This window comes from Lactuca sativa, chromosome 3 (genome assembly GCF_002870075.4).
Source record: "Lactuca sativa cultivar Salinas chromosome 3, Lsat_Salinas_v11, whole genome shotgun sequence".
Classification (NCBI taxonomy): domain Eukaryota; kingdom Viridiplantae; phylum Streptophyta; class Magnoliopsida; order Asterales; family Asteraceae; genus Lactuca; species Lactuca sativa.
The window spans coordinates 294,809,075-294,881,163 of record NC_056625.2 but is presented as its reverse complement, the minus strand read 5'-3'; positions in this window follow the sequence as shown (position 1 = coordinate 294,881,163).

Below are 72,089 nucleotides of genomic sequence, written 5' to 3'. Positions count from 1 at the left end.
TTACATGAAAAGTCACATTAAAGATTCTTAAAGCTCATAAAAGTTGGTAAGGTTACAAAAATGAAGAGTCTTGTCTCATTGAATGGTTTTATGACTCCATAACTTGTCCTCAAGTTATGGAAGTTCAAGAGTCACTTCATTAAGTAATAAAATGTGTAACCTTAATTAATTTCATAAGTTATAAAATAAAGAAAAGTTAATTCTTTTATTACTTTAAAATCTTCCATAACTTGTCCTCAAGTTATGGAACTTGAAGTGTTTTTTTAATTAGAACTACTTTAAACACATAAGTTATGAAATTAATTTGTTTTGAATAATTTCAAAACTTGCCCTCAAGTTTTGGAATTTGAAAAGTTTTCTCTTATGAATACTTTAATTCCAAGTTCGCCCTTAGAATTTTAAAAGTTAAAATTCAACCCTTATACTTTATAATATTATAAGTTAATAATATATATATATATATATATATATATATATATATGTGTGTGTGTGTGTGTGTGTATAAGAGCGAGTCAGTCTTACCATTAGCAGGCCTCATTCACGAAGCAGCTCTATAAGGGGGTACAAGGTTACTTCCTATAAAATGGCAGTTTAATGGGTGTCCACTCTCACCCACCGCGTCCTTGACTGGTGGAGGGTCGTTAGCCGAACGGGTAGGACAATGACTATAACTATCCCTTCATTAAAATTATTAATGATGAATACTAAGTCACTAAACCTTTTATAAATACCCAATCTTAGTTACTTAGGAAAATGTGAATAAGGTGCTAATCCAAGAAATTACACATTGCACTTTGTTTAAGTCGGTTAGTGGAGAATGTGTGGTTAACCGGCACACTAACTCGTATTTAACAAGGTAGGCAAAGGGTAACTTAATGTTTATCATAGTATCGATGGAGCGTGTGTGGTTAACCGGCACATCGATTGAGGGGTAAACACTTAAGGGTACCGAGTAATTTGCATGGTTACTTCACACCTTGTTTTGTGATCCTCGGCATCCCAGTCACAAAACCTGAAGGGCACACTCGAGATTGAAACATGCCATTGAAAGTTCAATGAATCTTAAAGATCTAGGAGTTTCAAATCCAATTAAAACATAATAAATTATTTCGTTTTTCATGGTGGAAATTGGTGAATCGTCATTCACCTACCTTCAAATATTCTATAGCTTGGATTACGACATCCCTCTTCCAAGTTATAAAATAGCTTGTTGGGTCCTAGCCTTAATATTTCATATTGGGTGTTATATTAAGGACTTCAAATCAACTATCTTGAATATCTCCCAAAAGATGTCAAGTTTAGACATCTATGATCTTCCCAAATATCTTGGAACTTCACTTCCTCCACCTCCTCCAATTATTCTCCCTAACACACAAGTTCAAGGTCACTCAAGCCCTATTGGCAAGGCAAGGTCTAGGTGTGATCAAATCTTGGAGATGAAGTCACATACTGACAAGCCAGGAGAGTTGGGTGTCAAGGTCTTGAGAAAGTTAGTGGTTCAATCATTTTCTAAGTCACATAGCGAGCTCCTTTGGGACTCCTATGAAATAGACTATGACAAGACCCTTAATGATCTTATCTATTTGCTTGGTTCTGCTAAATCAGAAACGATTTAGTGTACTAGTAAAGCAAATTTGATTAGGAGATCAAATTCCCAAAACATTATGGACAGGGACAATAGTGACATAGGAAATCCAGAAATGCATTCTCTTCCCAATGGAAAGGGATTGGCCATAGTCAACTTGGTTGAGAAAATGGTAAAGAGAAAAGCTAAGTCTGTGATAGTCCGATGTCCCATTACCAAAGGGTCCATATGTTAGATTGCCAAAGGATGGGGCATCAGTTGCGAAGCTGCCAAATTTACCTGAAAGATCATAAGGATGGTAAAGTCAATAAGTTTGACTCTACTTCAGGTAAAGTCCACTATCTAACTCGATCAAGTTTCTATTCTGAGATTCTTATTATATGATGTGACTGGGTCACATGTTGATGTTTTAAGAATCAAAGGAAAAGTGAAGGAAACTTAAAGATATAGTATGCTGAATCTGATCGCGAAGATGGATTTCTATCACTTGATTGCAAATCGGATTCTTGAGCTACACTTAGGAGTTATGATAGATTGCTTGGAAACATGTAAGGAAAAGTTTTTTCTGCATTTTAAAATAAACAAAAGTTTGTTTTAATTTATTTTTATCTCCTTACAATGGCATTCATGAAAACTTGATGTTTGTATGTTTATAGCAACATTGGAAATATGAATTTGATTCGTTCATTTGTGGTAGTGTCTAAATTTACCATATAAGGAAACATTCTCATCACCCAAGTTTCAGTTGGATAGAAACTTGGAATCATGCAAGTTGTATAGTATGATGAATGAGAACTTTCGAGCATTGGAAAGTTAAGACTAACTGCTTGTTCACATGGATGTGTGAGTCAAGAGAAGGACTAAGGAATCAAGTACACTTTCTTGTGCAATTGTCAAAGTCCACCACAAAAGATGGATAAGACTATTCATCCTGATTTACTAAGGTTTAGTAAATATGATTATACTTACAAGCTTAAGTATAATTCAGAAACATTGGAAAATTTTCAATGTATGACAGAACGAATAAGAAGAATCAAATTAGGCAGAACGATAAAAGTTTCTCAAATCTGAAAAGATGGGAGAGTACTTTAGTATCATGTTTTAAGATCATCTTAATGATTTTGATACCTTATCACAATTCATCCTCTAAGTGCATTCTGATAGCTAAAAAGAGGAGCTATGAATTGTTGAAATGGTCAAATCAAGAAGATGAGTCATACTTCGTTTCAAAACAAGTCTTAGAGTCATACTCCAAGACTGTAAGTTGAGTGACATGTCTTAAAAGAGGTGTAAAACACTTGTCAAATGTAAGAGTAAAAGTTTTCTAGTCTTGTACATTTGAAATTGGTAAGTTGTGATGTTTTGGATAAAACAAAGACCAACTAAGGCTAATTGTGTTAAGTGTCTATCTTGATTAGAATTCACACAATGTATTGAATATTTGTCAAGAAAGTCTTATAGGTCAAGGAGACAGTGGGAGTCTAAAAGATCCTGAAAGGGTTTACAGAAGTAATCAAGAATAAAACCTGAATTTCATCGCTAGCACACAACTAGAGGTTTATAACCTATAGTGTTGACATTTCTGTGCCCATTCCAGTTATGTTGGCTATACATTTGAGTTCTATCTGTTCTCAATTGTTTGAATAGCTACTTGGAAGCAATGGCAGGCCCTTGAGTTGCCAGGTGGCAAGAAGTTACGATTGCACAAGTCCAATCCATATGAGTTAGGATTTGTCACTAACCTAGTCTTATGATTATGGTTTTGACAAATTCACATGGATACGAACACTTACACAAGAAAATCTAATTGTCATAAGGTTTCTCTTTGATTCATGAAAATGATGGTAAGGAAACTCTTTGACTAAGTAAATTTTCAGTAGATAGCAACTGTGGAAATGGCAAAAAGTCTAAACAATTGAGACTATGATTACGACATCCCTTTTTCATAGTTCTGAAATTGTTTAGATACACTTGTGAGCTATCTAAGAGAGGTGTACGATTTTGATAAAGTATTATCAAGGCAATCTAGTATCATAAATCTAAAGTTTGGTAAGAAAGTCAATAAAGTATTGATTTCTAGAAGTCCAGTTGATTTCTGGGTACATGCGAAAGCTAGTGGAAGCATAAGCGTTATGCTAATAATCATCATGTTAGTGGGAGCATGATAATTATGATAAAGGTTGAAAGTTAGCAATGTTAATTATTGAAAACAAAAGGTCTCAATTGTGAAAAAGTTGTTTTTCTATAATTAAGGGAGAGGAAATTATACTTCATCTCAAATCTAAAAGCTTAGATTGAGGTCTTAATCGTATTTAGTCAAGAATATATATTAATTTAATGTTGGAATGGCTCAACATAAGGCAATTCTATATATGGGTTCATTATTGGCGTTCTAAAGATCGATTATGATTACCACATCCCTTTTTATAATCTGAATTATGAGAACTTGGCAAATAGAAATGGAAATATTATAGCAAAAGACTAGTTTAGTCTTTATGTGAGACATCATGAATCGTGTCCCATATGCTTTGGATATAGGATCGATTACATGTGCTATATTCATTCTTTCTAAGTTTTTCCAAATGCCTGGGGCATTAAGAAGGGAAAAAGGTGTGGAAATTGATATGACTAAAATGATTAAGCAATTGTCGAGGACAATCTAAGGTTTACCAAAGATTGGTTGCTCAAGGACAGTTGGAAGTATAGTGTTAAATGTTGGAAGGACCATATTGACATATTCTGAAAAAAGGCAACTCTTGTTCAAAAGTGATAGTCAAAAGGGTAATATGGAAATGATCCCATAGGTGGAAGTTGTTCAATAAATCTGTGTAAGATTAAGAAACATAATGCAAGAAGGATTTTTCCAAGGAGTTGATCTCCTTTGGAATACTCTGTAATGATTGTTGCGAAGTCTTTGTGAATTTATGCATAATCATTATAAGAGGATCAATGCATATAAGTTTAGAATCTAACAGATTTTAGTAAATGGCATGAATTTGGAATTCTTGCATTTGTAGTAAGGAATTGGGACTGTGAAATGAGAATCATTGAAGTTATGTTCAACTGGTCTATTTCGCAAAGTAAAGATCATAGACAAACATAGTATGCATACTTGGTGTGTGGCATGACTAGTGTTTAGAAAACATAGTGTACATGCTTGAAGCATGGTACAACTATTGTTTTTAATTCAAGTATAAAGTTGATAAAACCGAAACAATGAATAATGAGTAATCAGTATGGTGATAAATAAAAGTGTTTATTTATATTCATAGGGTTTGATACCATATTTAATTCATTTAGTCTTGTGTTTCACTTTGCATGTTTTGACTTCCAGAATAAACTAGGTTATTCTTCCAAAATGACTAAGTTATTCAAACAATCCACAGTCGGTCATATGTTGGAAGTAGATATGAATCAAGACTGTCATGGGTTGGCTTGTAGAGGTCCAAGTTGGTGGACAAAGTTGTGCTACAACACTCATGAGTGCTCATACGTTCTGAGCATTGGATTCAACCCGCGCTCGTTTGAATCACTTAATGGATTTTATCATGAGTGATCATGAGACAATAATATCTTATATTCTTAAAACCTAGAGATATGAGTTGTTAGTATGAGTTGATAGTACGTTCATTGCATGAAAACGCATTGGTAACTTGATGTTATAAAACATGCCTTTGTGTATGATTCAACAAGTAGCAGAACAACCCAATTGAGTCAAAGTTTATCCATTGCTTTTACCTTCGAGATAAACACGATATCTGTGGGGCCCTCGATGATTTAATGATGACACATGTGAGTGCTTGGCCAAGCCAGGACTGATTTGATTTGTTCAATCAGTCATTCATCATGAATCGGAAATCGGGAAACAACAAATGGACAGAGAGAATTATTATAATCCATGTCTCAGTCCATATGATATCTAGAATGGAGGAATATATGATCCCTTATCTAATGGACAAGTTTGTTGACAAGATCAGAGTTCGACAACGGCTTTAAGAGCTACGATTGCCAGTTAGGTTTTGAAGTCATACTCAATAATAGTTTTAGACTTATCCAAGTGGGAGACTGTTGGATTAATGTCTAAGTCCATAACCATATTTGGTATGTACTTGACTCGACCCGAAATGGTCCATTTGGGTTGCACTTCACCGGCACAATATATATGGATAGTCTTTTGAGAATAGTATATTTATGATTTATATTAATATATTATAAGTTCTAATATATTAATATATAATCATATTATTTAATTAGTATTGATCAAGAATTAATTTATAATTAATTAAGTGATCAAAATGAACTAATTAAATATGGACTCTTATATGTATGGAATGGGCCATGTTCATTTAGGTTGGGCTAAGCTTTCATGGATAGTCCATGGAGTGTTTAACCCGTGGATCATATGAAATGAAAGGTCATGGGTTTAACCCCACTCTCATACTATATAAAGATATCATTTATTGGTGAAATTTGGACTAGTGTGGGTACACTAAGAAGGGCTAGCCAATTTCACTAGAGAGAACCAAGTATCCATATTCTGTAAAGTCTTCCAATGTGTTTTGTGTTGGGTTTTGAGCATTCTAACACTCCTAAGTGTACATGAAACCCTAAATATATTGTATATATGTTTTTTATATTATACATACAAATATGAACTTCCAAGGTATTATCCTAATCTAGCATACAAAACAATGAATATAACAAGATAGAATACATACCTCTTATTGATGTAGAATGTCTTCATGAAGCTTGAGTGCCTAGTGCCTCAAGTGTGACACCTGAAATGGATCACACAACACCAAATACACTTGGAATGACTTGATAGAAATCCACAACTCGTCAAATCGGCTAGCCCTTCTTTTACACACACTAGTGTCCGATTTTGGTGAATAATATGATGCTTATATAGTGTGTTACAATTAGGGTTACACCATGTAAACCCTAATAGTCATGAACTTTCATTTCCATCACCCATGGGTTATGCAACCTCCATGGAGCATCCTATGGGTTTAACCCAACTTGATTATCCATGGAGCTTTGGCCCACTATATAAGTTATGGATGATTTGCACAATCAGCCTATATATTTAATTAGTCTTCATTTGATCACATAATTAATTCTAAATTAATTCTTGATCAATACTAATTAAATAATCTTATTAATTTATTAGAACTTATAATATATTAACCAACCTTAAGTGTTATTTCTCTCATTATAGTCTATCCAAATGCATGATGCCATGCAACCCAAAATGGACCATGCCGGGTCGGGTCTAGTCTTACCAATTATAGTTATGGACTTAGACATTAATCCAACATTTTGGTGATTTTTGATTCCACTTGAGGCTTCCACACTATTGGGGCTAAGCTCTTAAAGCTTGAAGACATCAAGCTACATCAAAAGGTATGTCATCTAACTAGTACTTTGTAGTATAAGAGGTTCAAAATATGCTAGTTAGGATTAAAGCCTTGGAAAGTTCTTATTTGCATGTATAATAAAGAAAAAATAGATCCAAGGTTTATAGGGTTGCATGTACACTATAGGAGTGTTAGAATGCTCAAAACCCAACACATAACACTTATGATCCAACGAGCTTTGACACATATTTATAAGTCAGCTGGACTTCTAGACATCAATACTTATTGACTTTCTTACCAAAGTTCAGATTTCTGATATGAGATGCTTCGACAAGAATTTATCTAGGCTTCTCAAAATCATACACCTTTCCATAGATAGCTGACATGTGTGTATTAAAAATTTTAGAACTTACAACAATAAGTCTTAAATGTTTAGACCCTTTGCCATTTCTCACAATTTCAAATTATGAAGAGGGATGTCGTAATTATAATTGAATTGGAGAATGCAAATAACACAATTACTAACTATTTAAAATCTACTTAATGAAAGCGTTTCCTCACAATCATTTTCATGAATTGGAGAGAAACCTTATGTAACTTAGATTTTACGGTATATGTGTCATAACCATAATCACAAGACAAGGTTAGTGACAAATCCAAACTCATATGGACTGAACTTGTACGATCTTAATTTCCTTCCACATCGCAGCACAAGGGCCTACCAATGCTTCCAAGTTGTTATGCAAACAATTGCGAACTCATAGAACTCACATACATAGCCAACTTTAACTGGAATGGGCACCGAAACAAGAATATGTCAACACGATAGGTTACAAACCTCAAGTCGTGTGCTAGTGATTAAAAATAGGTTTACTCTTGATTAGTTCTTGAAACTTTCAAGATCTTTCAGACCCTCACTGGCCTCTTGAAATATAAGGATCACTTTGTCAAGGAACATTACTTGACAAACAAATATTCAAGAGTTAGTGTGGATTCTAATCAAGAATAACACTTCACACAATTGGTGTCAGTTGGTCTTCGTCCTTAACAAAATATCGCAACTTACAAATCTCAAATGTACAAGAGCATGAAACATTTTACTCTACATCTTACTAGTGTTTTCAAACTTTTTAATATTATGTCACTCAAGGCACAATGTTGGAGTATGACTCTATGACTCGATTTGGAATGAAGTACGACTCATCTTCTTGATTTAACCATTTTAACAATTCATGATTCCTCTTCTTAGCCATATAAATGCACTAAGATATCCTTAGATGATCAATTGTGATTTGTTTTCCATAATCATTAAGATGATCTTAAAACACAATACTAAATTACTCTCCCATCTTTTCATATTGGAGAAACTTCTATCTTTCTACCAAATTTGATTCTTCTTATTCGTTCTGCTTCACATTGAAATTTTTGCAATGTTCAGAATTATACATAAACTTTTAAGTATAACCATATTTACTAAACTTTAGTAAATCATGACGAATAGTCTTATCGTTCTTTGTGGTGGACCTGACCAACACACACCCAGTGTACCCGATCCCCTGGTCCTTCACTTGACTCACATATACATGTGAACAAGGAGTTGGTCTTAATTTACAAAACATGAAAATTATGATTCATCACACAATACAAGTTCCATGATTCCAAGTTTCTATCCAACTGAAACTTTGGTAATGAGAATCTTTCCTTATTTGGCAAATTCTCGACACTACCACAAACGAAAGAATCAAATTCATATTGCTAACATAGAAACATAAAAGCATAAATTTTCACAAATGCCATTGCAAGGAGATATAATAAAATGAAACAAATTTTTTATTTATTTGTAAAATATGGGAAATTTTTTCCTCACAATGCAATTACAAATGAAAAACTATGTTATTGCAAATTTCTAAACAATCTATCATAACTCTTAAGCGACAACTGAAAAATCCGATCGTCGAACCATGCGATTGAAATCCATCTTCGCAACCAGATTCATCATACTCCTCCTTTAAGCTTCCTTCATTTTTGCATGATCCTACAAAACATCAAAATGCAACCTAGTCACATCATGTATCAAGAATCAACAATTAGGACTTAATAGAGTCAGACAGTAGATCTACCTGAAACAGAGTCAAGCTTTTTGATTCTACCTTACCTCAGATCTTTCAGGTAGTGAGGGAAGCTTTGCTTCCGATGTCCCTTCAAATGGCCGTAGAAACAAATGGCTTCTTTTGCATTGGCACGTGAGACAATCACAGACTTGGACTTTCTCTTTACCATTTGGTCAACCGGGTTGACTATGGCCGATCCCTTTCCACTGGGAAGAGAAAACTTTTTTGGACTTCCAATGTTAGCATTGTCATTGTCCTTGGAATTTTGAGAATTATATCTTCCAATCAAATTTCCTTTTCTAGTGTTCCAAATCATTGTTGATTCTGCAGCAACAAGCGAAGAGGTAAGATCAATAAGGGTCATGTCGTGCTCTGTCACATAGTAGTCCTTAATGAACTCACTATATTACTCAGGAAGTGACTAAAGAAGCCATTCAATAGCCAACTTCCTTAGGAACACGACACCCAAAATTCCCAGCCTGTCAATATGTGACTTCATATCCAAGACATGTGCACACATAGACTTTCCATCCTTGTGTTTGTTCTCCAGTTGGGCTTGAGTCATCTCAAACTTTCCAAGTCTTTGAACTTGTGGGTTAGGGGAATTATTGGAGGAGGTAGAGGAAGTGAATTATGATATCCATTTCCACTAATGCACGACAAAGGGATTAATCTTTCACCTTGATCGCCATGTGGGATATCATCTTCAAGAGGAAAGCTTGTTCTAAAAGATTTGGGAAGACCATAGTTGTCTTAACTAGACATCTACAATGGGAGAAATTGAAGGTAGTTGATTTAAGTCATTAATAAAACACCCAAATGAAATATTAATGCTAGGACCCAACACAATATTTTACAACTCAAAAGAAGGATCCTGTAATCCTATTGTAAAATATTCGAAGGTAGGTAAATGACGATTTACCAAATTCCACCTTGAAAAACGAAATTGATTATTAAGTTTTAATAGATTGAAACTCCTAAATCCTTTGAGATTCATTGAATTTTTCAATGGCATGTTTAAATCTTAATTGTGCCCTTCAAGTTTGTGACTGGGATGTCGAGGATAAAAAAAAAGGTGTGAATAACCATGCAAATTAGCTTGGTACACTCAACGTTACAACCACCTAATTAACGTGTCAGTTTACCACACAGGCTCCATTGATCTATGATTAACATCAAGCTACCCTTTGGCACGCACTGTCAGTCCCAAATTTTTGTGTCGGTTAACCAAACATGCTCCACTAACAACTTAACAAGTTGCAAATTGCAATATCAAGGGTTTAGTTACAAATTCGCATTTTCCTATGTAAGTAATATTGGGAATTTATAAGTGTTTAGTTACTTAGTATTTCATTATACTTTTAATGATAATTAAAATGTCCTGTCAAACCTATTCGGATAACGACCCTCCAACAGTCAAGGAAGCGGTAGGTGAGAGTGGACACCCATCAAATTGCCATTTTATAGGCAGTAACCTTATAGCCCCTTATAGACCGGCTTTGTGAATGAGGTCTACTAATGGGAAGACTGACATTACATACATATATATATATATATATATATATATATATATATATATATATATATATATATATATATTACTTAAACCTATAACAATATAATAAAGTATAAGGGTTTAATTTTAAAATTTTAGAACTCTAGGGTTTGGAACTAAAGTATTCAAAAGTGAAACTATACAAATTCCAATTTGCAGGCAATAACCAATTTTTGATGACATTTAAAAATGAGACTTTTCACTTTCCATAACTTGAGCACAAGTTATGGATTTCATCAAAAACATTTAGACAAAAAATTGTAACTAACAAAATCAAACAATTTGTCAATGATCTATTTAAACTCATAAATTAAAATAATTCATATCAAATAACTTTCAAGAAATTAGCCTAAACACATAAACTAATACAAATCATGAAACTTTGACAATTATCTTTTATTTGGATGAGAATAATCATTACCATATAAAAAAATCAGATTTTATGAACTAAAACATTTTATCGTAATGATTATAATCCAAAAAAACTCAAAAAACTGCCCACTGGAGAACCAACTCGGCGAGTACATGTATTGGACTTGTTGATTTTGACATTTTCTGAGTGGACTCGGCGAGTTCACTGTCCGGAATGCACAAAATTCGATTTTGTTTGCTTTGAAAACCAATAAAACATCAAGTAATGTGGAAAACAATCATAGGCTCTGATACCACCGATGGGTTTTAGTATAATACAACATCCTATGGTGCACATACAACCCTAAATGCTTTGGATCTATGTTTTCTCTAGTTATACATGTAATATTGTTTCCAAAGCATCAAGCCTACAACTAGTATGGAAATGACATAATCAATATAAAAGAGAGTCATAAAACTACCTCTTTGTTGTAGCTTGTAGAACTTCTTGAGTTAGTACTTTAAGAACTTAGTGCCCCAAGTGTTGAACCTCAAATGGAATCACAACACACCTAGCAGAAAGGAGACATTTGAGAGAGTATTTCTTGCATCAAAATCGGCTCAATGAACTCCTAGAACACTAGTGTATGTATTAGCCAAATTCTGATGCTAAGGGGCTTGTTATTTAGTGTGGCAAGATTAGGGTTACACCATGTAAACTCTAATGTGCATGAACTTCCGTTTTCCTTAGGCTCCATGGGTTTAAACCCCCATAGATCATCCATGGGTTGTCACATGGGTTTACCCCAACCTAAGGAATCATGGATCATTGTCCCACACCATAAGAATGAATGATTTACGAATCCATCCCCATATATTTAATTAGTCTCTCGGCTCAAGTAAATACCAACTACAGTTATTGGCATAGACACTTAATCCAACAGTCTCCCACTTCTATAAGTCTAATAACTATTATTGCACGTACGACTCCACAACTCGACTAGCAATCGTAGCTTTTAAAAGCCGCTATCGAACTCTGAGCTAGTCAATGACGTATCCATTAGATAAGGGATCATATATTCCTCTATTCTAGATATCATATAGATTGAGCCATGGATTTTAATCATTCTCTCTGTCCATCTTTTGTTTCTCGATTTACGATTTATGACGACTTACTAATTTAACAAATCAAATCAGTCCAGGCTTAGCCAAGCACTTAGAGGTGTCATCACTAATTCATCTAGGGGCCCAAAAATATCGCTTTTATATAAATGGGGTAAAATGAATGGATAAACTTCGACCCATGTGCTTGCTTGTACTTACTCATCAAATTACAAACAATAATATGTTTTATAACATCCATGTTACTGGTGCGTTTACAGATGTCAATGTGTAACTGACTCGCAACTACAACTCATAGGTCTCAATTTCAAGAATATAAAACATTATCGTCTCACAATCAATCGTGATAAAATCCATGAAGTGATTCAGATAAGCGTTGGTTGAATCCAATACTCGAATCTTATCCCAGAAGTACTCATGAACACTGTAGCAAACTTGTGCTATGACTAAAACAACTCTACAAACCCATTCATGACAGTCTTGCCTCAATACCTACTTCCAAAGTATGATCGACTGTGGATGGTTTGAATATCCTAGTTATTCGGGAAGTCAAAACATGCAAAGTGAAACATAAGAATAATAATAATCCTATATGGCCTCAAAACATTTACTTCCATATTGATTACTCATTATTCATTGTGAAATAATGTTCCAAGCACGCACACTATGTTTGTCTATGGTCCTGACTTTGTGAAATAGATCAGTTGAAAAACATTTCAATGATGCTCATTTCACAATTCCAAATCATTATTGAAAGTGTAAGAATTCCAGATTCTTGTCACTGCTAAACTATCATGTAATACAGCCTTGGTAATGTCATCGTACCAAAAGTCATAAAGACTTGACCAATGATATTACAAAACTTTCCACTGGAGATTGTTAACAAAACAATTCCAAGGAAGTTAAGTCTTAAATTCAAAGTAGATTCCTTTGAATATCCTTCTTTCATTAAGTTACCTAATCTTACACAGATTTAAAGAATAACTTCCACGTATGGAAACATTTCCATATTCCCATTTTGACTATCACTTATGAACAAGAGTTGCCTCTTTTCAAAATATGTTGATATGGTCCATCGATTTTATACTTCCAACTACAAGCGACCAATCCTTGGTGAACCCTAGATTGTCCTTAATAGTTGTTAACTACTTTAGTCATATCCGGTTCTAGTCCTTTTTCCCTCTCAATGCCCTAGGCATTTGGAAAATTAGAACACGAGAATAGTATAACATATGCAATCGATCCTATATCCAAAGCATATGGGACACGATTCATAATGTCTAAGATAAAGACATGATACTTGATCAGTCTTTTTCTATAATATTTCTATTTGCCATGCTCTCATAATTTGAATTATGAACAGGGATGTCATATTCATAATCAAATTTTGAGAACGCAATTATCTTTTCCGTATATATAATTTCTTTATGTTGAACCATTCCAACATACATTCATATATATTTGACTAAATTTGATTAAAAACTCAATATAAGCTTTTAGATTTTGAAATGAAGTATGAATTCCTCTCCCTTAATTATAGCAAAACAACTTTTCAAACCCTGCATCTTTGCAAATTGAAACTCTTGTTTTCTATAATTAACATTGCTAACTTTCAACAGTTTCCATAATAATTATGCTCCGACTAGCATAATAATTATTATCTGACCAACATAACACTTATGCTCCAACTAGATTTGACATGTATTCAGAAATCACCTGGACTTTTATAAATCAATACTTATTGACTTTCTTAATAAAGTTCCAATTTCTGATATGAGATGCTTCGACAAGACTTTATCTAGGCTTCTCAAAATCATACACCTATCCTTAGATAGCTCACATATGTGTCTTAACAATTTTAGAACTTATAGCAATATGTCTCAAATGTTTAGACCCTTTGCCATTTCTCACAATTTCAAATTATGAAGAGGGATTTCGTAATCATAACTGAAGTGGAGAATGCAAATAGCACAATTACTAACTATATAAAATCTACTTAGTGAAAGTGTTTCCTCACAATCATTTTCATGAATTGGAGAGAAACCTTATGACACTTAGATTTTATGGTATATGTGTTCCTATCAATGTGAAGTTGTCATAACTGTAATGACAAGACAAGGTTAGTGACAATTCCAAACTCATATGGACTGAACTTGTACGATCTTAATTTCTTGCTACCTGGCAGCATAACGGCCTACCATTGCTTCCAAGTTGTTATGCAAACAATTGTGAACTCATATAACTCATAAGTCTCAAGAAGGTACATCCCAACTTGTCGAGTTATCGCACAATCACACCCATCGGGACAAATCCTCACCGACTCATCGAGTCAGGCCATGGACTTGGCGAGTCCCTTCGAAGGATTTCAAAAAAGATCTATCAATCCAAACACTAGATCTATTATCTCAACGCTCAATAAGAACGTAAAGTTAGATCTTTACGTTTATGTATGATGTTATTGCTCCAAAATGCTAATACAAGCCCTTCGTGAAAGATTGAGCCCAAAAACCCTTATATGGATGAATAAAGCTGGGACACCTAGACTCTAACAACCTCAAAAGGTCCAGATATGAGGTCTAGACTCTTTGATAACTCATGCTACTCAAAAACACAAAAAAGATGGCAAAAAGCGCTAAAACTCCATAGATGTGAGATCTATCCAAAATAAGGAGAAAGGTGCAGACTGCATACCTTCCATAGGAGCTTCTAGATAGGAAATCACTAGATCCAACAGCCTCACCTCCATCTCCTTGCTTGATAACCTCATCCTCTTCCTCAAATGATGCACAAGAAGCAAAATATGATCTTCTCTCTTACTCTCTAGCTCAAATAGCAATTAGGTTTTGCTTTCAGGGGTGTAGAGTAACTGATGAGATGAAATGGAGGCTATAAGTGTCCTTAAATAGGTCGCAAACCCAGGAAATTAGTGTTTCTCTGCCCAGCACCTACTCGGCGAGTCCCTCCTCTGACTCGTCAGTCCACTCATTAAATCCACGCGAGCAACTCGACTCGACTCGGCGAGTTGGACCCTAAAATTGTCGAGTCTCTCCTTCAACCTGAAGATTAACATACACAGTAATATCCCTGAAAAATCCGGATGTTACAATTCTCCCCCTACTTGGATTAGATTTCTCCCTCGAAATCGCTCCTCAACAGCATATAGATCTAATCCAATAACCGAACAACACCATTGAAAGGACCTCATACCACACAACTATCTTCCTCTATGGACACCTGAATCCAAACATGAACTCCTCCCTAGAAAAAGGACAGATCCATCTGCCACTATGCTACCCCTTCGGACTTTCCAGAATCCGGAAACTCTAGTGGCCTGTCACACAGCTAGACCACCCTCTCAAGATGCTCCTCGAATAACAAATCCCAATAACTCACCGCCCCTCTGATTATGTAACTGGGACCGATAAAACAAGTCCATGCCCAAACGGGCTACCGATCACTCATCCCAGACATGATAACCAATCCTAATCGTATACCAAGGAATGAAAGGATCATATCACACCAGGGACCCATCCACTGTACTACAATCAAAACCTATTTGAACAACGAATTCTCGACACCCTGACCTCAGACACATAAAATGATCATGCTTGTTCAGAAGCGTCCTCCGACATCTAACAACATAAACCTCAGCTCCCTTCACAAAACATAGCACCGATTCATCTCTCAACCCAGCAATGGAACCTTCAAAGGTTACCCACTGCATGTCGCATAACATCTCATCGACTTCCTTTCATAACAACTATCTCGGCCCAATGTGACACACGTAAGTCATAAGGTTCGCTTTATCCCATGCAAATAATAAAATCCTAACTGAAATCATCTCACCCTCGACCTCTGTCGTCTATTAATCATTAGTTCCATGCATCTTGCGGTCCTTACCATACAACCGAACTGACCCACTCAGTTCTAAGACATCATGAGACACACAATACCCCAAAAAAATTAAACCCTTCTCGGATTCTGGAATCTCATTCGCCTACTCAATACACCACCAAAGCCAAACTCATACGCTAGAGTCTGGTCCGACAAAGAATTGGAACCACTCGTCCTAATGGAGCACCCAACTCATGACCCATGACCCATAACTCACGAGTAAATAATTTCCCTAAGCACTTTCGGTTGCGATAACCACAACTTAACTCAAAGTATATCGATTCCTGACATATATGGAGACCCCAGTCTCGCCCCTGGTCGGACCACAAGGTTCCCAAAACTCAAAGATTAATGCTACCCAAGCCTAAAAACTCTTCTGCGTCATGCTCTGACTACCGAATAATACGGCTCCCCGTAGTATCATAAAATTACCTCTCACTAACCCATGAAGGCTACTGCTCCCCGCAGGCCTACGACAGTCTCTCACTGACTCATGAGTACTACGGCTCCCCAAAATATCACAAAACTTTCTCGCACTGACTTGCCATGGGCTCATTCCATGCTTTTCCCCTAATAATCTAAAGTGATTACTCCCACTGGGACCACTCACCTTCTTATTCCCCATAATCTCTTCCTCGAGTCATCACCGTACTGAGTTCGCTATCGAATACTCCACGACTCAACATATATAGGTACACGCACCCACCTAGGTTAAGCATCACCACTCCTGACGACAATCGTCGTAACGAACACATTTTTTTTCCGCTGGAATTCACATTCTGGGATACTCCCGTTGAAACCATAGCCACTTGATACTTCACTTTCCATCTAATCACTCAAGTCTCAAAATAATCTGAAATTTAGGGCATTCTACTCGGATACCATGGTACACCATCACAAATCTCATGATGTCTTGTCTCATACACCGATCTTCAACTAGCACAACTCGCAACCTCGAAATACTCCAACTCACAACATGAAACACGGAGGAATCATCAATGTCAATAACACATTGACGACCATCCGAAACCCCATCCTCTATAGCTCAAACCCATGCGAGAATACTCATATTGACTCTGAAGTTGACAGCCAACAATTGTTTCTCTTCCCAAAGTGAACATAACAACCCATACATCAAACTGGAAATTCTCCACCGTCGAAACTATCCTTACGAGCCAACCACCTCGAATTCGATAATTACAACCTCGAAGAGTTTCTAATCACGCTAAGGCGCCTGTTCAGTGGCTACTCATTGTGGAGACACTTATCCTTCCCTGAGCACGTACAACATGCATCATCTTTCCCTGCACCTCGCCTTGATCACCAATAACCATGATCTCATGAATCCGCACCGCAGGTCTCCATATCCAGCTCCCTACCGCACTGGAACAATTATCTGATTCTCTTAGGAAATAATCCAGTTCTCCCCCACTTAGGGTTCGAACCATCACCATTTGGTATACGACAGTCTACTCCCCATATTTGCTCGCTAGATGTACCAATTCCACCTCATGGGATATACCACACCACACTCAATGATCTTCCGGATTATAACCACATACATCCAGTTATCCCGAAATCTCAAACCAACACACTGCCGGATATCCCATCTGTCCCTAATTAGTCTCGCCTCTTAATCTGGAAATAATCCACTATCACACCTCTCGTATCCAATCCTTCCTCCGACATCCCATCATGTGTATTATCATAGAAACATGAGACTCTGCTCTCACAACTTATACACAACATAAGCAACGAGGGCCACTGCCCCGGTATACTCCTTGAAATCTCCTGGAATTGCTGCTAAAAAGTATGCCTCACCCAGGAAGGTACTTCCTTGTCCTCTTACATCTCAGTCTCCATTAATAACTCTCTCATGGAATGGGGCATACATCACAGTAGACATGTTGCTCAAATACTATGGTGAAAAGATCACGACCACATGCTACCCCGCAGGGTTTACCTCCAACTCTGAAACCGGAAGCTCAATATCTCTTCTGCCCCTCACAGGAAACCGAAATAGCACAACTCTTGGTCACAGAAAGTGACATCTCCACTATAGGCCGATTGCTCAACTCATACAAGAATCCCTCAGCAAGCCTCATCCCTACTCATCCCTGAGTCTTGCGACTCAACCTGGTGCCTCACCAGTAAAATCTCTCGAAACGAACTTAAGTTCCTTCTCAAGGTAGGTCCCACTGAAACTCGTTCAACATGGCCCTCTAGCCCCACACTCTATCACATTTGTTCTTAGTCTAACCCATTAGAACAGAATAACTAGTAAACCAAAAGCACTAACCGCCACGAGTCATGATACTCAAACCATGTGGCCACCTCTCGACCTGCTATGAATGATGGTACTCGGACCTTGTTCTCTCTTCACAATCTGCTACGAATCATGGTATTCGAACCATGTTCTCTCTTCTCAATCCGCTACTTAGAACTTCTGGAATTCTACTTATTTCAAGGATAGGTCCTCTATTTTCAGTAGTACGGGCCCATACAACCTGCCACATCTACCCATACTTTCCACAAAGATCATCCCAAATTTCCTAACTAGCTGTTCAACCTTCTCTTTCACCAATCTCACTAAACCTGGTCGCTCCCAGCGAATACTCTCTTTTATCAGCGCACTCAGCTGACTATGGTCACTCCCTAGGCTCGTCCTAGGTTCTCTCACTCTCTGCCATAAGCTGCTGAAGAACTCCTTATGATGTCGGCCATCTACCTCCTGTATATCGTCATATTCACTTAGCAGCTGACTCCCATCATCCGGAGTCCCACAAAGCACGAAGCAAACAACATTCATGCATCGAATAATCTCTACTAACACATCAGACTACTCTAGGTTCTTACTCCACTTACTCTACTCACTCTCAAGAGGTATCACCGAACCCAAGCAACTCTACTCCGTGCGGGTATCTAGCTACTCTCTCAGTAGGCCACTCCAATGCTCATTTAGGTATCTCTTCTAGATTACTCCTCTACCCAAGCACCCTCTATAAGTGATCTCTATTAAATACTCATACTCAGCTCATACTCAACAGCAAATCACAGATAACACAATTCCTAGGCTAAGGCATCACAAATCAGGCCACTCTAGTCCTAAATTATGAAATACATAGCCTATCTCTAGCATCCATAATATCCCATAAAATATCTCATAAATATCTCATAACACAAAAGTATGTGTATTTTGGTAAATCACCGTTCGGACTATAGCTGATTGTATACACTACTCCAACTCGTTATCTCTTGAACTCTCTCTCTTTTTTAGAAAACTTATCTCTTTTGAAAATCAGTCTCAAATCCTCAGTTTGAGTTCAAACACACCCGGAGGTGCATCCAAATCCCTCAAACCAAGGCTCTGATACCAACTTGTAATAACGTAAATTTTCTAACAAATTTTTCATTTTAAAATCACATAATTTCTCATAATACATTATACACAAGTATCATTTATTTAATTTACAAAGCGCAACTCCATAATTTATCGATTAATAATCCAGGATACTCGAAACATAACTCTTTCTCTGGTATCTACAATCAAGCCGGTGCCTTCCCGCAATCCTGATAAAACCTCAAACACATATCAGAAAACACGATAAGCACCAAGCTTAGTGACTTCCTTAAAATACCACACACAACACATTAGCCACTTGTGGCTATAACTCAATAAGACCCTCCAGTCAATGTGTCTCAGTGGGACCCTCCGGCCCCACTGCTCGGATGGACCCTCTGGTCCCCCAACTCAGCATCTCAATATAATACACAGTAAGCATATCACAAAACAAATAGCTGGATATCTCAATACACAAGACATACACATAAGACCCTCTGGTCGCACGCAAGTTACCACTCAAGGTAAAGTATAGTGAGAAGACTCACCTTGCACGCCAACAAACAATTATCCTCAAACTCGAACCTCGAATTAGCCACTGCCGAACACATAGGGTAAATATCTCTAATTAGTACTTGATTCTCGAATCTAAGTAACCCAGTGTTATTCTTTTCTCTCTGACTCTTAAATTGGGTAAAAGACCATTTTACCCCACTATGGTCTCCATTACTCATGCTGACCAACCCTAAAGTCAACAGAAGTCAAACTCGAGTCAAAAGTCCGTGTTTGACCCGACTCCTCGAGTGCACTCTCATGAATCATCGAGTACCCTCGTTTCCTTAGAAGGTCCAGGCCAACTCGTTGAGTTGACGCCCAACTCGCCGATTTATAGCACAATCAAACCCATTGGTACAAATCCTCATTGACTCATCGATTCAGGTCATGGACTTGGCGAGTCCCTTCGATCTGATTCCTTATTCATACGATTTCAAATAGATCTATCAATCCAAACACTAGATCTGTTATCTCAAGGCTCAATTAGCACGTAAAGCTTCGATCTTTACATTTATGGATGTTGTTATTGCTCCAAAATGCTAATTCAGGCCCTTGATGAAAGATGAAGCCCAAAAACCCTCATATGGATGAATAAAGCTAGGACACCTAGACTCTAAGGACCTCACAAGGTCCAGATCTAAGGTCCAGAATCTTTGATAACCATGCTACTCAAAAACCCAACAAAAGATGGCAAAAAGCCCTAAAAGTCCATAGATGTGAGATCTATCCAAAATAAGGAGAAAGGTGAAGACTTCATACTTTCCACAGGAGCCTTTGGACGGGAAATCACTAGATCCAAAAGCCTCACCTCCAGCACCTTGCTTCATAACCTTATCCTCTTTCTCAAATGATGCACAAGAACCACACTATGAGCTTCTCTCTCACTCTCTAGCTTAAATAGCAATTTGGGTTTGTTTTCAGGGGTGTAGATTAACTGACAAGATGAAATGGACGCTATAAGTGTCCTTAAATAGGTCCCAAACCCGGGAAATTAGGGTTTTCTGCCCAGCACCTACTTGGCGATTCCCTCCTCTGACTCATCGAGTCCACTCATTAAATCCACGCGAGCAACTCAACTCGACTCGGCGAGTTGGACCCTAAACTCGTCGAGTCCCTCCTTCAACCTCAATATTAACATACACAGTAATATCCCTGAAAAATTTGGATATTACACTTTTTCTTTACTATTTGGTCAACTGGATTGACTATGGCCGATCCCTTTCCATTGGGAAGAAAAAACTTTTCTAGACTTCCAATGTTACCAATCTTAATGTCCATGGAAGTTTGAGAAGTAGTTCTTCCAATCAAATTTTCTTTTCCAGTATGCCAAATCATTGTTGATTCAACACCAACAAGCAAATATGTAAGATCAATAAGGGTCATGTTGTGGTCTGTCACATACTAGTCCTTAATGAACTCACTATATGACTCGTGAAGTAACTGAAGAACCCCTTCAATAGCTAACTTCCTTAGGAAAACGACACCCAAAAATCTAAGCCTGTCAATATGTGACATCATATCTAAGACATGTGCAAACACATACTTTCCATACTTGTATTTGCTATCGAATAGTGTCACACCCCAAACTGGAATGGCGGAAACGTTCGGAGGTGGAGGACGTCATGTCAAGTATCAAGAGATATGTATATGGTAAGCAAGTAATGAACAACCATTTCATTTAGAAAGAAAGTGTTTACAATGTGTGTGTTCACAAAACATAGAAGTCATACACAAATAACAAAACAAGACTTGAAGCTATAATGATCCATCTACTGAAGTCCCAGCACGAGCACCTGTCTAATAGTCTCCTGAGAATACAAGTTATTTGAAAGAGTTGATCATCAATTAAGCTGGTGAGTTAATAAGATTTTAGTGATGTGAGTTGTAGCACCTGGTTCCTAGTACATAAAATTTATCTAAGTATTTCACATTTTTAGTCTTGGACTCGGCGAGTTTGAGTCTCGACTCGCCGAGTAGGGACGGGATCCAGAACACGTTTAAGTCGGCGACTCGGCGAGTTCATATTATGGACTCGGCGATTCCCCACTGTCTGATGAAACCCAAAATTTGAAGGGTTTTCACCCTATTTAAACCCTCTTATGCGCCCCCAAGCTCGCCCCCATTCACCCTCAGCGCTCTATACTTCATTCAAGCCTTGTTCCTTGTGAGTTGAAGCTGTTTGGTGTGTTTTCTTGAAGATTTGTTGAGGGAAGGAGTGTGGATCAAGAAGAGAAGAAGGAGGCCACGCATATTTGGGTTATCTCAGTGATTTCCTGGAGGTATAACTTAGTTTCCCTATGTTTTCATGCTTATAGAACCTTTTAGCTCCATGGAAGTCCTTCTTGAGCCTTTCCCCATGCTTGTTTGTGCTTTGTGGGTTGTAATAAGTTGTTAGCCTTTAGATCTAGGTGAGATTGAGCTCCAGGAGCTTAGATCCATTGCCTTTATGGAGCCATATTACATAAAAGCCCTAAATCAACTCTTTTGGTGCATTTTGAGCCCTAAAACCCTCATGGGTGTTAGTTTACACGTAAAGTTGGAAACTTTACGTGTTAATCAGGCCCTAGAAACCCAGATCTATGAATGGCATGAGCTGCATTCAAGCAGAATCGCGTGTATAGTATTTGCGTGTGGGCGACTCGGCGTGTCGTTCATATGACTCGGCGAGTCGAGTCGCAAGTCCCCGAGTTTTCCCCCTTTTCGTTTATGCCGAGTAGAGTAGTGAGTCCTGGGTGGACTCGATGAGTTGGAAGCTGAACTCATCTGGGAAGGAACTCGGCGAGTCAATGCCCTGACTCGGCGAGTTCAAGGAAACCTTCTTAGATCAAGAACAGACTCGATGAGTTGTTCATACAACTCAACGAGTCACATCATAAAGTGTTCATCAGATGAAGATGAACTCGACGAGTTGTTCATACAACTCGGCGAGTAGGATGAAGGACGTTGGACATCAGTTTAGAAGGAAAACTCGTCGCGTCGATGCCAAACTCGACGAGTAGAGACGGGATTAAGATTATTCCAATGGACAGGGACTCGACGAGTTGGCGAGCCAACTCGGGGAGTTGGGTCAGCTGGAAGTTGACTTTGACCTTGACTTTTTCGCTTGGGTAGGGATTCGGACACACCTTCGGGGGTGTTTGAACTCAAATCGAGGGATTAAAAGATTTTGAAAAAAGAAAATGTTTTCTAAATGGCTAAGAAAAGGGTTTTAAGAATGAATCAAGTGTGTGATATGCGCCACCGGCCGAGCTCAAGTAAGTATTCCCCAAAGCACCCATACAAGTTTATGTTACGTTTATCAGTTTCAGTAGAACAGCATGCTAGAATAGGACTAAGGATCTAGGAGTGATGCCTTATGTGCCTTCTTTATGTGCTTCAGTGTATGAAAATTGCATGCTAGAATTGAGTAGACAGCAGTAGGATAGCTTGTTTAGGTTATGCCTGATAGTATGAGTTTAGCATTGTATGCTAGTTCAGATTCTCTCTATGAGGACAGATTTGCTTGAGATTGTTTCCTTTTTTCTGAATGCTGCTTGCTTTGTGCTTCATGGGACTTTGAGTGATGGGAGTTAGTCATTAGGTGAATACGTCATATCACATGTGATCAGGGTTGAATAATCTCAGAGTGTTGGATTTGACCCTACTGTGCAGCTCTCGTTTGACTCTAACCGTTGTAGGGACGAGACTTTTACTCGAAGGATTATCCGAGCCTCATTGCATGTGATGGTATTCAGGTAATGGATAATTAGCATTACAAGGAGGCCTTCAGCAACTAAGGACCGGATAGGGTGGAGTCAGGGTTTCCCTAGGGAAAGCCTAGGATGAGTGTAGCAGTGATCAGTAGTAGTGAAAGGGATCTGGTGGAGTTAAGGCAGTCCTTGGAGAAGGTACGGATAGATTCGGAAGGTAGTATGGGCCCGTACTACTGAAACCAGAGGATCCGTACCCGAACCGAGGAAGGCCAAGATAAGACCAGGGAACTTGTAGTATGTGTGATCCCTCCACAGGTATCAGTACCGCTAACGGTTATTATATATGTATTTCAGAATGGTGGTACTACGCTCGAGGCCAGCAGTTGGCAGTACGGGAGAGGGATCGGGTTCGGTACTAGGTTCCGAGCCAGTAGATGAGGGGCTACGCGAGTTCATCGCGTCAGAGATCACCAGAGGCATCCTTGAGTCGACCCACATTATCTTCGGGTCGATCAAGGAAGGGATATTGGAGCTGGTGGAGGGTCGCCTCCGGGCATTCAGGAGCGACATGGCATCTGACCAGTCGGGATCTCGCACACTGTCCTTCAAGGACTTTTGGGGCAGTGGTGCACCGGATTTTCACGGGGCGAAGGACCCCATAGCTGTCAGACGATGGATTGCAAACATTGAGTCTGCATAGATGATTAGCTTCTGCCCTGAGGGGTCAAAGGTGAGGTTTGCAGCAGGATGTTTACGAGATCGAGCTAGGGATTGGTGGGAGTCCGTGGGCGACTCATTGGGAGCCTCGGCTGTTGAGGCTACGACTTGTTCGGACTTCACGACCAGGTTTAGGGCAGAGTTTGTACCGGCTGTTGAGCTACAGCAGCTTGCCAGGGAGTTCTTAGATATGAGGCAGACAACACAGACTATGGCGGAGATCATCGCCAAGTTCCGGGAGAGGGCATTGCTGGTGCCCCAGTATGCGGGTGATGAGGACATGAGGAGGACCCGCTACCATGACATGCTCCGAGATGATATTCGAGAGCATGCCGGTTTTTCAGCTTGCCCTTCCTTGGAATCTATGATTGCCACGGTGAGGGAGAGGGAGATAGATCTGGAGCACATCCGGAAGAGGAAGACAGAGGAGGGGCAGACAGGAGGGGCTTCGGGGAAGAAGCCCAAGGGATCAGATGGTAGGCCGAAAGGCCAGTCAGGACCAACTTGCTGCAGGAAATGCGGCAGGCCTCATGAGGGGGCATGTAGACTGGGATCGACGGGCTGCTATAAGTGCGGCAAGACGGGGCATTTAAGCAGGGATTGGACTGCCCCTGCACCTATGATTCAGTCATCGGAGTTGCTGTGTTTCCACTGAAACCAGAGGGGCCACAAGAAGGCCAGTTGCCCGCAGTTGACAGCATCAGCACCAGTGAAGGCGCCAGCTCCAGCTACCCTACGGAATATTGATGAACGGCAGGGCAAGGTGGAGGCTCCAGCGGTGAGGAGCCAGGCATTTCAGCTGACTATAGAGGAGGCACGCGCCGCACCTGATGTGGTGACGGGTATGATTCTTTCCTCCTATCTTATTTTAAGATGTTATGATATTGATCTGTGCTCTGTGTATCCACACTAGGATCGTTCCATGTGAACGGTATTCCTGTTCAGGTGTTGTTTGACTAGGGTTCCACCCAATCATTTGTTTCCCTTACGCTTAGCAAGAGGTTCACTGAGTCTTCGGGCATGTTGGATTGCCCCTTAGAGGTAGATATTGTCGATGATCGATCAGTGCGAGCATCAGCAGTATTCAGGGATTGTGTCCTAAGGTTATTTGAGGAGCGCTACTTGGTGGATCTGGTTCCAATCCCTTTGCGGGGGAACAAGGTGATTATAGGCATGGATTGGTTCAGCCCTAATGGGGCAGTGATAGATTGCGCAGTAGTTAGTGAGGATCAGGACCCCCAGTGGGGGAGAGTTGGTGGTCCACGACGAGAGGCCACAGCGTGGAACCACAGTATGTTCAGCAGCGAGAGCTAGGCGCTACCTTCAGCAGGGTTGTGCAGGATATGTCACATATGTTATGGACACCCGGGATGTGGGTAAGACAACGGTGAGCGAGGTTCCAGTGGTGCGAGACTACGCTAATGTGTTCCCGGAGGAGCTTCCTAGAATACCTCCAGAGTGTCAACTAGAGTTCAGGATCGACCTAGTTCCTGGTGCGGCTCCGATAGCCATGGCACCCTATCGGTTGGCTCCTCTCGAGATGTAGGAGTTGTCTATGCAGCTGCAGGAGCTGCTAGACAAGGGATTTATCCGACCAAGCAGTTCACCCTGGGGAGCCCTGATCCTATTCGTGAAGAAGAAGGACGGGTCGCATCGGATGTGTATAGATTACCGGGAGCTGAATAAGGTAATGGTGAAGAACTATTACCCACTCCCGAGGATTGACGACCTCTTTGATCAGTTGTAGGGAGCATCTTGGTTCTCCAAGATCGATTTACATTCGGGTTATCATCAGATGAGGGTCATAGAGGAGGCTGTACAAAAGACCGCGTTTCGGACGCGTTATGGCCACTATGAGTTCGTGGTGATGCCGTTTGGGCTCACCAATGTTGCTGCCGCGTTGATGGACCTCATGAACCGCATGTGTAGACGGATGCTGGATTGGTCAGTGATAGTTTTCATTGATGACATCTTGGTTTTCTCCAAATGTGAGTTTTGGTTGCGCAAGGTGCAGTTTCTTGGGCACCTCGTCAACCAGGACAGCATTTCAGTAGACCTCGCCAAGGTGGAGGCCGTGATGAGGTGGGAGGTTCCGAAGTCTCCATCCGATATTCGGAGTTTCCTAGGATTAGTAGGATATTATCGGAGATTCATTCAGGACTTCTCCAAGATAGTCGTACCCTTAACACGGTTGAATAGGAAAGTTGTGGTCTTTCGATGGGGGCCTGAGCAGCAGGCAACGTTCGAGATTCTGAGACAGAGATTGTGCGACACGCCAATCTTAGCCCTGCCCGAGGGCGTAGAGGATTTTGAGGTATATTGTGATGCGTCCATCTCAGGCTTAGGTGCAGTATTGATGCAGATGGGTCATTTCATTGCTTATGCCTCAAGGCAGCTAAAGCCTCACGAGGCGAACTACCCGACACATGATTTAGAGTTGGGGGCGGTGGTCTTCACCCTCAAGATTTGGCGGCATTACCTCTACGGGGTTCGATGTATCATTTACACGGACCACAAGAGTTTGAGGTACCTCATGGATTAGCTGAATCTCAACATGAGGCAGCGTCGGTCGTTGGACGTGGTGAAGGATTATGATCGCGAGATCCTTTATCACCTAGGGAAGGCCAATGTGGTGGCCGATGCGCTTAGCCGTAAAGCGGCACCGATCAAAGATGTGTGTATGAGGCTGACGTTGGTGACTCCACTACTAGAGAAGATTCGGGAAGCTCAACAGGAGGCTATGAAGGAGGAACATCAGAAGAGCGAGCGAATAGTGGGTCAAGTCACCTCCTTTGATATGATAGCCGAGGGTTATTGTGACAACCCGAAAAACTTCTCGCATGCACTCTTCAATTCTTTCCAATATTAGACTTATTTTTCTATATAGTAGTACCCCTATAGAGTCTAATGAAGCGTTCTAAATGTGATATAATCAAGGTAGGAGTGTTAAAAAAGGTTAACTCGAAGTGTAGGAATCAAAAGCGGGCCAAACACTCCAACACATGGAGTGTGCGGCCACACACTTGAGTGTGCAGCCATACACTCATGTTTGCGGCCTCACACACTTCCCAACCGCACACTCCACCTATATATACCACACTTAAATGATTTTTGAACACTTCCTTCACTTCTTCAAGCATAGAACACGACATCCTCTCAAGTATCATCCATTCTCTTTGAAGATTTTCATAAAAGGTACCAAGAACACCAAGAACACCAAGAATACCATGTTTCTGGCAGCACACACCATCTGGCAGCACACCTGGCTGCACACATGTGCTGGCAGCACATTAGGCCGCACACCTGGCTGCACACACACATATAGTGTGTATTTTGGCCATACACCCTCTTGTATAGCCTTATAAACCCTCATACAATCATATATGATTATAACACTTCATTATAAGTGTTTACTAGTCCCTAAGGTGGTCCCAAAATCATCAATTAGTTGTTCATAACACTAATTATATCCATATATGTGCCAATATATGCTAAATAGGATTCACATGTGTACTCAAGTCACCATTTGACACCTAACATCAAATCCAACTTTGTCATCAGAACCACTCACTATAGGTGAGTTTATACCCCTTTAATTAACCTTTGAAATACTTTTAAATGTTTTAAATACTTTTATAGGGGGGGGGGGAGAATACAAGTCGAATACTTATAGTTATTACATCAATCACATGTTATTAATAACTATAAAACCAATGATTTCATCACTGTTTCAAAATGTTTATCAAACTATTTTATTTCAAAATGTTTTACAAACTCTTTTACTTATCAAATACTTTTATTTAAACTTTATTATACTTCCTATAAATTGCATGTCCATATATTTACAGATATATAAGAAATGTTTAAAAGGCTTAGGAAGGCCGTCCGCCCTATTTCCTTTTCCTCGATTTGGATGTGGTCTGGTGGGATGTCGGGTAGCCGTCCGAGGGTCTTTTCAATATTAATTATATACCATGTGTGCATATATAGACATAAAAGTACTTCCATTATTCATGCGTATCAGTTACATCATTAGTAAGTTACCATCGGGGTAACACAGGATTACATTTACGCTATTGCTAGATCAACGAGTCAGTTCATTACTATGAGAACATAGACATTACATTACTATGAGAACATATACAACTATACTAGAGCAGAACATATACAACTATACTAGAGAAGAACATATACAATTATACTAGGAAGAGAACATATACAACGATACTAGAACAAGTAACATTACATTACCTATACGTGAATATGTTTACAATTTTATCCACGGTATCGGAGCATGCCTTAAATGTCATGGCCCGAGTTGTAACCAGAATTCTCTTGGAGGGACAGCGTGACTTTGCGTATAGATCTATACTGGATTGACTATCCTACACCTTGCTGCTAGCTACAGTCGGACCTACAGGTCTGTGGGTGCCAAACATCATTCCATTTTTCCGACCTACATTTGTCGTTGTTACTCAGTCGATAGTATGGTACAATTAAATCACATAATACCTTAATATAAATCCGGTTTAAGGTAGTTAGTACAGCAATAGTTCTTATAATACAATACTACAGTACGACAGTAATTTATTCTTTATATACATTTAGTGAATATTTCACTTAAACAATAATGTATGAACTATATTTTGATAATGATAGTTATATTTGGAAAATTACACACTTTTACAATAAACAAACATACAAAACAGTTACGCCTTGGTAAAAGGCTACTTTTAAATAGAAAATACAGGTTTTTCTGAGAAATTCAAACTTTTACAAACACGTACACACATTCACATACTTTTACCACAAAGGTTTACAAACTGTTGTTTATAACTATGTTCAGACGTTTTGATACAAATACCGACACTAAAATACTTATGAACTCACCAGCTTAATGTTGATTCTTGCTTTCAAAATAACTTGTATTCTCAGGTCATCAGTAGACAGGTACTGAGACCAGCTTTTGAAAAGATGGAGCGCAATCAGGACACATCTCTTTATTTTGATTTACATTATTTTTAGTGTCTATAACTGTATAGAACACACTTGTAATAAAATTATATATTTAATGCAATGGATGATGTTGTTTGCTTGTTTACTATTACTGTGTTGTGATACTTTACATGACGTCTTCCACCCCAGAACATTTCCACCGTTCTCGGTTTTGGGGTGTGACAGATTGGTATCAGAGCATTGATTATAGTGAATTGAGTATATCAACCCATAAAATATATACTAACTATAAACCCATTGGGATTAAAGCACTCTGACCAAGAGTCTATACATTAAATACTAAAATATTTAATTAAGTATACTAGGCTGCATTCAAACTAAAATCAGTGTCACAATGACAAGAACAAAAGTATTACGATTGTTAAATATCACAGGTAAGCTCGAGGATGTATGGTCAGTCCTGGGAATGGCATAGCCTGATCAACTATGCTGGTCCGAGGAGTGATTAGCATATGCCATAGGATGGTTGTGATATGTTAACAAGTCTAAAAACTTACCAACACTACTACGATAAGAACATTGGAACTAAACATAAGTCAAAAATACTATAGGAGTATTTTGGGTTACTATAATTACATACCTGAGAACTAAAAAGGTCTCTATCGAGTAGGTCAATAATTGCTAAGTGTATACACTAAGGTTATATGAAATTTAGGTGTTATAGACTCAGAATCTGTGACCTTTGCCTCACTTCCTATTCCTTGTTTGGTTGTGGATTTGGAGTTAGGGCCACTTATTCGAATGGCTATCCTACTCTAATTTCATATAACTGGTATACACTACACAAGTATTGACATAACTGATGAAGATCATCTTATAATTATCTTAGTTTACTACGCCTATTTATAAAGATTCTTATATCCCTTTTCTCGCGTAGATATCTGTTGGGTTTTGAGCATTCTAACACTTCCTAAGTGTACATGCAACCCTAAATACCTTGGATCTATGTTTTCTCTATTATACATGCAAATAAGAACTTCCAAGGTATTATCCTAATCTAGCATACAAAACAATGAATGTAACAAGATAGAATACATACCTCTTGATGTAGAAAGTCTTCATGAAGCTTGAGTGCTTAGTGCCCCAAGTGTGACACCTCAAATGGAATCACAATCATCAAAACACTTAGAATGATTTGAGAGAATTCTACACTCTTCAAAATCGGCTAGCCCTTTCTTCACACACACTAGTGGCCGATTTTTCCTCAATAATAAGATGCTTATATAGTTACAAAATTAGGGTAAACTCTTAATTGTCATGGCTTTCCATTTCCTTGGATCCATGGGTACAAATACACCATGGAGCATCCATGGACCATCCTATGGGTTTTAGCCCAACTTGATTATCCATGGAGCATTAGCCCACTATACAAGTATGGATGATTTACACAATCAACCCATATATTTAATTAGTCTTCTTTTGATCACTTAATTAATCCTAGATTAATTCTTGATCAATACTAATTAAATAATCTTATTATTCTTATTATTAATATACTAGAACTTATAATATATTAATAACCATAAGTGTCTTATTTCTCTCATTCAAGCGCATGATGGTATGCAACCCAAATGGACCATGCCGGGTCGGGTCAAGTCTTACCAATTATAGTTATGGACTTAGACATTAATCCAACAGTCTCCCACTTGGATAAGTCTAAAACTATTATTGCGTATGACTTCAGGAACCAACCGGCAATCGTAGCTCTCAAAAGCTTCTGTCGAACTCTGACCTTGTCGATGAACTCTGACCTTTGTCAATGACTTGTCCATTAGATAAGGGATCATATATTCCTCCATTCTAGATATCATATGGACTGAGACATGGATTATAATCATTCTCTCTGTCCATTTGTTGTTTCCCGATTTCCGATTTATGACGACTGACTAATTGAACAAATCAAATCAGTCCTAGCCCGGCCGAGCACTTCCATTTGTCATCATCAAATCATCGAGGGGCCCACAGATATCGCTTTTATCCCGAAGGTAAAAGGAACGGATAAACTTCGACTCATATGGCTTGTTCTACTACTTGTTGAATCATACACAAAGGCACGTTTTATAGCACAGAGTTACCAAATGCGGTTTCGTGCAATCAATGTACTATCAACTCGTAGTAACAACTCATATCTCTAGGTTTGAAGAATATAAGATATTATCGTCTCATGATCACTCGTGATAAAATCCATGAAGTGATTCCAATGAGCGCGGGTTGAATCCAATACTCAGAACTTATGAGCACTCATGATTGTTGTAGCCTTGTCCAACACCTTAGACCTCTACAACCCATCATGACAGTCTTAATTCATATCTACTTCCAAAATATGACCGACTGTGGATGGTTTGAATAACTTAGTCATTCCGGAAGAATAACCTAGTTTATTCGGGAAGTCAAAACATGCAAAGTGAAACACAATAATAATTGAATCTAATATGGTATCAACCCTTTGAACATAAATAAAACACCTTTTATTTATCACCATATGATTACACATTATTCATTGTATACTGTTTCAGCTATCAACTTTATTCTTGAATTTAAAACAATAGTTGTCCCATGCTCCAAGCATGTACACTATGTTTTCTTAAACACTAGTCATGCCACACACCAAGTATGCATACTATGTTTGTCTATGATCTTTACTTTGTGAACTAGATCAATTGAACATAACTTCAATGATTCTCTTTTCACACTCCCAAATCCTTACTGCAAATGCAAGAATTCCAAATTCATGCCATTTACTGAAATCTGTTAGATTCTAAACTTATATGCATTGATCCTCTTGTAACGATTATGCACAAAGTCAGAAAGACTTGCCAAAAATCATTACAGAGTATTCCAAAGGAGATCAACTCCTTGGAAACATCCTTCTTGCATTAAGTTTCCTAATCTTAAACAGATTGAAAATTCTAACTTTGAAACATTTCCAGATTCCATTTTGACTATCACTTCTGAACAAGAGTTGCCTCCTTACAGATTATGTCAATATGGTCCTTCTAGAATTATCACTATACTTCCAACTGTCCTTGAGCAACCAATCTTTGGTAAACCTTAGATTGTTCTCGACAATTGTTTAATCCTTTTAGTCATATCCAGTTCTAAACCTTTTTCCCTTCTTAATGCCCTAGGCATTTGGAAAATTTTTAGAAAGGATGAATATAGCACATGTAATCGATCCTATATCCGAAGCATATGGGACACGATTCATGATGTCTCACATAAAGACTAAACCAGTCTTTTGCTATAACATTTCCATTTCTATTTGCCAAGTTCTCATATTTCAGATTATGAAAAGGGATGCCGTAATCATAATCGAATTTTAGAACGCAAATAATGGACCCGTATACAGAATTTCCTTATGTTGAGCCATTCCAACATGAAATTCATATATATCCTTGACTAAATGATTAAAACCTCACGATCTAAGCTTATAGATTTGAGATGAAGTATAATTTCCTCTCCCTTAATTATAGCAAAACAACTCTTTCCCAATTGAAACTTTTGTTTTCTATAATTAACATTGCTAACTTGCAATACTTATCATAATTATCATGCTCCCACTAGCTTTGACATGTACTCAGAAATCAGCTGGACTTCTAGAAATCAATACTTCATTGACTTTCTTACCAAAGTTCAGATTTCTGATGCTAGATTGTTTTGATAAAGTTGTATCAAAATCATACACCTTCCCTTAGATAGCACACTTGTGAGTCTAAACAATTATGAAGAGGTATGCCGTAATCATAATGGTTAGACCTTTTTGCCACTTCTCACAAGTCCAGGTTAGTGTGCCGGTTAACCACACGCGCTCCACTAACGACTTTGAGAATGCAAATATCACAATTGCTATCTAGATAAAATCTACTTAGTGAAAGTGTTTCCTCACCATCATTTTCATGAATCGGAGAGAAACCTTATGACACTTAGATTTATATGGTGTATGTGTTCTTATCCATGTGAATTGTCAAAACCATAATCACAAGACAAAGATAATGACAAATCCAAACTCATATGGACCGAACTCAATCTTAACTTCTTGCCACCTGGCAGCTCAAGGGCCTGCCATTGCTTCCAAGTTGTTGTGCAACAAATTGAGAACTCTAAGAACTCATATGCAAAACCAACTTTAACTGGAATGGGCACAAAATATGTCAACACAATAGATTATAAACCTCAAATTGTGTGCTAGAGAAGAACTTTAGGTTTTATTCTTGATTAGTTCTTGAGACTTTCAAGACCTTTAAGACTCCCACTGTCCTCTTGACATATAAGACTCCCTTGTCAAACATCCAAGAGATAGTGCGGATTCTAATCAAGAAAAACACTTTACCCAATTGGCCTAAGTTGGTCTTTGTTTTATCCAAAACATCACAACTTACCAATTTCAAATGTACAAGAGTAGAAAACTTTTACTCTTACATTTGACAAGTGTTTTAAACCTTCTTTAAGACATGTCACTCAAATGACAATCTTGGAGTATGACTCTAAGACTTGTATTGGAACGAAGTATGACTCATCTTCTTGATTTAACCATTTCAACAATTCAAGTTCCTCTTCTTAGTCATAAGAATGCACTAAGATTTCCTTAGAGAACTAATTGTGATATGGTTTCTTAATCATTAAGATGATCACAAAACTGATACTAAAGTACTCTCCCATCTTTTCAGATTTGAGAAACTTTTATCCTTCTGCCTTATTTGATTCTTCTTATCGATCTTTAGTGGTGGACTTAATCAGTGCACAAGAATGTGTACTCGATCCGTAAGTCCTTTACTTGACTCACACATCCATGTGAACAAGTAATTAGTCTTAATTTTCCAAAACTTGAAAGTTCTCATTCATCATGCTATACAACTTGCATGATTCCAAGTTCCGGTCCACTTGAGACTTGGGTGATGAGAATCTTTCCTTATTTGGTAAATTTAGACATTACCACAAATGAAAGAATCAATTTCATATTTCCACTCTTGCTCTTAATGGAATCATATAAGCAACAATTTTTCCTCAAATGCCATTGTAAGGATATTTTAAAATAAATAAAATAAAAAATTTTCTTTTATTTTAAAACTTTGCGGAAAAACTTATCCTTACAATCCATATGAAAACTTGTTGTTATCTATTCCTTAAGCAATATCTCATAACTCCTAAGAAGTAGCTCAAGAATCCGATCTTCAAACTACGCGATAGAAATCCATCTACGCCATCAGATTCAGCATATTCTTTCTTTAAGTTTCTTCACTTTTCTTTCATTCTTAAAACATCACCATGTGACCCAGTCACATCATGTATCAAGAATCTCATAATAGAAACTTAACAGAGTTAGATAGTGGACTTTACCTGAAGTAGAGTCAAACTTATTGACTTTAACATCCTTAGGTAAATTTTGGCAGCTTCGCAACCAATGCCCCTTTCTTTGGCAATATAAACATATGGACCCTTTGATAAAGACACACAGGACTATCACAGACTTAGCTTTTCTCTTTACCATTTGGTCAACCGAATTGACTATGGCCGATCCCTTTCCATTGGGAAGAGAATGCTTTACTGGATTTCCTGTGTCACTATTGTCAATGTCCATCAAGTATTAAGGAAGTTGATCTTAACAAATAGATAAGATCATTAAGGGTCTTGTCATAGTCTGTTTCATAGGTGTCCCAAAGGAACTCACTATGTGACTTAGAAAGTGATTGAACCACCAACTTTCTCAAGACTTTGACACCCAACTCTCCCGGCTTGTCAATATGTGACTACATCTCCAAGATGTGCTCACACCTAGACCTTGCCTTGCCAATAGGGCTTGAGTGACCTTAAACTTTTCAAGAACTTGTGGGTTAGGGAGAATAATTGGAGGAGGAGAAAGAAGTATGATATCCATGGGACATCATCTTCATTAGGAAACCTTGTTTCAAGAGATTTGGGAAGATCATAAGTGTCTAAACCAGACATCTTTTGGGAGATATTCAAGATAGTTGATCTTAAGTCCTTAATATGACACCCAATATGAAATATTAAGGCTAGGACCCAACAAACTATTTTATAACTTAGAAGAGGTATGCCGTAATCCAAGCTATAAAATATTTGAAGGTAGGTGAATGACGATTCACCAATTTCCACCAAGATAAACGAAATGTATTATTAGGTTTTAATTGGTTTTGAAACTCCTAGATCTTTGAGATTCATTGAACTTTTCAAAGGCATGTTTCAATCTCGAGTGTGCCCTTCAGGTTTTGTGACTGGGATGCCGAGGATCACAAAACAAGGTGTGAAGTAACCATGCAAATCACTTGGTACCCTTAATAAATTACCCCTCAATCGATGTGCCGGTTAACCACACACGCTCCATCGATACTATGATAAATATTAAGTCACCCTTTACCTACCTTGTTAAGTCCAAGTTAGTGTGCCGGTTAACCACACACGCTCCACTAACGACTTAGACAAAGTGTAAAGTGTAATTTCATGGATTAGCACCTTATTCACATTTTTCCTAAGTAACTAAGATTGGGTATTATTAAGAGTTTAGTTACTTAGTATTATCATTAATACTTTTAATGAAGGGAGAATTCTAGTCCTGTCAAACCCGTTCGGCTAACGACCCTCCACCAGTCAAGCAAGCGGTGGGTGAGAGTGGACACCCATTAAGTTGCCATTTTATAGGCAACAACCTTATACCCACCTTATAGACCGGCTTCGTGAATGAGGCGTACTAGCGGTAAGACTGACTTTACTCTTATACATATATATATTATTAACTTATAATATTATAAAGTATAAGGGTTGAATTTTAACTTTTAAAATTCTAAGGGCTAACTTGGAATTAAAGTATTCATTAGAGAAAACTTTACAAATTCCAAAACTTGAGGGCAAGTTTTGAAACTATTCAAAACTAATTAATTCCATAACTTATGTGTTTAAAGTAGTTTTAATCCAAAAACTCTTCAAGTTCCATAACTTGAGGACAAGTTATGGAAGACTTTAAACTAATAAAAGAATTAACTTTTCTTTATTTTATAACTTATGGATTTAATTATGGTTACATATTTTTCTTTAATGAAGTGACTCTTGAACTTCCATAACTTGAGGACAAGTTATGGAGTCATAAAAAAAATTATTCAATGACATAAGACTCTTCATTTTGTAACCATTGCCAACTTTATGAGTTTTAAGATTCATAAATGTGACTTTTAAGTTACATAAACACATTTTATGAACTTCTTTTAGATTAATTTGGATTAAAACCAACTATCACATAATTTTCATCATTAATCTAAATTCACTCATAAAACAAGATAACAAAAAACTTTTGGTGATCCATAACTTATTCTTAAGTTATAGAATCCTTTAAAACATTAACACCAAATTTTGTAACTCCAAAAAAAAACTTTAAATCAATTTTTTTTTAAAACCTTTTCAAATCCATAGCTAATGGAGGTTTCAAAAAAAATAAAACTTTTTAGATCAAACTTTTAAAACTAATAAAATAATCATATTATTTTATCTTTTATTAAATTTGACCTAATTCAACTCATAAAGCAAATTATTCAAATTTTACAAATAATTAGTTTTTTCACAAGAACAAGTAATTATTTTAAAATTTGACAAACTTCATGTTTTTTTTCTTTTTTTTTTTTCAACTTTGAAAATAAAATATTTGCATCAATATAACAGAAAACAACCCGTGGCTCTGATACCACTGTTGGGTTTTGAGCATTCTAACACTTCCTAAGTGTACATGCAACCCTAAATACCTTGGATCTATGTTTTCTCTATTATACATGCAAATAAGAACTTCCAAGGTATTATCCTAATCTAGCATACAAAACAATGAATGTAACAAGATAGAATACATACCTCTTGATGTAGAAAGTCTTCATGAAGCTTGAGTGCTTAGTGCCCCAAGTGTGACACCTCAAATGGAATCACAATCATCAAAACACTTAGAATGATTTGAGAGAATTCTACACTCTTCAAAATCGGCTAGCCCTTTCTTCACACACACTAGTGGCCGATTTTTCCTCAATAATAAGATGCTTATATAGTTACACAATTAGGGTAAACTCTTAATTGTCATGGCTTTCCATTTCCTTGGATCCATGGGTACAAATACACCATGGAGCATCCATGGACCATCCTATGGGTTTTAGCCCAACTTGATTATCCATGGAGCATTAGCCCACTATACAAGTATGGATGATTTCCACAATCAACCCATATATTTAATTAGTCTTCTTTTGATCACTTAATTAATCCTAGATTAATTCTTGATCAATACTAATAAAATAATCTTATTATTCTTATTATTAATATACTAGAACTTATAATATATTAATAACCATAAGTGTCTTATTTCTCTCATTCAAGCGCATGATGGTATGCAACCCAAATGGACCATGCCGGGTCGGGTCAAGTCTTACCAATTATAGTTATGGACTTAGACATTAATCCAACAGATATCATGGTTGGATTCCATCACGGCGACACGTACTTCCCAAACGAAGGCAACGCAGGATGGCTCGAAGTAGAGTCCGATGATGAGCACCAAATCCCGTTGGATGATCATCAAGTAGAAGGCTTCTCAGATGGATCTGACTCTGAACCGAAAGTCAACAATCTACCTCCCATAGGTCAAGCCCCAAACAACAATCCCCGACAAGCTTTTCCAGGTCCCACTCCCTTGTGGGTAAAAAACTTGAATCGCTGGAGCGACGAACAGGGTCAACCCTTACCTTACTTTGGGGACCGAAGCTTTTACAACGTTAGCGAAGGTGGTTCTGCGGATAGAGCTCTGCCCCTCATGGTCCGTAGAATTGCTCGAAACGTTGAACAAGGTCGAGCAGCTATCAACCGAGTCATGGAAACTTATGCCAACTCAGACGTTAATACCGTCCGCATTCGACATCTAGAAGAAGCACTCGAAGGGACGAGGAGAACCAATTACGCACAGCGACAACAATTGACCACCGAAGTCGCAGAACTTCGATTTCGCCAAAGAACTCACGAACGACACCTCCGAGAAGTGGTTCGTCAATTGGGAGATATGAGGATTCGCCCTAGGAATTCCCATCGTCGTTAAAAGATGTCTAGTATATTTTTGTCTTTTGATTAAGGAATAGCCTTTAGTATCTGGGCTTTTAGTAACGCTTGTTTGTAAAATATTCCTAACACTCAGTACCCTAACTAGGAATCTAGTAACTGTCAAACTTTTCCGTATGGTGTGATGTAAGACCTGCTGTTAGGTCAATTTTCCCCTGAACCCATTACATCAATAATACCAGTATTATTGACAGCTAACTAATCTGTGAGAAAATTTTACACTTGCGTTTTTCCTACTATTCTTCCCTATTGTGACCTCAATTCGTACACTCATTCAACTGTTGGACTATGGCTATTTAGTCCATGTGTCGCTCTCACCTAGCTTACAATTGATTCTTACCATTGTATCTGTCTTTATAAACTTATAGCTGAAGAATGCCTCCTCGTAAGTCAACAAGATGTAACCCTGCACCTCTTCCACCTCCTCCTCCAGTCATCGATACTGCAGCTCTGAATGCTGCAGTAGCTGCGGCAATGGCAACTACCATGGCTCAATATCACTCAACTAACAACAGCCAAGGTGGAACCCCTGTTGAATCTACTCATGTTGAGATCCATGTGCGCACGAGAGAATGCTCGTACAAGGAATTTACCAACTCTAAGCTGAAGTCCTTTTATGGAACCGGTGGAGTCATTGCCCTCTCGCAATGATTCGAGAAGACTGAATCGGTCTTTGAAATTTGTTCATGCCCTGCGGCGAGCAAGGTTAAATATGCCGGCTGTACCTTTGAAGGAAAAGCTCTGACGTGGTGGAACAACCACGTTAAAGCCCTGACACTTGTTGTAGCCAACGACATGGGCTGGGAAACAATGAAAGACCTCATGATTGAGGAGTATTTCCCGAGTGGCGAAATCCAGAAATTGGAGCAAGAACTATGGGGCCTAACCATGAAGGGCCCCAAAATAGTCGCTTATACCGCCAGGTTCAGTGAACTGCTGGCTCTCTACTCCAATATGGTTCCCATTGAAGGGAAAAAGATCGAAAGGTACATCTAGGGGATGGTGCCTCCGTACCAAGGAAATGTTCTATCATCAAACCCCACTACTTTCGACAGTGCCAAGCGGCTGGCACAGCGACTCATCGACCATGGAATCCAATCCCCAACAACGAAAACAACCAAAGCCGTCGCAGAACCCTCCAAACCTGCTGACTCCAAGCGGAAGTTCTGGGATGACAAGAAGAAGCAGCGATGTCACACCCCAAAACCGGAACGGCAAAAACGTTCTAGGGTGGATGACGTCATGTCAAGTATCACAACACATGCATTATAGTAATCAAAGTACAACAAAACATTGCATTAATAGTAATAGTTTTACATGATTTACGTTACAATACAACAAAGTAATACAAGTAATAGAATAAATATGGCGTGGTACTGAGCTATCTTCATCCACAGCTCCTGGGATGTACCTGTCTAATGCTTACCTGAGAATACAAGTTATTTGAAAAGCGAGTATCAACATTTTTTTATGAATGCTGGTGAGTTCATAAGCATTTAGTGACGTTTTTATTCAAATAACTTTCATAAAAGTAGTAGTTTAAGAGATTACAGTGTATTAGAGTTCTTTCCAGAAAATCCTATATTTTCTTTAATAAAAGCAGCCTTCTAGCAAGACTGGTGAGTGTTATGTGGTAAAAAGTAGTTTTCCGTTAAATGCTATCATTATCAAAATACTAAATTTGATTATTAAAGAAAGCAAGAGACAACAGGGAAAAACATATGCCTCAGCAGTGAGGACTGGTGACTAAGGCAAAGGAATTATAGACTCCAGGAGAGTATCGAACGAACGACACGCCTGCCTCAGTCTAACAGAAAGAGACACAGACCCTAGGCGGTACCAAATGAAAGGTATAGCTAGTAAGGTCTAATACAATGAACACAGACCCCAGACAGTACCAACTGAATGATACGTCTAGCAAGGTCTCAAACAGTGATTTCAGTGAATACAGTGAATATAGTGGATATAGTAAATACCGTGAATACAGACCCCATACGGTATCAAATGAAAGATACGACTTGTAAGGTCAAAACAGTGAATACAGACCCCAGACAATATCAAATGAATGATACGTCTTGTAAGGTCAAAACAGTGCGACTCTGAAAATGAGTTACCAGCATACAGTGTAAACTACCGGTGAAATACCGTTACCTTAAGGCCAATGAATTATAAGGTAACCCAGGATACTCGTAACCATAGTGACTAGAGTACCCGACGCCCTACAAGCATCTAAAATATGACATTTGTCACCTGTTGGCTTTGTAGGCCAGGACTGTAGCTAGTAGTCTGGGTACGGGGTTGTCAATCCCGTATAGATCTATATACACAATGTCCGCTCTCCCTACAGGAGACTCTAATTACCAACTAGACGACGGAGAAGGCCGTGTCCTGAAGATGCATCCCAAATAGTCGGTAGTGTGTTTCTAATGTAAGTGCTGAACTAGAGGTAGAGACTTCCAAATAGTGGGTAGTTTGTTTCTAATGTAAGTGTTGAACTAGAGGTAGAGACTCTTAACTGAACTTACTAGAGCATTCATGTATGTCCATACTCATATACATAATATATAACTAATGAATCAAACGACCTTCGTACGGCCATCCGATCCCACATCACCACATCTCAATGAAGAAAAGGAAATAGGGCGGACGAGCCTTCCTAAGTCTTTCAATCACTACTTATATGTACCTATATAAGCACATACATACATCTAACTACGATTGAGTGTGTATCATGTAGAAGTGATTCTTGTGAAGTAGGAGTGTCTAACAAGTGAAGTAGGAGCGGTCGCAAGTGAAGTAGGACTGTCGAACAAGTATAAGCGTATCACGAAGTAGAGACGACAATAAGTGAAGTAAGAGCGTCTATCAAGTATAAGCGACTACAAGTATAAGTGAAATAGAGACAATAACAGGTATAAGCGCTTCAAGAAGTGAAAGCGTTACCAAGTAGGAGAATAAAATAATTATAAGCGAAGCAGCAGTAACTAACAAGTAAAAGTATACGTTGTGAAAGAGAACTTTGATTAAAATCTTGTAAAACCTTTATAAATCAGTTTAAATTGAATTTTAAATAAAGCAGTATAAATAAGAGTCTTGAAACAAATGAAAAACCTTTTTGAAAACCATTATAGTGTCATACTCGGTAAAACAGTATACAGTGTGGTAAAATCTTGTGCATGCGGGTTATCAATCACATGTGATTGATATGATAACTGGCATGTTTAACTTGTATACCCCCCCTATAAAACATGTAAAAGCATATAAAAGGTTCATTCAGGGGTATGAACTCACTTGGTGTTAGTAGGTCCGACGAGGGTGCCAGTTGGGTGTTTGGTGTCACGTAAAGACTCGAACAAACTCAATGACCTATTTAACATACGATAACATATGTTCACATACAATTAGTATATTTAATACTAATTAACCAAGTATACGCACTCAAAGGAGCGGAAAACACTTTGGTTAAGTGTTTGCGGTGTCCCGGGTACCATTTAAGGGTGTGTATGGCTTAGGAATGGAGTTTACTATCCGAGAGTAAACTCATAAAGCTATGTTTACGGCCCAGGGACATCCCACCATGATTTTACGGCCGTAAACTCATGGTGAGGGCTTCAAGTGTGTTTTAAGGCTTCTATCTTGTTCATGGAATTATTTAATGTCCAAACTATATAGCATGAATGAGTTTAAGGTCTTCTAAGGGCTTCTTTAGGGAGTTTACGACCCATGAACCATCCCTAAGGGAGTTCACGGCCGTGAACTCTCATATCATGGATTTATTGAAGTTCCAAGCCCTTATTACACTCGTAGTAATTTATTCAAGGCTATAGGGTGTTTGGGGTTCCAAAAGTGCTCTCCTTTAGAGTTTATGGTCCAAATGACCAACCCTTGAGAGTTACGGTCGTAAGCTCTATGGCTTGGCCGTGAACTCTCATACACCCACTACTATTTGATTTTTAAGCCCTTGTTTCAATCCTAGCATTTTATAGAATTAGGCTAAGGCCATATGGGGAATAAAAACCATTATTTTGGCATGTTTGAAGGTGTTTACGGCCTTGACACGTGTCTGGGCCGTAAAATCCTTTTACCCCTTCATTTCCTTGTGTTTAAATGATCTAAACCCTAAATGGTATGCCCCTAATTTATGTATTAAGCCCTAGGGTGATTTAGAAGTGTTTTTGGGGCACTTTTGCAAGGTTTAGAGGTGTTTACGGCCTTGGCATATGCCTGGGCCGTAAACTCTCTTTTATGCCCTAAATCCATGTGTTTTAATGTTTAAACACTCCTAGGCCAAACCCTCAATTTATTTCCAAGCCTTTAGGGACATGTTTGGGTCTTTTTGGCCTCATTTAAGGGGGTTTACGGCCTAAGGAGGCTCTTAGGCCGTAAACTCCTTTTTCATGTCTCAATCTTGTGATTTTTAGGCTAAAAAGATAATAATGTACGCGTAGAACAAGTTAGGGTTTATAGTCTTACGTTTAGGAGTCGGAAATCGTGGTTTTTGAGTCGAAAACGAGTCTAGAGAAAGAGTATAGAGAGACAGAGAGTGGAAAAGGTTGAAATGGGGTTTACTCCCCTTTATATATGGGTGGGAGTTGGAGCTTAGTGAAATTCTACCCGATACTGTCGTTATACGGGGCTTTTGGTCGCACCTGATTTAGTGGTCGTAATAATAAAAACTAACTTTTCCAACTAAATGGAAATTTGTAATACGAGTTTTTATTTTTCTTATCACGAATTAACGACATAAAAATATAAATAAATAAAACATTTATTTATTTGACGACCTCTTATTAACGGAACTTTTATATAGTGGAATATTCCATTAACGGTAACGGGGAAATGTAACGGAACAACATGTGTTGTCACAAGCGAGCTGCCAAAAAGCAGCAAATTATGGCTATACATGCTGCAATAACCCCTACTGCTGCTACTGCTCCGATGAAGCAATATGCTGGAAGTTTGCCTAAGTGCAACAAATGCAGCTTCCACCACAACGGCCCCTGCCGTGAAATGCAGTGTTCTAACTGCGACAAGAAAGGACACATTGTCCGTTTCTGTAGGTCTCCGGCAAGACCGATCACTCAAGTCCCTGGCTCAGGCGCGAGCCCAACCTACTATGGATGTGGTGAAACAGGCCACTACAAGAGGGACTGCCCCAAAGCAAAGAATGCAGGTGGATCGGGGAGAGTACTGGCAATAAGCCATGGGGAAGCGGTTGCTGACCCGACAGTGGTGACTGGTACGTTCCTTCTTGATAACTCCTATGCATGCATTATGTTCGATAGTGGAGCGGAGCGAAGCTTCGTGAACCATAAATTTGCTCACATACTTAAACCTTAACCACACGTACTTAAAGAACAATTCACGGTAGAAATGGCTAATGGGAAAACTGAAAGCACCAGGAGCATATACTTAGGATGCAACCTAACACTCTAGATAACCATTCATTTCGAATCGACCTCATGTCGATTTGAATTAAAGGCTTTGACGTTATCATCGGCATGGATTGGTTAAGTCTTCATCACGCCAACATCATGTGCTTCGAGAAAGCAATCCGTCTAAACCTCCCGTCTAACGAAACTCTTATAGTCTACGGCGACAAACCCAGTACAAGTCTTCGAATTATCTCCAGTATCCAAGCACAAAAATATCTGCGTAAGGAACATCGCGCATTCCTTGCTCACGTTGTCGATACAAGCCTAGAAACGAAAGAAATAAAAGACATTCCAGTAGTGAGCAACTTTCCCGACATCTTTCCAGAAGAGCTACCAGGATTACCTCCGCAACGATAGGTCGAGTTCAGAATCGACTTAATTCCAGGAGCTACCCCAGTAGCTAAGTCGCCATACCAATTAGCACCAGTTGAGATGCAGGAATTATCTGGTCAACTTAACGAACTGCTCAGCAAGGGCTTCATAAGACCAAGCTTCTCGCCTTGGGGAGCACCGGTCTTGTTCGTTAAGAAGAAAGACAGACCATTTCATATGTGTATCGACTACAGAGAACTGAACAAACTGACGGTCAAAAATCGTTACCCTCTGCCTCGCATCAACGATTTATTCGACCAACTCCAAGGGGCGAATTATTTTTCCAAAATTGATCTGAGATTCGGATATCACCAGTTACGAGTGCTAGAGGAGGATGTTCCGAAGACAGCCTTCCGGACTCGTTACGGACACTACGAGTTCGTGGTGATGCCATTTGGATTGACCAATGCGCCCGCAGTTTTCATGGATCTGATGAATCGAGTATGTCGACTTTACTTGGATCAGTTCGTAATTGTTTTCATCGATGACATTCTAATCTACTCCTGGAGTAAGGAAGAGCATGGCAATCACTTGCGACAAGTTTTAAGAACTTTACGAATGGAAAAACTCTATGCGATGTTCTCGAAGTGTGAATTTTGGATCCGAAGAGTCGAATTCTTAGGACATGTGGTAAGCGAAGAGGGAATCCACGTGGATCCATCCAAAATTAAAGCTATTGAGAAATGGTCAGCACCGAAGATGCCTACATAAATTCGTCAATTTCTAGGTCTTGCTGGCTACTACTGCAGATTCATACAGAACTTCTCCAATATTGCAAAACCTCTTAGAACACTGACCCAGAAGGGCGTGGCCTTTGATTGGGAAGAGAAACAAGAGAGAGCATTTCAAACGCTCAAGCGAGCCTTGTGCACCGCACCAGTACTATCCCTACCCGAAGGGATAGAAGACTTCGTGGTCTATTGTGATGCGTCAAACCATGGGCTCAGTTGCGTCCTGATGCAACGGGGTAAGGTCATTGCCTACGTCTCGAGACAGCTGAAGACACACGAAGTCAACTACACCACACATGATCTTGAACTGGGGGCAGTTGTATTTGCCCTGAAGATCTGGACACATTACATATATGGCACCGAAAGCACTATTTTTACTGACCACAAGAGTTTACAACACATATTTGATCAGAAGGAGGTCAACATGCGTCAACGACGGTGGGTCGAACTACTCAATGACTACGAATGCGACATTCGTTATCATCCGGGTAAAGCCAACGTAGTAGCGGACACCCTAAGTCAGAAGGAATATTACGGGCGAAGAATCAAGTCGTTGACAATGACTATCCATTCGCTCTTGTCTAAACAAATTCAGGCGGCTCAACTTGAAGCTATGAAACCTGAACATGTGGCGAGTGAATCCCTCAGAGGAATGGATAAGAACTTAGAAGCCATGGGTGGCGGAGCCCTATATTTCATGGACCGGATCTGGACCCCGAAACACAGTGGTTTTCGAGACTTGGTCATGACCGAGGCACACAACACTCGGTATTCCGTCCACCCAGGTTCGGATAGGATGTATCTGGATCTTAAAAAGATATATTGGTGGCCTAATATGAAAGCAGAAATTGCTACCATTGTAAGTAAATGCCTTACTTGCGCAAAGGTCAAGGTCGAGTACCATAAATCCTTTGGTTTACTGCAACAACAGAGATCCCAAAATGGAACTGGGAGCGGATCACTATGGATTTCATAACCAAGTTGCCCAAGACAACAGGTGGACTTGATACCATATGGGTCATCGTCGATAGATTGACCAAGTCTGCACACTTCCTACCTATCAAGGAAACCGATAAGATGGAGAAACTTACGAGAACATACATTAGGGAAATCGTGCGACTACATGGTGTTCCTATATCCATTATCTACGATAGAGATAGTAGGTTCACCTCAAGATTCTGGCAATCGTTGCAACATTCCTTAGGAACAAGGCTAGACATGAGCACAACTTACCACCCTCAGACCGACGGGCAAAGTGAGAGGACCATCCAAACACTGGAAGATATGCTGAGAGCCTGTGTGATTGATTTTGGAAAGGCATGGGATACTCATTTACCTCTTGTCGAATTTTCCTAAAACAACGGTTATCACACGAGCATCAAGGCTGCCCCATTTAAAGCCCTCTACGACCGGAAGTGCAGATCCCCTATGTGTTGGGATGAAGTGGGTGACACCCAGTTGGCTAAGGGGAAAACTTCTGACAGTACTCTTACAGGCCCGAAAATCATTCGGGAAACCACAGAGAAGATCGTTCAGATCTGCGAATGATTGAAAGCCTCCACAGACCGACAGAAAAGCTATGCCGATAAACGTAGAAAATCGTTGGAATTCCAGGTGGGTGACTGCATTTTATTGAAGGTCTCACCCTGGAAGGGCTTGATACGTTTCGGAAAACGTGGAAAGCTAAATCCAAGGTACATTGGGCCTTTCGAGATTCTCGCAAGAATCGGCCCAGTGGCTTACAAACTCAATCTACAAAACGAACTTCGTAACATACATTCTACCTTCCATGTTTCCAACTTGAAAAAGTGTCTATCCGACGAGACTCTTGTAATCCCAATCGACGAGATCGAGATCAACGAGAGCCTCAACTTCGTGGAAGAACCTGTAGTGGTCATGGACCGCGAATTCAAACAGACGAAACAATGCCGCATCCCGTGAAGGTTCGCTGTAACGTCAAGCGAGGACCGGAATTTACATGGGAGCGAGAGGATCAGATGAAACTGAAATATCCTCATCTTTTTACTTAGTTATTTGTAATAGCCTAGTAGCTTAAACTCAAATTTCGGGACGAAATTCCCTCTAACGGGGGGATGATGTGACAACCTGAAAACTTCTGGCATGCACTCTTCAATTCTTTCCAATATTAGACTTATTTTTATATATAGTAGTACCCCTTTAGAGTCTAATGAAGCGTTCTAAATGTGATATAATCATGGTAGGAGTGTTAAAAAGGGTTAACTCGAAGTGTAGGAATCAAAACCGGGCCAAACACTCCAACACATGGAGTGTGCGGCCCCACACTTGAGTGTGCGGCCACACACTCTTGTTTGCGGCCTCACACCCTTCCCAACCGCACACTCCACCTATATATACCACACTTAAATCATTTTTGAACACTTCCTTCACTTCTTCAAGCATAGAACACGAAATCCTCTTAAGTATCATCCATTCTCTTTGAAGATCTTCATAAAAGGTACCAAGAACACCAAGAACACCATGTTTCTGGCAGCACAAACCATCTGGCAGCACACCTGGCCGCACACATGGCCGCACACATGTGCTGGCAGCACACTAGGCCGCACACACACATATAGTGTGTATTTTAGCCATACACCCTCTTGTATAGCCTTATAAACCCTCATACAATCATATATGATTATAACACTTCATTATAAGTGTTTACTAGTCCCTAAGGTGGTCCCAAATCATCAATTAGTTGTTCATAACACTAATTATATCCATATATGTGCCAATATATGTTAAATAGGATTCGCGTGTGTACTCAATTCACCACTTGACACCTAGCATCAAATCCAACTTTGTCATCAGAACCACTCACTACAAGTGAGTTTATACCCCTTTAATTAACCTTTGCAATATTTTTAAATGTTTTAAATACTTTTATGGGGGGAATACAAGTTGAATACTTATAGTTATTACATCAATCACATGTGATTCATAACTATAAACCCAATGATTTCATCACTGTTTCAAAATGTTTATCAAACTATTTTACTTCAAAATGTTTTACAAACTCTTTTACTTATCAAATACTTTTATTTAAACTTTATTATACTTCTTATAAATTGCATGTCCATATATGTACAAATATATAAGAAAAGTTTGAAAGGCTTAGGAAGGTTGTCCGCCCTATTTCCTTTTCCTTGATTTGGATGTGGTCTGGTGGGATGTCGGGTAGCCGTCCGAGGGTCTTTTCAATATTAATTATATACCATGTGTGCATATATAGACATAAAAGTACTTTCATTATTCATGCGTATCAGTTACATTATTAGTAAGTTACCATCGGGGTAAAATAGGATTACATTTACGCTATTGGTAGATCAACGAGTCAGTTTCATTACTATGAGAACATATACATTACATTACTATGAGAACATATACAAATATACTAGAGCAGAACATATACAACTATACTAGAGAAGAACATATACAATTATACTAGGAAGAGAGCATATACAACGATACTAGAACAAGTAAGATTACATTACCTATATATGAATACGTTTACAATTTTATCCACGGTATCGGAGCATGCCTTAAATGCCATGGCCCGAGTTGTAAGCAGAATTCTCTTGGAGGGACAACGTGAGTTTGCGTATAGATCTATACTGGATTGACTATCCTACACCTTGCTGCTAGCTACAGCCGGACCTGCAGTATGTGGGTGCCAAACATCATTCCATTTTTACGACCTACATTTGTCGTTGTTACTCAGTCGATAGTATGGTACAATTAAATCACATAATACTTTAATATAAATCCGGTTTACGGTAGTTAGTATAGCAGTAGTTCTTATAATACAATACTACAGTACTACAGTAATTTATCCTTTATATACATTTAGTGACTATTTCACTTAAACAATAATGTATAAACTATATTTTGATAATGATAGTTATATTTGGAAAATTACACAATTTTATGATAAACAAACATACAAAACAGTTACGCCTTGGTAGAAGGCTACTTTTAAATAGAAAATACAGGTTTTTCTGAGAAATTCAAACTTTCACAAACACGTACACACATTCACATACTTTTACCACAATGGTTTACAAACTATTGTTTATAACTATGTTCAAACGTTTTGATACAAATACCTACACTAAAATACTTATGAACTCACCAGCTTAATGCTGATTCTTGCTTTCAAAATAACTTGTATTCTCAGGTCATTAGTAGACAGGTATTGGGACCGGCTTGTGAGAAGATGGAGCGTAATCAGGACTCATCTCTTTATTTTGATTTACATTATTTTTGGTGTCTATAACTGTATAGAACACACTTGTAATAAAATTATATATTTAATGCAATGGATGATGTTGTTTGCTTGTTTACTGTTACTGTGTTGTATTACTTTACATGACGTCCTCCGCCCCAGAACATTTCCGCCATTCTTAGTTTTCGGGTGTGACAGTTATTGACACTGCATGTAGATTGTGGGTGGCGTATCATGGAGGCGTGCGCCAGATCTTGATGGAGGAGGCGCACAAATCCCGATTTTCTATTCATCCAGCGGGGACGAAGATGTATCGGGATCTTCGCCTAGACTATTGGTGGCCCTGCATGAAGCGGGATGTGGCATGGTACGTCGAGCGGTGTTTGACCTGTAGGAAGGTCAAGGCCGAGCATCAGAGACCGCACGGCAAGATTCAGCCGTTGGATATCCCGTTGTGGAAATGGGAGGATATTACGATGGATTTTATCACAAAGCTTCCCCGGACGGCGAGAGGAGTAGATTCGATTTGGGTCATCGTGGATCGGTTGACCAAGAGTGCCTATTTTATTCTGATTCAGGAGAGTATCTCGGCCGAGAAGTTGGCCGATATCTACATTAGGGAGATAGTGGCGCGACACGGGGTGCCAGTGTCAGTAATATCAGATCGAGATGTGCGGTTCACTTCCAGATTTTGGAAGAGGTTTCATGAGGAGTTGGGCACTCGTCTACATTTTAGCACCACCTTTCACCCGCAGACGGATGGTCAGAGTGAGTGGACCATCCAGACTTTGGAAGATATGTTGCAGGAATGCGTGCTAGACTTCGGTGGTAGCTGGGATACCTACCTTCCCTTGGTTGAGTTCTGGTACAACAACAGCTACCACGCGAGCATTGACCGTCCTCCATTTGAGATGTTGTACGGTCGGAGGTGCAGGACCCCGATATGTTGTGGTGAAGTTGGCCAGAGGGTCATGGGGAGCACCGAGGTAGTGCTCAAGACGACCAAGAGGATCCAGCAGGTTAGAAGCAGGCTTCAGACTGCGCAGAGTTGGCAGAAAAGTTACGCCGACAAGCGTCGATCAGACCTGGAAGTCCAGGTCGGGGATATGGTTCTCCTGAAAGTGTCGCCTTGGAAAGGCGTCATTCGATTCAAGAAGCAGGACAAGTTGGGCCCGAGATACATTGGTCCGTTCAAGGTTATAGCCCGGGTGGGCAAGGTGGCATATAGGCTGGATCTTCTAGCTGAGCTCAGTCAGATCCACAACACCTTCTACGTCTCCCAGCTGCGGAAGTGCCTCGTGGATGATTTAGTGGTGGTGCCATTAGAGGATAAACAGGTCGATGACAGCCTGAATTACGTTGAGCGCCCAGTCGCAATCCTCGACCGGAAGTCGAAGGATCTAAGGAACAAGAGGGTGGAATTAGTGAAGGTGCAATGGCAGCACCGAGAGGGTTCAGAATGGACTTGGGAGCCGGTGGAAGAAATGATGGAGCACTACCCCGAGCTGTTTCAGGATCGAGCAGCACACTTCGAGGACGAAGTCTAAAATAAGTGGGGGAGATTTGTAGCACCTGGTTCCTGGTACGTAAAATTTATCTAAGTATTTCACATTTTTAGTCTTGGACTCGGCGAGTTGGAGGCTCGACTCATCGAGTAGGGACGGGATCCGAAACACGTTTAAGTTGGCGACTCGGCGAGTCCATAATCTGGACTCGGCGAGTCCCCACTGTCTGATGAAACCCTAAATTCAAGGGTTTGCACCATATTTTAACCCTTTTATCCGCCCCCAAGCTCGTCCCCATTCACCCTCAGCGCTCTATACGTCATTCAAGCCTTGTTCCTTGTGAGTTGAAGCTTTTTGGTGTGTTTTCTTGAAGATTTGTTGAGGGAAGGAGTGTGGATCAAGAAGAGAAGAAGGAGGCCAGGCGTATTTGGGTTATCTCAGTGATTTCCTGGAGGTATAACTTAGTTTCCGTTTTTTTTCATGCTTATAGTCCCTTTTAGCTCCATGGAAGTCCTTCTTGAGCGTTTCGCCAAGCTTGTTTGTGCTTTGTGGGTTGTAATAAGTAGTTAGCCTCTAGATCTAGGTGAGATTGAGCTCCAGGGGCTTGGATCCACTGCCTTTATGGACCCATATTGCATAAAAGCCCTAGATCTACTCTTTTGGTGCATTTTGAGCCCAAAAACCCTCATGGGTGTTTGTTTACACGTAATATTGCACACTTTACGTGTTAATCAGGCCCTAGAAACCCAGATCTATGAATGGCATGAGCTGGATTCAAGCAGAATCGCGTGTATAGTATTTGCATGTGTTCGACTCAGCGAGTCGTTCATATGACTCAGTGAGTCAAGTCGCGAGTCCACAAGTTTTCCCCCTTGTCGTTTATGCCGAGTAGAGTAGTGAGTCCTGGGTGGACTCGATGAGTTGGAAGTTGAACTAATCCGGGAAGGAACTCGGCGATTCAATGCCCTAACTCGGCGAGTTCAAGGCAACCTTCTTAGATCAAGAACAGACTCGACGAGTTGTTTATACAACTCGGCAAGTCACAACATAAAGTGTTCATCAGATGAAGATGAACTCGGCGAGTTGTTCATACAACTCGGCGTGTAGGATGAAGGATGTTGGACATCAGTTTAGAAGGAAAACTCGTCGAGTCGATGCCAAACTCGACAAGTAGAGACGGGATTAAGGTTATTCCAATAGACAGGGACTCGACGAGTTGGCAAGCCAACTCGGCGAGTCAGGTCAACTGGAAGTTGACTTTGACTTTGAATTTTGGCTTGGGTAGGGGTAAATGGTCATTTTACCCTGAAGTTGATTAGAAGTATTTGACTAAGTGTTTTGTGGGAATTATAGCCGGAGGATTTCCGGGGCAGCAGTGGCAGAAGACAGTCAGTTCCCACGTAGATCCGCAGCTACTTTGAGGTGAGTTACCTTCCAGTAGCGGTGGGTGTAAGGCCACAATGCCGGCCCACCAGTAGGAGACGTATGATAGATGATTGTCTCTATGATATCATCTAGGTTTGCTACTACCTGATATGTTATATGCTAGCATGATATGTTATATGTGATTGTAGTAGAGTTCGGTTGTTAGGACCGAAGGGTAGTCAGACACCCCAGATGCGTCTGACATTATGTGATGTTATGTTTATATGCTAGCATGACCTGTTATATGAGTTAGAGGTAGTAGGAGGGGAGCAGTCCCCGAGTTTGGTTGTTAGGACCGAAGGGTAGTTCAGATACCCTAGATATGTCTGATAATATGTTATGATATGTGATAGTGGTAGTAGTAGAGGGGGTGAAATAGTCGCCGAGGTTCGGTCGTTAGGACCGAAGGGTACTCAGCACCCCAAAATGGCTTGACATGGGTACTCAGCACCCCAGAATGGCTTGACACGGGTAGGACGGCACCCCAGAATGGCCGCATGGGTAGGTCGGCACCACAGAAAGGCCATACCGGGTAGGTCGGGCACCCCAGAAATGCCTGGCAGTATGTACGATATGTGATTGTATGGTATGTGGTACGATGGGGGACTCACTAAGCTTCGTGCTTATAGTTTTCAGTTTTCGTTTCAGATACCTCTTCTTCGAAGGGGAAGGAGCTGGCGCGGCAGCGACACATCACATACACGCCATGTATTCCGCACTATGAGATCTTCCTGGGGATTTGTACTCTGACATCGTTATGATTTATAAAATGTTTTGCAGACATGAAACATCTTTTATGAAATGATATGATCAGTGAATGTTTTAATTCTAATGTTTTGGAAAGTATATGTTTTAAAAATGAAATTTTGTGCTCGTATTTTTGGGACGTTACATGAGTAAGCTGTAAAATGTGGTTGAAAATGTATATGCACAAGTGTTGTAAGCTGTATGTTCTGTTTTGAAATGTTCGCCCTGTTCCTCTAGAAAATCATATATTTCCTACTTGAATGGAAGTTAAGTAAAATGACACTACAAGCCTTTCTATGCGTACTAAGTGGGTACAAGTTATATATGCTTAGAGTAAATAAACAATCGATTGTGCGCATCTGCCCTAAACTCACAATCCAACGGGAACAGCAAGTAAGGTGGATAGCACACATTCCATTGGTTGTTAGATCGTTGTCATATATAACCCTGGAGTATTCACTTGTTACTCATGGAGTTATTTGTAATGGTTCCTTTATTTCTAATAAAAAGTTCTTTTAAGAAAACCTATATTTCTTATAGTAAAATAATGACCATGGTGACAACTTTTATAACAGCTTTGTTTATACTGCTATATATAATCTGATATCGGGTAGAAAGTTAATTGGGTGAATCTGCCCTAAGCCCACAATCCAACATGAACAAAACGTTGGGCGGAAAACACACTTTTAGCTATCTGTTGGATATTAGTTTTATATATAAACATGGTGTATAAACTAAGGTGTTATAGATTTTACTCACCTAAAGTCTCTAAAACTGTACTGGCTTGATAAAATGGATTAAGCCCTTTTCTGGGAATCTCTAGTTTTGTATACCAAAATACTGACATTGATAAGTAAGTTTTGTACTAGAAAATCTGTGCGTTGACTATGTGTCCTATGACCTGATCCATACCTGGTACCTTTATGATGACTTAATGTATACTAAGCATATATATATATATATATATATATATATATATATATATATATATATATATATATATATATATATATATATATATATATATATATATATATAGATTCGGGTAGATACTAGATTCGGTGACCTCAGTTCAAGCCCACATCCAACGGGAACAAGAATTGAAGCGAAGAGCACACATCCTATTATCTGTCGGAATCTACTAGCATATATGTATCTTATAGTGTATACATTAAGAAATCATAAAGCTAGCATCATGATCCTAACCTTTAATCGTAGCCTTCTACCAAGGCATCTTCTGTTCTGAGTTAAACCCGACTGTTCCTTTGTCAAACGTAGAAATATATTCTCCTTATTTTATAACTAACTTGACTAGAAAATAGATCAACTTTCAAGTGGTACCGACACTTTATGAAAGTAATGGTAGAAGTAAGTACACAGATGTCGTTTATAATGACCTGCGGATGTACTAATAACCTAAAAACATATTTGTTTTCTTACGGTCATAATGTGAAAGCTAGAACCCCTACTAAATGCTCTCAATGTAAAGAGATTGAGGGAACCAAAGGCGACCCCAACAATTTCTTACAAGCATTAAATGCTCTCAATGTAAAGGGATTGAGGGAACCAAAAGCAACCCCTGCAATTTCTTACAAGTCGTGTAATTCACATAAAAGTTATGTGATCATGTATACCTAATATTGCTATCACTAATGCGTTAGTGATTTATTAGTATAATTAGATCATGTTTCTGTGTTCTCATGCTATAGCAACCTAACTTATTTGTTATGTTCTGTTCTTGTATTGTTTGATTCTCTTCACTGTTGGTTCTGTTATGGTATTGTTTGATTCTCTCCACTGTTTGTTCTGTGATGGTATTGTTTGATTCTCTTCATTGTTTATTTTGTTGTGGTATTGTTTCTTTGTGTGCTTCATTGTCTTAGAAGTAATGAATAGCATTCTCCTAAACTATACCTATAATAGTTTATTAATGTTGTACTTGTACTGTTACTGAAATGACTCCTTTCTCCACTATGTTATGCTTTTACTTTAATAATGGAGTTTTGCATAACTATAAAGTAACATAACTTTAAACAAGTTTTGAAATGCGTTGACAACTTATAAATAACATAAGTAATGTTTTGAAGGATGTTTAAAAACAAACATTTTCAAAATTATCATTTTGTTCAACCTGTATTCCCCCCCTTAAAACAGATAAAATGGTTAAATGATTCATTACGGGGTATGAACTCACCTGATGTGGGTGATTCAAACGGGTATGCGTGTAAGGATGAGAAGTTCCACGAATGAAGTCCTAAATGGCATATAAGGACACATATTGACATGAGTATAGTATTTATAAAGAACTATATGAGCGATAATACCTTCCGGGACTAGGAAACACCTTGGCTAAGTGTGGGAATCACATGTGATTCAACAGAGGGAAGTCAAATGGCACTAATTGGTGTTTACGGTTTTGTAACCAACTCCACTTGAGTTTATGGTTGTAAACCTATGAGTTTACGGCCGTAAACTCTTGGTACTTTGACAATTTTGTGCTTTAAAGCCCTAAAAGTCCTTTTGAAGCATCCTAACTTCAAGTCTTAGCCTTAGGAAGTGATTAGGGCAACATATCACCCCTTTATGGGGTTTACGTTTTTTGGACCATTTGTCTTTGGGTTTACGGTAGTAAACCCAAATGGTTCATGGTCAAATGATGTTTTCAAGTCCTAAACACTTCTAGGTAAAGGTCTAGGCTAGTTTCTAAGCTTAAGGAAAGAGTTTGGGGCATCAAAACATGTCTAAGAGGTGTTTACGATTTTGGGAGCTCCCCAAACCGTAAACACATATACATGGGACATTTTTGTGGTTTTCATGTGCTAAATACATTAAAGGAAGGTTCTAGGTTTGTTTCCAAGGTTTGGCAAGAGAATAGGGACACTAAAGGGACATTTTTGCACCCTTTTTTGGGTTTACAGTCCAAGAGGATTCTTGGGCCGTAATCACCTTGCACTTTGTGATTTTGGGTGTTTTCTTGATGTCCCTAAGGTCTAAACATGTCAAGGATTGTTTCTATGTTTGGTTCCAAGGCCTAAAGGGACATAAGGCACACTTTGGTCTCATTTTTAGTGTTCACGGTCCAAGAAGATCTTGGGCCGTGAACACCCTTTAGTTAGGGTATTTGGATGATTTCTTGATGTTTAACACTTGATCTAAACATATTAGGGCTAGAAACACTTACAAGTTGAAGATCTTGTGTAACACCATAAATTTCAAAACAATTTTTCGCATTTTATAAAAGCATAATTCATTTAGTATTCATAAAAACATCAGTGTTTGAAACTCAAATCCATAACATATAAAAATCCCAAGATCTCATAACAAAAAAATCTCGTCTGTGTACTGATCAGGCCGACGCCTTCCGGCGATCCTCACTAGTAACTGAAACAAATAACACCAAACACTGTAAGCACAAAGCTTAGTGAATTCCCCAAAATACCACACATAGCACATATTAGCCACTCGCGGCTATAACTCAGTGGGTCCGTGCACCCAAACTCTGTGAACATGCACAACATAAATCACATAGAATAATGCAGTGCAACACATAACACATAAATAGCATACAAACACTGTATCACATAACTCTAGTTACCTACTGAAGGTAAAGTATAGTGAGAAAACTCACCTCGCGTATCTCGATAACTTGTAAATCCCTGAAATCACTAGTGCTCGATCTCCTGAGCTATAGTCTTCCTATAACACAATACATCTCTAATTAACACTTTCCCAACTAAGGTTAACTAACCGTATCACGTCAAAACCGGTCAACTCTAGTCAATGGTCAACGGTCAACTCAACTCACCGAGTCTGGCGTGGACTCGCCGAGTCTCTATGGGGACCCGATTCCTCTGAGTCCCTTCGGACCCACCGAGTCACTCTCCCGACTCGGTTACTCAACCCCTGGTTCGAAAACACTGAACAACCCGCACCAACTCGTCGAGTTTGGAAATGGACTCGGCGAGTGCATTCCATGCACAACCCCAAATGACCTTCTGAGGTCAGATCTACTTCACTAACTCATAGATCCAGTCCTTCCAAGCTTATTCATCACGTAAAGTTCATGTCTTGGCACTCATAACACACCTAATGACTCATAAATGGTGTTTTCACCTCAAGCATAAAGACCCCAAACCAAAACCTCCAAGGGTCCAGATCCAGAACCTAACTCGCTTAAGGGACCAAGGAAGCACTAGATCTAGCCACAAAAGGGCTCAATAAGCCCTAAATCAACATGAACATCACCATAACAGAAAATGGTTCGAAAATAGTACCTCAAACGTGATGTTCTGGACCTCAGATATTCAGGAAGTTGATCCTCTTGTTTCCACTTGGCTATAGCTTCCTTTCCCTTGCTATATAACACCTCCAAGATCAACAATGACTCCTTCCCTCACTCCAAACACTCAAGCTCACTAGGGTTTCGCTCTGCGGACTGGTGAGCACAAATGACAGCCATAAGGCCCTTTAAATAGGCCCCAAACCCTTGAAATTAGGGTTTCACTAAATAGCACAGACTCGCCGAGTCCACCAATGCGACTCGTCGAGTCCGGTCATTAATCCGGGTGAGAAATCGCTTCTCTACTCGGTGAGTCTACGCACCAACTCGTCGAGTTCTTCCACAAAACTCAAAATAAAATGAATAAATATAATACCTGAATTTCCGGATGTTACAATTCTCCCCCACTTGAATCTGACTTCGCCCTCGAAGTCTCATTCCTAAAATAGCTCCGGATGCTGCTCCCGCATATCACGTTCTGGCTCCCAGGTCAACTCGGATCCTTTCCGATGTTGCCACTGAACCTGTACCAGAGGCACCTCCTTGGTCCTTAGAACCTTGATCTTCCGATCCACAATCGCAATTGGTCTTTCCGCGTAGTTTAGGCTCGCATCCACCTGAATGTCCTCTAACGGCACTACCGCCGACTCGTCGGCTATACACTTCCTCAACTAAGACACATGGAAGGTATTATGAATCCGATCCAATTCCGCAGGTAGCTCCAAGCTATACGCTACCCTGCCCACCCTCACAATCACTCTGAACGGCCCAATATACCGGGGCCCTAACTTGCCCCTCTTCCTGAATCGGATCACTCCTTTCCAAGGAGATACTTTTAGGAGAACATAATCACCGATCTGGAACTTGAGCTCGGATCGACGTCTATCCGCATAAGTCTTCTGGTGGCTCTGAGCGGTCAACAATCTCTGCCTGACCCGCTGTATCTGCTCTGTCGTCTAAAGCACAATCTCTGTGCTACCCATAACACGCTACCCGACCTCTCCCCAAAAAATGGGGGTCCGACACCTCCTCCCATACAACAGCTCAAAGGGTGGAATACCAATGCTCGAATGATGGTTGTTGTTGTAGGAAAACTCTGCCAAGGACAAATACGTGTCCCAACACCCCCCGAAGTCCAACACACATGCCCGGAGCATGTCCTCCAGCGTTTGAATCGTCCACTCACTATGTCCGTTAGTCTGGGGGTGATATGCGGTAATAAAATGCAGCCTAGTACCCAACTCCTCGTGAAACTTCTTCCAGAATCTAGAAGTAAAACACACATTCGGGTCTGAAACAATCGACATCGGCACTCCATGCCGTGATACCACTTCCCTCACGTACATCTGTGCTAATTTCTCCGCGGAAGAACTCTCACTAATACCAAGGAAGTGGGCACTCTTTGTCAACCTGTCCACAATCACCCAAATTGCATCGACTCCCCTAGCAGTCCTTGGCAATTTGGTGACAAAATCCATGGTAATTTGTTCCCACTTCCATTCGGGAACCTCCAACGGCTGCAACTTACCATGCGGTCTCTGGTGCTCGACCTTAACCCTACGACAGGTTAAGCACCTCTCCACAAACCACGCAACATCCCTCTTCATACAGGGCCACCAATACTCTCTTCTCAGGTCTAGATACATCTTAGTGGCCCCATGATGGATCGAGAATTTCAACCGATGAGCCTCTTCCATCAAAATGGTACGCGTCCCTCCTACATACGGTACCCATATAAGCCCATGAAATGTCATAAGCCCCCGACCATCGGTAACGAACTCCGATACCAATCCAACAACTCGCTATCCCTTCTGGTTCTCCGATCTCACGGCCTCAGCCTGTGCTCCATGAATGGTGTCCAACACCGGAGCTATCACGGTCAACGGCAAACATACATCTCACAATGGGGCGCTCTCCGCCCTGCGACTCAGGGCGTCGACTACCATATTAGCCTTGCCCGGATGGTACAGGATCTCACAATCATAATCCTTGACCACATCAAACCACCTCCTCTACCGCATATTTAGGTTAGGTTGATCCATCAAATACTTCAGGCTCTTATGGTCCGTGTATATCGTACACCGAACCCCATACAGATAGTGACGCCAAATTTTGAGGGCGAACACCACTGCCCCCAACTCTAGATCATGGGTGGGATACCTCGTCTCATGCGGCTTCAGCTGCCTTGATGCGTATGCTATCACATGCTCTCTCTGCAGCAGCACCGCTCCCAACCCCAAGATCAACGCATCACAGTATACCACAAAGTCCTCCATCCCCTACGGGAGGGCTAACACCTGGGCTTCGCATAACCTTTGGCGAAGTGTCTCTAAGGAGGCCTACTGCTCGGGGCCCCATGAAAAAGCGACACCCTTCCGGGTCAACCTGGTGAGTGGCACTGCGATCTTAGAGAAATCCCTGATAAATCTCCGATAATAACCTGCCAACCCTAAGAAAATCCTGATCTCGGAGGGTGACCTCGACACCTCCCAACTCATCACTGCCTCAACTTTGGTCGGGTCAACCAATATCCCTTTCTGGTTAACGAGATGCCCTAGGAACTGGACCTCTTGCAACCAGAAATCACACTTGGAGAAGTTGGCATAAAGCCTCTCCGATATCAGAACTCCGAGGATCTCCCTTAAACGCTCCTCATGTTGCACTTTAGATCACGAATATACCAAAATGTCATCGATGAATACAATCACCGACCGATCCGACATCGGCCTGCACACTCAGTTCATGAGATCCATGAACACTATCGGGGCAATGGTGAGCCTGAAAAGCATCACCACAAACTCGTAATGCCTGTAACGCGTCCTGAACGCTGTCTTCTGGATGTCCTCATCTCGCACCCTCACCTGATGATATCCAGACCTCAAATCGATCTTGGAGAACGAAGATGCTCCCTGTAACTGATCGAACAAATCATCGATCCTCGGCAACGGGTAACGGTTCTTGACCGTCAGCTTGTTCAACTCTCGGTAACCAATACACATCCGGTGTGAACCATCTTTTTTCTTGAAAAAACGGATAGGCGCTCCCCACGGCTAGCTGCTCGGCCGAATAAATCCCTTTCCCAACAGCTCCTGAAGCTGCGAGGATAACTCTTGCATCTCTGGAGGTGTAAGGTGATAAGGCACCTTGGCAATAGGCGCGTCCCCCGGAACCAGATCGATACTGAACTCCACTTGCCTCACGGGAGGCACACCCGGCAACTCCTCTGGAAATACATCCGGGAACTCACGCACTATCGGAACCTCCTCAACTGACCTCGTCCTCTCTGAATCAACACGCGTATCCATCACATATGCCACAAAACCCTTACCCCCCTGCTGTAGACACTACCTCACCCTAGCGGCCGAACAAAACGCTGACCCAGAACGTGTACCCTCGCCGTACACCGTAAGAACTCCGCCACTAAGGTCTCGTATGGTCACCAGCTGTCGCTCGCAGTCGAAAACCGCACCGAATCTACTCAACCAGTCCATACCCACAATGACACAGACATCACCCATTGCAATAGGAACCAAATCAATTGGGAACTCAACACCGAAAATCATGAATACGCACCCACGGATCACCTCCGTGGCATATATTACCCGCTCGTCAGCTATGGAAACTCTTAGAGGCCGACTCAACACCTCACAACTAATACTGTTATGCTGACTAAAAGCCAAAGATACAAAAGACCGACTCACACCCGAGTCAAATAACACCAAGGCAGGGACAGAATTCACAAGAAAAGTACCTATGCATAACATAATATAAGCATAATATCTCGACATCAAAATAAATACACAAAAGAATACATACCGGCCACAACATCGGGCGCTGCACGGACCTCTTCCGCGGTCAACTGAAAGGCTCTCCCTCGTGCCCTCGGCGTCTCGGCCTTCACTGGCCGACTCTCAGTAGCTCTGATGGCGGCAGGGGCAGATCCCTGAGGCGCTACCTGGGCTGATCCCCGCAACTGCGGACACTCTGCCTTCGGGTGTCCGGTCTGGTTGCAGTGAAAACACATTGCAAACCCCTTGGGGCAGTCCTTGGCCATATGCCCCTCCTTGCCACACTTGTAGCAAGATCCAGCTCTACAAACTTCATCATGACCCTTGCCGCACTTTCCACAAGTGTGGCCCTTCTGGCTCCCTAATTTGGGATCAGTGGGCTTGGCCCGCTTGGCTGTCGGCTGGGACTGTGCCGGTCACCGATCCCTCCCCTGAGACTCTACCTCCTCCCTAGCCTGAGTCTATAGCTCAATCTCCCTCTTCCGGGAATTTTCCTGAAGCTTGGAAAATGTCCGGTACGAGGAGTTCTCCACGAACTCCTGAATGTCTCTCCTCAAGATACTCAAATATCGACTCATACATGCCTGCTCAGTAGACACGTGCTCAAGGCAGAACATCGCCCTCTCGTGGAACATCCTGGTAATCACCGTAACAGACTCAGTACCCTGTTTGAGGGTCAAAAACTCCTGGGCCAAACGCTCCCTCTCCACATGGGGAACGTACTCATCTCGAAACATGGGAATGAACCTATCCCAGGTCACTGCCGCAAGCTAAGCAGGTGTAAAGTGCGCCGTCACAAACTTCCACCAGTCCTTCGCTCCCAAGCGAAGCTGGTTCAGCGCGAACCGGACTCTCAAATGTTCAGGAGATGAGCAAGTAAAGAAACACCGCTCTATGTCTGAAATCCATCTCATAGCCGCCACCGGGTCCTGGGTCCCGTCAAACTCCAGCGGTTTTGTGTTGCTGAACTCTCGGAACTGCAACGCATCACCACCCTGCGGCCTTGCGGCAGCAATAGCTGCGGTCGCCGCTGGAACAGCAGCCTCAGAAAGAGCAGCATAGCGCTCGTCGAAAGACTCAATCAACGTGGTCTTAATAGACCCGAACATCTCTGGTATCTCTGCCCAGATGGCCGCAGCCACCTCCTCATGGATGATCCGACAGATCTCCTCATCACTGGCTCCACTGCTCTCTGGCATAAGACATGTCCTCACCATGATCTACCTCTGATCCTTGGCATTCCGAAGATTCTTACTTGGGCTGTACACCGCGCCGGTGCTTTCAGTAGTACGAGCCCAATACTACTGTCCACACCGTATTAGTATACACCCCAATTCCTCCTCTTCAGATCCCAATTTCCATGTACTCTACTATGCATAATCCATTCTCTAACAGATCTTTCATAAGCTCCTCGCTGCTACCTACTCACTCTCAAGCATCTCATAGCAGCTCACCTCTCCCTAGGCTAAGCCATCACAAACCAGGCCACTCTAGTCCTAATAGGAGTACCTAGCCTACTCTAGCATGCGAATACATCATATCAATATCATAATCACATAATATAAGGGTATCTTGGGAAATCACCGTTCGGGCTCAGACTGATCGTACACACGACCCTGCTCTACGTTTTCCAAAAATCTTTTACTCTTTTGGAAAATGTTTCTCAAATCCTCAGTTTGAGTTCAAATACGCCTGAAGGTGTACTTGAATCCCTCAAACCAAGGCTCTGATGCCAACTAGTAACACTGTAAATTTCAAAACAATTTTTCGCATTTTATAAAAGCATAATTCATTTAGTATTCATAAAAACATCAGTGTTTGAAACTCAAATCCATAACATATAAAAATCCTAAGATCTCATAACACAAAAATCCCATGTGTGTACTGATCAGGCCGACGCCTTCCCGTGATCCTCACTAGTACCTGAAACAAATAACACCAAACACTGTAAGCACAAAGCTTAGTGAGTTCCCCAAAATACCACACATAGCACATATTAGCCACTCGAGGCTATAACTCTGTGGGTCCGTGCACCCAAACTCAGTGAACCCTCCGGTTCTAACTCTGTAAACGTGTACAACATAAATCACATAGAATAATGCAGTGCAACACATAACACATAAATAGCATACAAACACTGTATCACATTACTCTAGTTACCTACTCAAGGTAAAGTATAGGGACAAGACTCACGTCGCGTATCTCAATAACTCGTAAATCCCTGAAATAACTAGTGCTCGATCTCCCGAGCTATAGTCCTGCTATAATACAATACATCTCTAATTAACACTTTCCCAACTAAGGTTGACTAATCCTATCAAGTCAACACTGGTCAACTATGGTCAATGGTCAACGGTCAACTCAACTCGCCGAGTCTGGCATGGACTCGCCGAGTCTCTACGGGGACCCGATTCCTCTGAGTCCCTTCCGACTCACCGAGTCACTCACCCGACTCGGTTACTCAACCCATGGTTTGAAAACACTGAACAACCCGCACCAACTCGTCGAGTTTGGAAATGGACTCGGCGAGTGCATTCCATGCACAACCCCAAACGACCTTTTGAGGTCAGATCTGCTTTACTAACTCATAGATCCAGTCCTTCCAAGCTTATTCATCACATAAAGTTCATGTCTTGGCACTCATAACACACCTAATGACTCATAAATGGTGTTTTGACCTCAAGCACAAAGACCCCAAACCAAAACCTCCATGGATTCATAAAAATCTTGGACAAAGGGACACTCTGGACCTCCAAGGGTCCAGATCCAAAACCTAACTCGCTTAAGGGACTAGGGAAGCACTAGATCTAGCCACAAAAGGGCTCAATAAGCCCTAAATCAAAATGAACATCACCATAACTGAAAATGGTTCGAAAATAGTACCTCAAACGTGATGTTCCGGACCTCAGATCTCCAGGAAGTTGATCCTCTTGTTTCCCCTTGGCTATAGCTTCCTTTCCCTTGCTAGATAACACCTCCAAGATCACCAATGGCTCCTTCTCTCACTCCAAACACTCAAGCTCACTAGGGTTTCGCTCTGGGGTTTCATTAAACAGCGTAGACTCGCTAAGTCCACCAATGCGATTCGTCGAGTCCGGTCATTAATCCGGGTGAGAAATCGCGTCTCTACTCGGCGAGTCTACGCACCAACTCGCCGAGTTTTTCCACAAAACTCAAAATAAAATGAATAAATATAATACCTAAAATTCCGGATGTTACATCTTGAAGGAACATGGGATGATACTTGAGAGAGAAATGGCTATAGTCTTGCAAATGTGAAAAAGTGAATAAAATATCCAAGTCTCACTTATATAGTCTTTAGGGTTTACGGTCCCAATACCATTTTGGACTGTAAACTCAAAACTCATGAAGTTTTGGGCATTTATTGCTACACAATAAACCCTAGGGTATCCTCTCTCCTGATATCTCTTGATGTGCTATCTTTAAAACACTCAAACTTATTCCAAAAAGCTTGAAAGTTAGGAGAATCAGTTCTTGACTTCCATTCAAGTGGATGGTTGTACATAATGGAATGTTTTGGGTTGTCACATCATCCCCCCATTAGAATGAATTTCGTCCCGAAATTAGCTCTCTTAACATTAATACTGGGGTTGCGCTCTTCTGATTTGCAGAATACTCACTCGTAGACCTGGCAAATTTGCCATGGTGTTGTTGATAGGATTCATACTTGGTCTATCTATCATTACCTCGTGTATACAAGCCATATATGATTAGGATTAGTAGGATTGTCGGATGTGCGACTCTGCCCCAGGTCCACAACCCAACGGGGAACAAGAGATAGGGCAGAAGCACACATACTAGATCTGTGTAATCATACTCATACACCACCCTTGCCTATACCTTCAATGATAATAGGCGGGCTATATTCGCCCATAGCCTCTCTGCTCGAACTTGGTATGCTGGACGAGTGGTATTTCGTGATGGTTTGTGGACATCTGACGATAAGGCTTCGGAGGACAAAGTACTCTTCGTATGAATACTTCGGGGGTTTAGAATGCGAAAGATAATTTTTTTTATTCAGGTCGGACTTTTGATACTAAAGATGAAAGTTTCGAGAACTTGATGATCGAGGCGATAGAAACATATGAACTCAGTATGGTGAGGACCACGCTAACTCCTGACGAAAGAAAACAATGGACTCTATACTAAACAAAGTTTTGGTCAAATGAAAGAAACTTCTGATAATCCACGATGTATCCCTGGCATGCTTGGTATTGTACTCCTAGTATGTTCAACAATGTACTCCTTGTAACTGTTCTCGTGTTTCCTGCTTTCTATTTTGAAATTAACACTCCAATGTATCGTACTGCTATATGTGCATACATACAAATAAAAGTGCTTTACTAACTGATGGGATACTTTTACACCTTGATCCCCCATGGTACCACTACCATCGCCCGTCATATACAAGTTGTGAATACTTAAGATGAGCCAGGCAGTCGACTGAGCATCTCTGCCTCAAATCCTCAACCAATTAAGGAAAGGGGACCGAAGCGGAGTCAATCACTCTAAGTCTGCAACATCTTAGTTGCGCACAACCCTGATGTATATGGTGAGCCATAATAGCTTCTCTAAGGGATCTTTTAGTTCTCTTGAATATTTCGACCTATTTTAGCATGTGAGTTGTTATAGTTACTTTTAGGTGTCATCCCCAAATTTTAATCTTATATTGATATAAATTAATTTTAAAAGTAAATACTATTTTGAAAACGTACCACTACTCGTCGACGACTCCGGGGTAGATTCTCTTGCGGTGATCATCAGAACACTTCCATCCGCGCCTGAGTTCCTGATTATCAAGAAGTTCCTTTGATTGTGTCCAGTCTCACCACAGGCATAGCAGGCTTGGTTTTCTTCAGGTTCGAGGACTTAGGAGATCGGTTTGAGCTGGTGCCCTACAGTAACGGACCGTGTGTCCCTTTCTGTGGCAGTTCAGACACTGCATTTCCCGGCACACTCCAGTGTGGTGAAAGTTGCATTTTCCACACTTCGGAAGGTTTCCAGCATAACGAATCGCAGGTGCTGAAGCAGTAGGCGTCGTTGCGGCGTACATAGTACTCGCTTGTTGCTCTTGCGGGGTGTCTTATGTTGTTTGTTTCTTCTTCCTCTTGTTCCCCGACTTCTGATTATAGTCCTCTTCCCTCGATGACTCGGGAATAGGGACTTTTACGCTGTGGCGGACTCCATGATCGATGAGTCGCTGAGCCAAGCGTTTAGCACTAGCGAATGTGACTGGGTTAGAAGACATCACATTTCCTTGGGTCGGAGTAGTCAGACCCCAAATGTATCTTTCTATCTTCTTGCTCTCCGAGGTAATCATCTCGGGGCATAGGGCTGCTAGTTCGATGAATCGGTCCGTGTAGGTCACTATGTCTGAGCCGACCATAGTGAGATCCCACAACTCTTGCTCTAGTTTTTGAATCTCACCAAACAGGCAATATTCTTCCCGCATTAACTCTTTTAGGTTTTCCCAACCTATTGAGTTTGCCACTGATAGGGTCAGTGACGTAACATGGCTGTTCCACCATGTTAGGGCCTTGCCATCGAAGGTGCATGCAGCAAACTTCACTTTGCTTCCTTCTGGGCATATACAGATTTCGAAGACCGACTCTATTTTATCAAACCATTGCATAAGGGCAATGACTCCTTCAGTCCCCTTAAAGGACAACGGTTGGCATCTGGTGATGTCCTTGTAGGAGAACTCTCCCTGGTGCACAGGGACTTCACCTTGAGTAGAATCAGTAGGCGTTTCACCTCCACTTGTACTGATTAGGTGATATTGTGCCATGGCTGTTGCCACAGCCGTGGGCACTGCAGCGTTCAAAGTTGTTGCATCCAATTGTGGAGAAGGTGTGGGAGTTATCGGAGTAGCGTGTCTGGGTGATCTGCGAGGAGGCATCTTTGCTAAAAGAAAACAAAGATGAGACGGAATAAGTCTATAGCAACGGACGCAAGCCGAAAACTGAAAAGACAAAGTTATCCTAGTTCTGGATGTATCGGGTCCTGACTTCCACAGGGTTCTAGGAACAATTCATAAATGAGTCTACACCAAATAAACTCTATGAATTTGAATTAACTATCCTCGAATGAATATTTGTTTCCTGAATAACTGTTACCAGCTGCATGTAAGAAAATAATTCTAACACATGTAATGTGAGCAGTGTTTCCACTCGCTCAACCAATTAACAGGATTAATATTTATTAGTGTGACGCGTAAGACATTTTGGTTACTTCGGATGATCTTTCCTTGAAATCTTCTCATGAATTTCTCCTTGTTCCTCCTGAACTCTTCTGTTGTCTACTATGAGGAAGTGGTTACGTTTATCTGAGCTTGTCGTGCAAGAATGAAAGTGACTAAAGAACCTATGAGCTTTAAGGTAACTTTATGGGGTGATACTTACGGAATCCTCCTATAGTTGTACAAGGTACACCAGTTTGTATTGTATATAATTGAAGATCAAATAGACCTTCGAATAATTGATCCCACCTCAACACTACTTCCTTAAGAGGAATGGATAGTGAAGCGTCGGTCACAGATTCTATTTCTATAAGATCTTGATTACATATAAAACTTTATGAATATACTATGTAAGATTATAGACCTATCCGCAAGGGTCTTTTAAGTTATCAAATAAGTTATTTTCTGGACCAAAATACTCCTATAATATTCTAACTCTAACTGTACTTGTTCTAGCATTCTCTTGACTGTTGTTCAGGTAAGTTTTAACCCTATTGCAACACCACATCATTCACCAACACATGTCGGTCACATCTCAAATGAATATAGTTGATCAGGCTATATTGATCCTAGCTATGATTACATAACTGTTCGGGTTGACGACAGTGCCCAACCTTTAAATACTTTTAGTTCTGTTCTCCTCGTGACCCAAGTTCTATTATGTACATGTATGACCAAGTAGGTATATTTTTATAACTTGTAGTTATACTCTAAAATATATCATTATCCAGAGCACTTAAGTCCCACTGTATTTATAGACGTATATCTTTTATCGGTTGATATACTTAGTTCACTATAAACAATGCTCTGATACCAATCTGTCACACCCCAAAACCGGAAGGCGCAGAAACGTTCGGGGGTGGAGGACGTAATGTCAAGTATCACGAGATATATATATGTTAAGCAAGTAATGAACAACCATTTCATTTAGAAAGAAAGTGTTTACAATGTGTGTGTTCACAAAACATAGAAGTCATAAACAAATAACAAAACAAGACTTGAAGCTATAATGCTCCATCTTCTGAAGTCCCAGCACAAGCACCTGTCTAATAGCCTCTTGAGAATACAAGTTATTTGAAAGAGTTGATCAACAATTAAGCTGGTGAATTCATAAGATTTTAGTGATGTGAGTAAGCTGTAAAGTGTGGCTGAAAATGTATATGCACAAGTGATGTATGTTGTAAGATCTGTTTTGAAATGTTCGCCCTGTTCCTCTAGAAAATCCTATATTAACTACTTGAATGGAAGTTAAGTAAAATGACACTACAAGCCTTTCTATGCGTACTAAGTAGGTACAAGTTATATATATTTAGAGTAAATAAACAATTGATTATGCGCATCTGCCCTAAACTCACAATCCAACGGGGAACGGCAAGTAAGGCGGATAGCACACATTCAATTGGTTGTTAGATCGTTGTGATATATAACCCTGGTGTATTCACTTCTTACTCATGGAGTTATTTGTAAAGGTTCCTTTATTTCTAATAAAGAGTTCTTTTAAGAAAACCTATATTTCTTATAGTAAAATAATGACCACGGTGACTACTTTTATAACAGCTTTGTTTATACTGCTATATATAATCTGATATCGGGTAGAAAGTTAACTGGATGAATCTACCCTAAGCCCACAATCCAACGGGAACAAGACGTCGGGCAGAAAAAACACATTTAACTATCTATTGGATATTAGTTTTATATATAAACATGGTGTATAAACTAAGGTGTTATAGAGTTTAGTCACCTAAAGTCTCTAAAACTGTACTGGATTAATAAAATGGATTAAGCCCTTTTCTGGGAAATCTGTAGTTTTGTATACCAAAAATACTGACTTTTATAAGTATGTTTTGTACTAGAAAATATGTGCGTTGACTCTGTGTCCTATGAACTGATCCATAACTGGTACCCTTATGATGACTTAATGTATACTAAGCATAGATATATATATATATATATATATATATATATATATATATATATATAGATTTGGGTAGATAATAGATCGGGTGACCTCAGTTCAAGCCCACATCCAATCCAGAACAGGAATTGAAGCGAAGAGCACACATCCTATTAGTTGTCGGAATCTAATAGCATATATGTATCTTATTAGTGTATACATTAAGGATTCATAAAGCTAGCATCACGATCCTAACCTTTAATCGTAGCCTTCTACCAAGGCATCTTCTGTTCTGAGTTAAACCCGACTGTTCCTTTGTTAAACGTAGAAATATATTCTCCCTAGTTTATAACTATCTTGACTAGAAAACAGATCAACTTTCAAGTGGTACTGACACTTTATGAAAGTAATGGGAGAAGTAAGTACACAGATGTCGTTTATAATGGCCTGCGAATGTACCAATAACCTAAAAACATATTTATATTATTACGGTCATAATGTGAAAGCTAGAACCCCTACTAAACGCTCTCAACGTAAAGAGATTGAGGGAACCAAACGCGACCCCATCAATTTCTTAGAAGCCGTGTAATTCACAATAAAGTTATGTGATCATGTATACCTAATATAACTATCACTAATGCGTTAGTGAATTATTAATATAATTAGATCTTGTTTGTGTGTTCTCATGCTATAGCAACCTAACTTGTTTGTTATGTTCTGTTCTTGTATTGTTTGATTCTCCTCACTGTTTGTTCTTTTATGGTATTGTTTGATTCTTTTCACTATTTATTCTTGTATGGTATTGTTTGATTATCTTCACTGTTTGTTCTGTTATGGTATTGTTCGATTCTCTTCACTGTTTGTTCTGTTGTGGTATTGTTTCTTTGTGTGATTCATTGTACTAGAAGTAATGAATATCATTCTCCTAAACTATACCTATAATAGTTTATTAATGCTCTACTTGGACTGTTACTGAAATGACTCCTTTCTCTACTAAGTTATGTTTTTACTTTAATAACGGAGTTTTGTATAACTATAAAGTAACATAACTTTAAACGTGTTTTGAAATGCGTTGAAAACTTATAAATAACATAAGTAATATTTTGAAGGATGTTTAAAAACAAACATTTACACAATTATCATTGTGTTCAACCTATATTCCCCCCTTAAAACAGTTAAAATAGTTAAATGATTCATTACGGGGTATGAACTCACCTAATGTGGGTGATTCAAACGGGTATGCATGTAAGGATGAGAAGTTCCACGAATGAAGTCCTAAATGGCATATAAGGACACATATTGACATGAATATAGTGTTTATAAACAACTATATGAAAGATAACACCTTCCAGGACTAGGAAACACCATGGCTAAGTGTGGAAATCACATGTGATTCAACAAAGGGAAGTGAAATGACACTAATTGGTGTTTACAGGTTTGTAACCAACTCCACTTGATTTTACGGCTGTAAACCCATGTGTTTACGGTTATAAACTCATGGTACTTTGAACATTTTGTGCTTTGAAGTCCTAAAAGTCCTTTTGAAGCATCCTAACTTCAAGTCGTAGCCTTAGGAAGTGATTAGGGCAACATATCACCCCTTTATGTAGTTTACAATTTTAGACCATTTGTCTTTGGGTTTACGGTAGTAAACCCAAATGGTTCATTGTCAAATGATGTTTTCAAGTCCTAAACACTTCTAGGCAAAGGTCTAGGCTAGTTTCTAAGCTTAAGGAAAGAGTTTGGGGCATCAAAACATGCCTAAGAGGTGTTTACGGTTTTGGGAGCTCCCCAAACTGTAAACACTTATACATGGGACATTTTTGTGATTTTCATGTGCTAAATACATTAAAGGAAGGTTCTAGGTTTGTTTCCAAGGTTTGGCAAGAGAATAGGGGCACTAAAGGGACACTTTTGCACCCTTTTTAGGGTTTACGGTCCAAGAAGATTCTTGGGCCGTAAACACCTTGCCCTTTGTGATTTTGGGTGTTTTCTTGATGTTCCTAAGGTCTAAACATGTCAAGGATTGTTTCTATGTTTGGTTCCAAGGCCTAAAGGGACATAAGGCACACTTTGGCCTCATTTTTAGTGTTCACGGTCCAAGAAGATCTTGGTCCGTGAACACCCTTTCCTTGGGGTATTTGCATGATTTCTTGATGTTTAACACTTGATCTAAACATATTAGGGCTAGAAAAACTTACAAGTTTAAGATCTTGAAGGAAAATGGGATGACACTTGAGAGAGAAATGGCTATAGTCTTGGAAATGTGAAAAAGTGAATAAAATATCTAAGTCTCACTTATATAGTCTTTAGGGTTTACGGTCCCAATACCATTTTGGACCGTAAAGTCAAAACTCATGAAGTTTTGGGCATTTATTGCTACACAATAAACCCTAGGGTATCCTCTCTCCTGATATCCCTTGATGTACTATCTTTAAAACACTCAAACTTATTCCAAAAAGCTTGAAAGTTAGTAGAATCAGTTCTTGACTTCCATTCAAGTGGATGGTTGTACATAATGGTAAGTTTTGGGTTGTCATAAATAGGGCTTGAGGGAATAATCTTTCACCTTGATCGCCACGTAGGATATCATCTTCAAGAGGAAAGCTTGTTCTAAAAGATTTGGGAAGACCATGGTTGGGAGAAATTCAAGTTAGTTGGTCTATGTCCTTAATATAACACCCAAATGAAATATTAAGGCTAGGACCCAACACAATATTTTACAATTCAGTAGAGGGATGTCGTAATCCTATTGAAAATATTTGAAGGTAGGTAAATGATGATTTAGCAACTTCCACCATGAAAAACGAAATTGATTATTAAGTTTTAAGTGGATTGAAACTCCGAGATCCTTTAAGATTCATTGAATTTTCCAATGGCATGTTTAAATCTCGATTGTGCCCTTCAAATTTGTGACTAAGATGCCGAGGATCACAAATAAGATGTGAATAACCATGCAAATTATTTTGGTACTGTCAATGTTACAACCACCTAATAAACATGCCAATTAACCACACACA